A 72,089-nucleotide genomic window follows, 5' to 3' on the forward strand; every position below is an offset into this window, starting at 1 on the left:
CCTGAGTTATGACCTTACCATACCTGGATTGATTTATTACTATACGTGGATTAATTATTATTTATTACTATATGATTTATTACTATACGTGGATAGCCTTACCATACCTGGTGGTAATTTAAATTTATTAACATATTCGATATTTCCCGAGTTATGGCCTTACCATACCTGGATTGATAGCCTTTGGGGTAATTTAAATTTATTACCATATAATTACCATATTCAAAATTTCCTGAGTTATGACCTTACCATACCTGGATTGATTTATTACTATACGTGGATTAATTATGATTTATTACTATATGATTTATTACTATACGTGGATAGCCTTACCATACCTGGTGGTAATTTAAATTTATTAACATATTCGATATTTCCCGAGTTATGGCCTTACCATACCTGGATTGATAGCCTTTGGGGTAATTTAAATTTATTACCATATAATTACCATATTCAAAATTTCCTGAGTTATGACCTTACCATACCTGGATTGATTTATTACTATATGTGGATTAATTATGATTTATTACTATATAATTTATTACTATATGTGGATAGCCTTACCATACCTGGTGGTAATTTAAATTTATTACCATATTTGATATTTCCCGAGTTATGGCCTTACCATACCTGGATTGATAGCCTTTGGGGTAATTTAAATTTATTACCATATAATTACCATATTCAAAATTTCCTGAGTTATGACCTTACCATACCTGGATTGATTTATTACTATACGTGGATTAATTATGATTTATTTCTATATGATTTATTACTATACGTGGATAGCCTTACCATACCTGGTGGTAATTTAAATTTATTACCATATTTGATATTTTCCGAGTTATGGCCTTACCATACCTGGATTGATAGCCTTTGGGGTAATTTAAATTTATTACCATATAATTACCATATTCAAAATTTCCTGAGTTATGACCTTACCATACCTGGATTGATTTATTACTATACGTGGATTAAATATGATTGATTACCATAAATACGTTGGGTATTGCCCGTCAGACGAGAAAAGAGAAAAACCGGTGGGAGGGGCTGGTGGGAGGTGGGACGAAGAAAAACCTGTTGAAAATAAACCGCTTGAAAATAAACCGGTTGAAAGTGGGGGGGACTATTCAACCAATTCGTCCATTAGGAGTAGAGATATAATTATCATATTCAAAATTTCCTGAGTTATGACCTTACCATACCTGGATTGATTTATTACTATACGTGGATTAATTATGATTTATTACTATATGATTTATTACTATACGTGGATAGCCTTACCATACCTGGTGGTAATTTAAATTTATTACCATATTTGATATTTCCCGAGTTATGGCCTTACCATACCTAGACTGATAGCCTTTGGGGTAATTTAAATTTATTACCATATAATTACCATATTCAAAATTTCCTGAGTTATGACCTTACCATACCTGGATTGATTTATTACTATACATGGATTAATTATGATTTATTACTATATGATTTATTACTATACGTGGATAGCCTTACCATACCTGGTGGTAATTTAAATTTATTAACATATTCGATATTTCCCGAGTTATGGCCTTACCATACCTGGATTGATAGCCTTTGGGGTAATTTAAATTTATTACCATATAATTACCATATTCAAAATTTCCTGAGTTATGACCTTACCATACCTGGATTGATTTATTACTATACGTGGATTAATTATGATTTATTACTATATGATTTATTACTATACGTGGATAGCCTTACCATACCTGGTGGTAATTTAAATTTTTTACCATATTTGATATTTCCCGAGTTATGGCCTTACCATACCTGGATTGATAGCCTTTGGGGTAATTTAAATTTATTACCATATAATTACCATATTCAAAATTTTCTGAGTTATGACCTTACCATAGCTGGATTGATTTATTACTATACGTGGATTAATTATGATTGATTACCATAAATACGTTGGGTATTGCCCGTCAGACGAGAAAAGAGAAAAACCGGTGGGAGGGGCTGGTGGGAGGTGGGACGAAGAAAAACCGGTTGAAAATAAACCGGTTGAAAGTGGGGGGGGGGGGACTATTCAACCAATTCGTCCATTAGGAGTAGAGATACACATCAACCGACGCATGGAGAGAAACTAAAATTACCGACTCATCTTGCACAGCCAACACTAGTAATAGTTGATAAACGTACGTTCCTAACGTACCATGGGTTCTGATCGTTCTCCAGGATAGAACCGACTGAAGGTTAGTAAGTCTGCCTCGCGGACCAATTCCTTGAAGGCCGCGTACCGGCGCTCCAGCTCCTGCTCGGTCATGGAGTCGTACGCCCTGCCGTGCTTGGCCATAAACTGGGCGAATATCCGCCTCTTGTCCTCCTCGCTCCTCCGCTGTACGCCGTGTCCACCTCTCTCCTCTTTATGTGCGTCTCCTCCTCTCTCCTCTCTCCCGTGTACGACAGCCAAGCCATAAGCAGCAGCGCTGCCGCGGCAATAAGAGCCGCCCTGTAGCCGGCGGTGTACATCGATCACGACGTCCGTTTGGCTGGCGTGGGAGAGATCTATTTGGGGCGATGATATGTTTGGGGCGTTTCCGAGATCTTCAACCTTCCTTTTTTTCTGGGTTCCTTTTTTGAGTCGAATAGGCCCTCAGCCTTTCCAAGCCTATCGTACCGCCTGCGTCTCTCCTAGCTACTCCAACGTTGGAGGCGGCGGCAGGCGAGGTAGACTGGCGGAAGCTCGCAACATCGACGACCGGCAAGACCGCAGGAGATGGTGCACGGCCGGGTCACCAATCAGGCTACTACTCCCGCTCCCGTTAGCGGTGATCGGGATCAGAGGCGTAACCACGGGAGTCAAAGCGTGCAGCACTGGCGATGGCGAGTGCCCAATCTGTGCAAAGCCACGGTCAGGAGGCAGCAAGTGGAGCAAACTGCCAACAACTAGGGCTACCGGCGGCAAGTGAGACCTAGGTGGGTTATTTATCTATAATATATTAGCAAATTGTGCAATCGATCGATGATTGTGTTGGCTCCATATTTGTTTGTTTAATTCCAGAATTGAGCTGATTTTTTTTTGACACTAGAAGAAATTTAGAAGTGAAAGATGAATAATACATTGTTTAATGACTCAATGATTTGCTACACTCAGTGGAAGGTTTTTCAAAGGACTTGATGATGATGCTACTATTAAACGGTTTTCAAGCCATGAAGTTTTCGGAAAAAGCATTTGCCTAGAGGTTCAATTAGCACATTATTGGTATGATGATTTATTCTCACTAATGTGTTTAATTTCAATGGAAACTATATAATTTGTTAATGTGTTGTATCTTGTAGATTCTCATGCGTGCACAAGGATGAACATCAGAGATTGATTTTTTGTCGTTGAGACGTTGAAAGGTTTGGTTGTGTGGTTATTTTTTAGCAAGTTAATTGGTATTATATCTCATGTTTTTATTTACTTTGATGATCTATGAAACAGTAGTGTATATAGTGCACATGATGTTTATCCAAATATATGATACTTGTGGCGTTTATAAACTAAGCTTAATTTTAGCTTGCAGCGTGCCCAGGCTTTGGCAATTCGCTAGCTCCGTCCCTACTCCGAGGTGCGTATGGGCAGCGATTTGTTGGTTTTTTAGGGTTTCGCCTTAGATTTCTGTTTCGTATGTCACATGGTTGTGGGATCCATTAGAGACACATTGTTTTTTCTAGGGTTTCGCCATAGATTTTTGCTATAGTTCGTATTCATGGCGAGATGATATGGTTTACATCGTTTTACCTAGGGTTTCTAATTCATGGCGCGTTTATATGGTTTTGCATCATTTTAGCTAGGCTTTTGCATCTACGGCTCGTGGATCCATTTGTTTACCATCGTTGTTAGCTAGGGTTTTGTATCCTTGGCCCTTGGTTTAGTTGTGATTAGGACTTTTCATAGTTAGTCCGTGTAGCTTTTTTCTAGGTGTTGTTTCCCCTAAATGAATTTCATGGGATTTTGGCACAGTTCATGGTAGTCTTACATTTTTTTTTCCGTTGATAGAGACATGGAAACGATTTCTTACAGTTTGTGATACCGGGCATCTCACTTTTGTGTGTGTTGCAACTTATTCGTCTTAGTCTTTTTTCCATGAACTCGCGTAGTCCAAGTGTACAATGAAATAGAAAGTTTTGGAAAGAGCTTGGACCAGGCCTCTATTCATGAAAGAGCTTGGGGCATCTGGAAGAAGAGGAACAACAAACATTGCAGAGGTTTCATGCCCACACACGGTGCTTGGCGGGAGAGGTTTAAGAAAGACTTCGAGCTCCTCAAATGTAGAAACAAGGAGAGTCTAGAACACTTCATCACTCAATTTGCAGCATCGGTTTGAGCTCGGTCATTGTGTAGCGGCTATCTCCAACCTCTCTCACTCTTTCCTGTTCTCGCGGAGGTGGCGCCCCCCGCCGGTTGGTGGCCGTCAAACATCGGCATACCCGAGGCGTTGGAGCTGCGGCCGTACACCATCCTCGTGCCGCCCTCCTCGCGTGTGTCGCGTACGTGTCACATCAATGTCGCCGGGTACGCAATACCGGGGCCGAGGTCGTCCATCACCCCGGCGGACGGTCAAACCAGCTTGGTCACTGGCAGTTTTGGAAGGGCTGCTACTGGGACGGCGTCCTCGGTGAATGTCGTGCCGGGCGGCTGGTTCTTCCTCCCCCACCGGCGTTCGGCGCCCCTCCCCCACGTGTCGATACTTTTTCAAATGATTGGATGAACTTTTCTGAAATTTGTTGAAATTTTTATACATTTGTGGAACTATTTTTAAATTGATGAACTTGTTTTCAAAACCCATGATTTTTTTGAGCTCACGTTTTTTTCATTTTTTTAATAATTTGTTTTTGCTAAATTCAATCAAGAGAACTAGAAAAAAATAGCAAAATCTACTTGGGCCGGCCCATCAGCATGGGCGTGTAGGCTCGAGGGTGCTTCCCTAATGCCTGATGGTAGGGACGAAATCACTAATTAAGGAGTACTCGTTGCAAAGAATACTCTACTTTCCCAGCGCGCCACTTGTCGCAACCTGGGAATGTTCCCTTTTTCGTAGATCCGTCTATTCAAAACGTTTTATCTCTTAAACCGTGGGTCCAAATCTCGAACCGTTTTCACCATTGAATTCCTCACATCGAGATCTTCAAAACTAGATCACATGTTGATAGATTTTGACGAACTTTTTTTCACGAAAAAAACGGACGAAAAAAACCAGGCGAAAAAACCGAACCGGGAGCATGGTCTTTTTTCCTTTCCGAAAGAGGCATGCCCGTGCCTCTCGCGAAATCACAACCATGCCTCTCGTGGAAGCAAAATCGTGACTCTCGTGGAAGGAAAAAACAGAAAACGTGTTTTTTTTTCGTTTCCGAGAGGCACGGCCGTGACTCTCGCGAAGGCACAACTGTGCCTGTCGCGGAAGCAAAACCGTGACTCTCGCGAAAGAAAAAAAACAGAAAACACGTATTTTTTCCCTTTCCTAGAGACACGGCCGTGACTTTCGCGAAAGTACAACCGTGCCTCTCGCGGAAGCAAAACCGTGACTCTCACGAAAGAAAAACAGAAAACACGTTTTGTTTTTCCCTTTCCTAGAGGCACGGCCATGACTTTCGCGAAAGCACAACCGTGCCTCTCGCGTAAGCAAAACCATGACTCTCACGAAAGAAAAAAACAGAAAACGCGTTTTGTTTTTTCCTTTTCCGAGAGGCACGGCCGTGACTCTCGCAAAAGCACAACTGTGCCTGTCGCGGAAGCAAAACCGTGACTCTCGTGAAAGAAAAAAAACAGAAAGCATGTTTTTTTTCGTTTCTGAAAGGCACGACCGTGACTCTCGCTAAAGCACAACCGTGCCTCTCGCGGAAGAAAAACCGCGACTTTCGCGACAGGAAAATAAAAGAAAACGCGTTTTTTTCGCCCAAAAAAAATTTCGATTTTTTTTGATCGAAAAGCTAAGAAAGACCGGGGAAAAACCAAAACATCGAAAAAACCCGAAAAAAACCGTTTAAAAAGCTGAAAACGCGTGCGAAAAAATAAGAAAACAAAATCCGAAGGGAGCGTCCAGAGCGCGACACGTGGCGAATGGCTGAGAGCGCGCCAAGTGGCGCTGATCGTTGCGAGGCTCCCGAAGGAGCGCTCGTTAACTAGTTGCTCCCTGGTAGGGCGATAGGTACGCAAATTTACACACACCGATTCAACGAACTCCCTCACAGCCTTATGTTTACTTGGATTTTTTTTTGCGAGCATAACTTCTATCTATTCATCAATTGTCAAGGTAGTACAAAGAACACCAGAAGTAAAAAATATATCTAGGTCCGTAGACCACATAGCGACGACTACTACCACTAGAGTGAGCCGAAGGCACGCTACCATATTGGCCCCTCGCTCATCGGAGTTGGGCAAACCTTGTTGTAGTAGACAATGAGAAAGTCATCATGCTAAGACCCCTATAGGATGAGCGTACCAGAATAGCAACCGCTGCCGATGAAGAGAAGCGTAAATCAGAAGGACCCAACCTATAGACACACGAACACAGACGAAAGAAGACATGATCGAGATCCGCCGAAGTCAAATCTTCACACGCCCTACGACAATGCTAGAAACACCACCGAGACAGGGACTAGATGGGGAGAACCTTATTCCATCGAGAGAGAGACGCCGTCGGCTCGCCTCTCTGAGTAGAGCACAAATCCTAACAAAACTTAAAAGAGCATAAAAATACAGAGGCCTCCCACCAGCAAGGGCCAGGATCCACCGTGCCTCCACGTCCATAAGACCACAGCAGACGAGGTAGACCGGCAGTAACACGGACGGGAGGTAGACCGGCAGCAACACTGACGGGAGGCACGAGAAACCCTAGCCAAAGAGTCCTTAGAGCATCTCCAACCGCGCCCCCAACAGGCCCTCCCCGAGCGATTTTTCCGCGTTGGCGCCCAAAAATCGGCCTAGTCGCGTCCCGAGGAGTTCGTTTTTCGCCGGTTTGGGACGACACTGGCGCCAGCGGACCCAGGCCGAACCCGGCGTGCTGGAGGCGCCCGGGGGCGCCGAGGCGAGCGATTTTGGCGCAAAAGAGCCGCGGGCCCGCTGAGTCAGCGACGCGCGCCTTGTCTTCCCTCAGGACGCCTCGGTTTCCCGCGGGGAATCAATGGCAAGGCTGCCGCCGGTCAGCCTTGCCATTGATTCCTCACGGGCGGCGCTGCGACGCCTTTCCGACCTCCACGAAGACACACGGCGTGAGCTATAAAACCGGCACCTCCCCTCGCCTCTAGCCACACCAGACCGAGCCCAAACCAGCCGCCGAGCTCTGCCTCTCTCCCCGTCCGCCGCCGTTCCTCCCCTTCGCTCTCTCCCCAAGCCCAGAGCGATGGCCGAACGCTTCCCCGGCGACGCGGCAGCGGCCAACGGCTTCGGCCGCCGCTCGCTCTACGAGTAGGAGGCCTACCTCTTCTTCGAGGCCAACATCCCGGCGCCGCCGGACATGCGCACCGAGCCGACGCGGTGGAGGCTCAGCAACGGAGGCGTCCCCATCCCCTCGGTGCCCGACGTCGACGCACGCCCCGCCATCTTCGCCGCCGAGGTCGACCGCGTGCGGGCGTCCCTGACGGAGGAGCAGCGCACCCTCCCCCAGTACGCCGCCGACAACCACACATCGTGGGCGGCGTACTTACAGCGCCAGCAGCTGCAGTGGCTGGCGTCCATCAACGGGACGCCGGTGGTGGGGGGCACGAAGAACAGCGAGGGGCGCCGCCTATGGTTGGCGCCCCCGGCCGCACCCTCCACGAGGTACTCCAATACCTGGAGGACGGCAATGACCCGCCGCTGGCGTACCCTACCGCGGCGGCCGCCCCCCCCCCCCCCCCCCCCGCCGGAGCGCCGGGCAATGGATGCCCAGGAGGTTCGGCTCCTCCTCGTCTTGCTCCTCTCAGTCCTCCTCCATTCCTCCGGCTCGCCGGCGCTGCTCGGCGTCAAGGCCGAGCCCGTAGCGGAGACGCCGCTCAGCCGGCGCACCCGCAGCGCCGGCATCGTCATCAACAAGGGCGGCAGGCGCGCCCCCTCCGCGCTACGTCAAGCCAAAGACGGAGCCGGGCCTCGCCGCCATGAAGACGAAGCCGGGGCTCCCCGTCGTGAAGGTGGAGCCCGGGCTCGCTAGCGGCGTGAAGGAGGAGCTCGACGACGCAGCGGCCCTGAATTGGGCGCGTGAAGACTAGGCACACACGGAGTTGGAACGCCAGCGCCTCGCCTACGAGCGGTTCGAAGCTCGGCGCTGTGGCCGGGACGAGGTAGGCGTCGTCATCCTCGACGACGGCGACGACGATGCGCCGCCGCCACCGGTCTGCCAGGGCGATGCCGGGCAGGGGTCCAACAGGGGCAGCCGCGTCAAGAAGGAGAAGGCCGCCGACGACGTTGGCAACTTCGCCGCGCTCAGCGACTTCTTCGCCCCTTAGTTCGGTTTTTTAAACTTATGTAAACGTCAAACATGTCAAATATATGTCAAGTTTGTCGAACTTTAGCCAAACGTTTTGTCCAATTTGCCAAACTTTGTCCAATTCTTTTTTTAATAAAAAACCACGTCTGGGGGGCGACCCGGCTGGAAACCCACTCACCCCCATGCCAATTTTAGCGCCGGCTCGTCCCTAGGCAGCGATTTTACACGCCCCTGGGGGCCAACGGCTGCTCTTAGGTTTAGCTGGATTATTCAGACCCTGAACATTCCAAAACAGCCCCTCCGGGTTGTGGTTCCATACACACAGGTAGGACACGGACCACCTGACAACAATGGTCTCACCTCATGCTGACCTCCATATTTGTCTCGGCCAACCCTCGCGCGGCCGCAAGGACTTGCCGAGCAACGAGACAAACCTTGACATGTTGCTCCTTCGGCGGCGGCGTGCCAAAAAGTTCCTTGAGCTCAATCACTTTAGGCACATAGCACTTACATTAATTTCTGGTAAAAAAAACAAGGTTTATTTTTCTTTCCCACACCAACCACCCAGCCTCTGCACCTCTGACATTACAATCTTGGGAGTGGGAAACCACAGTAAAATCCAATGAAACCAGGGATGCCATCATCGCCACCCAAACAACACCATCAACATGTAATTTAAGCACCCCCGTGATACGTGTGAAACAAACCCAGTACAGAGGTTTGACTGGAGCTAACTCGTGTAAGAAAGCAAGGCCTGGGAGCAGCCCGGCAGGAGGCGATGCCGCACGCCAGCCAGCGACAGCAGTTCTCGGACAGCCAGCCAGTCCTCAGTCCTCACCCCAGGCATCATCGCGCGCAGCTTGTCGGGCGGTGATCCGGCTCCTCCTCGCCTCCTCCTGCTCCTTCCGCTCACCTGCATCGATGGTCGTGAACTGCTTTAGCCCCATCCCGTGGGCGATCAGCCTCTGCGCCGTTCTCGCGGATGTCTTTGGTCTTGGTGTCGGCGGTTCTAGGTCTGCAGTTCAACATGAAAAGCAACATAAGATGGAAGTAAGGAGCTATGCACTACACACGATCCCTAGGGAGAAGAAGATTAAACTGAAAAGGATTAGCACAAGGAACAAGCTGTTACCTGTACCGTCGATTTTTGCCAAGAGATCGTCATTATCCTTTAGTGACCGTACTTTGTATCTTGGAGGCACGCAAGCTTGTGCCTCCTTAGCTACAGTCGTACATGACAACAGGCCAACATGTCAATAGGCCAGAATAGAATCAATAAAGCCAGAAAACAGAAGTGCAGAGGCCTTGCAAGTTCAAATCATCAGCATGAAGTTCAAGTTTCAGCAGGATGGGAAAAAAGGTTGAACAAGCATGAAAGTATAAGCTTCAACAATGAACCGAGACTAACAGTAAATTATGCATTCTGCTTTCTACTAAATCATGAATTCTGCTCCCTACGAAATTATGCATTCTGCTCTGTAGTTCGGACTTCAGAAATACCATGTTCTGTATGCACACATATCAACATTACACATACATCATGATTTAAATGGTGGAACACAACCTAATTGGGATAAGGGAACTGTGTCAATTTGTACTTTTTCTCTTTAATCATGCTTTGTACATTGTATCTTGGAGGCACAGAAACCTGTGGCTCATTAGCTACAGTGCAATAAGTCAGAATGAAGCAATCAGAATGCATCGATTAAAGCCAGAAAACGTAAGTAATAAAAAGCTTGCAAGTTCATATGATCAGCACAAAAGCTAAGGTTCAAAAGACTGAAGGAACACTGAACCAGCACGACAGTGAATAGCTTGAGCAATAAACCAAAGACTAATAGTCAATTATGCGCTTGCTGTCTAGGTTGGACTTCATAACTGTCATGTTTTGACTGAGCGCACATATCAAAATTACACACATATCATGAAACCAACAAAGTCCCGCACAGCCGAGTTGGAACAAGGGGATTGCAATGGTTTCCTCTAATAATTTAGCCATGGATTTACGGTGAGCTATCATAACAGTTTGGCCAAAAATCTGGAGAACCGCCCTTCTGCAGGAAATAATTGTGAAAATGAAAATAATGCTTGTCCAATGCACCATATTTGACATCAGAGCTTTGCTTCCACAGGTGGAGTCGTGTACTTGTACATTTCGATAATAAAAAAGTCTAGGTTACACAAGAATGTGGCAACAGTTTCTAGATCAAGGTATACGAAGAAAGATACAGAAAGACTACTCCAAGTAAGTGTAACAACCAAATTACCAGATGATGGGGTCCGGAAAACTGCAAGTGCAACAGAATCATTGACCCAGCGGATGGCAACTCCATGGTCTCCAAACTTCTCAAAGATCCTTTCCAAATCTGTTGTGCGTGTGCTAGGTGCGAAGTCATAAAGAACAAGGGCGTGCCTTGTCCCAAATCGTTTTGCAGCTGCAAAACCAAACACAGAGCAAGAGTTTAGTTTACCCACGATGAGCAAGCTAACTAGACAGAGAAGATTAGTCATCCTGAATAAATTACCATCCTTGTTATCCTTCTCATCCGCATGATCCTTTGATCCACCATGAGCTGGATCAGACCCTTTGTCATCCAGATCCCTCTCTGAACCGCACTGGTCGCTGTACAGAACACTCTTATCATAAAGAAAGGAACCCCTTCCCCTCCTCTTGGTCCCTGAAGATGAAGTGCTACTTTTCTCTGAAGAACTACAAGGTGTTGTCACCCTCGCCTCTTGCACGAGGGGGCGCACCGGTGTCTCGTCGCCACGGTCCGCAATAGCCTCCCAATCTGCATATGCGTCAGAGGAAGAATGTTAAAGTCTCAGTTTTTCCGAGCTGTTTCCAGCTTAAGCACAGAGACAGAGGCTACTAGAATAATACCATCATCTTCATCTTCGTCCTTCCCGTCGATGCTAGCTGAAGCTTTCGAGTCCTTAGATCCCGTAGCAGCCTCTGGCGATGCAGAATTCTCCGCCGTCGCATGATCCCTTCAATGTACATTATCAGAAGCAGAGCAGGAGTTAGTCAGGTGGCCCAAGCAGGGAGCAACTGCAGCTGAATTTGTTCAGATCGTGTGCCACATTTGCGTGATTCGTGCTCTGACATCTACGAGATCCTGAGCTAGAAGCTAGAATTTACAGAGAAAACATCACAATTTTTGCAAATTGGCAAGTCCAGGTCGAGCAGGCCAAGATTCGGTTCAGAAGCAAGAACAGAGCTTGGGAGAGGAGGAGGAACAAACCCTAGGGACTGGGGCTGGGGGGCTTCTTTCTCGGCGCGGAGGCGGAGGACGATGGCGCGGGAGCGGATGGCGTCGGCCTGGAGGGTGTTGCCGCGGGAGGCGTGGAGGCCGGCGAGGTCGCCGAGCGCCGTGGCGAGGCGGAGATCGGCGCCCGGCGGAGGCGAGGGGGCGGCGGTGGAGAGGCTGGAGACGACGGACTCGAGGAGGGAGATGGCCCCGTCGACGTCGCCGGCGTCCACCAGGTCGTCCACCTCCTCCGTCCAGCGGTGGCCGCCGGCCGCCGCCGCCGCGTCCATCGGTGGGGTAGGCTGGGCTGGACTCTCGCGTGGACTGTAGACAGGTGGGAGACGCTAGTGGTAGGCAACTCAGGCAGTCGGGGGCCTGAAGTGTGGGCCCCGCACACAGGTGTGTGTGTCTTATGCTACAAAATTCATGTCACAGCTCATTTTGTGCTGCTTATGCTTTGCTTTTGCTTTTGTTTTTGAGGTGTGCCTATGCTTTGCTAAAGTTGCTGAATCAATTTCTCATAATTGGACCATTCTCTACTCTAAAACTTTTTTTTACCGATACCCTTCTCTAAAACTTGTTATTATTCAAACAAACTAAAAGAGTAAATTACACCGGTAGCACTCGACACGTATGTACACTTTCATCCAACGACTGGTTGACAAGGAAAAGATGCACACTTGTCTTGCCCGATCGCTCTGGCCGAAAGCCGGTCTTGCTGGGCTAAAGCTGAAGGAAATATGTCCTAAAGACAATAATAAAGTTGTTATTTATATTTCCTTATATCATTATAAATGTTTATTATTCATACTAGAATTGTATTAACCGGAAACTTAGTACATATGTGAATACATAGACAAAACTGAGTGTCCCTACTATGCCTCTCCTTGACTAGCATGCTAATCAAAGATGGTTAAGTTTCCTAGCCATAGACATGTGTTGTCATTTGATGAACGGGATCACATCATTAGAGAATGATGTGATGGACAAGACCCATCCGTTAGCTTAGCATAATGATCGTTTAGTTTTTTTGCTATTACTTTCTTCATGACTTATACATGTTCCTCAGACTATGAGATTATGCAACTCCCGAATAACAGAGCAACACTTTGTGTGCTATCAAACGTCACAACGTAACTGGGTGATTATAAAGATGCTCTACAGGTGTCTCCGATGGTGTTTGTTGAGTTGGAATAGATCGAGATTACAATTTGTCACTCCGTGTATCGGAGAGGTATCTCCGGGTCCTCTCGGTAATGCACATCACTATGAGCCTTGCAAGCAATGTGTCTAATGAGTTAGCCACGGGATGATGCATTACGGAACGAGTAAAGAGACTTATCGGTGACGAGATTGAACTAGGTATGATGATACCGACGATCGAATCTCGGGCAAGTAACATACCGATGACAACGGGAACAATGTATGTTGTTATGCGGTTTGACCGATAAAGATCTTCGTAGAATATGTAGGAGCCAATATGAGCATCCAGGTTCCGCTATTGGTTATTGACCAGAGATCTGTCTCAATCATGTCTACATAGTTCTTGAACCCGTAGGGTCCGCACGCTTAATGTTCGATGGCGATTTGTATTATGAGTTATGTGATTTGATGACCGAAGTTTGTTCGGAGTCCCGGATGAGATCACGGACATGACGAGGAGTCTCGAAATGGTCGAGACATAAAGATTGGTATATTGGACGATGTTATTCGGACACCGGATGAGTTCCGTGAGGTACCAAATAATTATCAGAGTGCCAGAGGGTTATCGGAACCCCCCGAGGGAACTAATGGACCTCAATGGGCCTTAGTGGGAAGAGAGGGAGGGACAGGAGGGGATGCCCTCCCCCTTGGGTCCGAATTGTACTAGGGGAAGGGGGTGGCGCCCCCTTTCCTTGCCTTCCCCCTCTTCCTTAGGTGGAAACCTACTAGGACTTGGAGTCCTAGTAGGATTCCCCTCTCCTGGCGCGCCCTTGGAGGGCCGGCTGGCCTCTCCTCCCCTCTTTTATATACGGGGGCAGGGGGCACCCTAGAACACATAAGATCAATTATCTTAGGCGTGTGTGGTGCCCCCCTCCACAGTTACACACCTCGGTCATATCATTGTAGTGCTTAGGCGAAGCCCTGCGCCGGTAACTTCATCATCATTGTCGCCACGCCGTCGTGCTGACGGAACTCTCCCTCGGCCTCAGCTGGATCAAGAGTATGAGGGACGTCACCGAGTTGAACGTGTGCTGGTCGCGGAGGTGCCGTACGTTCGGTACTTGGATCGGTTGGATCGCGAAGAAGTTAGACTACATCAACCGCGTTACTAAACGCTTCCGCTTTTCGGTCTACGAGGGTACGTAGACACGCTATCCCCTCTCGTTGCTATGCATCTCCTAGATAGATCTTGCGTGATCGTAGGTAAATTTTTTGATATACTGCGTTCCCTAACAGTGGCATCCGAGCTAGGTCTATGGGTAGATGTTATATGCACGAGTAGAACACAAAGAGTTGTGTGCGATAATAGTCATACTGCTTATCAGCAACGTCTTACTTTGATTCGGCGGTATTGTTGGATGAAGCGGCCCGGACCGACATTACATGACAGCGTTCATGAGACTGGTTCTACCGACGTGCTTTGCACATAGGTGGCTGGCGGGTGTCTGTTTCTTCAACTTTAGTTGAATCGAGTTTGACTACGCCCGATCCTTGTTGAAGGTTAAAACAGCACACTTGACAAAAAAATGTTGTGGTTTTGATGCGTAGGTAAGAACGGTTCTTGCTAGAAGCCCGTAGCAGCCACGTAAAACTTGCAACAACAAAGTAGAGGATGTCTAACTTGTTTTTGCAGGGCATGTTGTGATGTGATATGGTCAAGACATGATGTGATATAATTTGTCGTATGAGATGATCATGTTTTGTTAAAGTTATCGGCAACTGACAGGAGTCTTATGGTTGTCTCTTTATTGCATAAGATGCAAGCGCTATATAATTGCTTTACTTTATCGCTATGTGATAGCAATAGTTGCAAAAGCAATAGTTGGCGAGACGACCATGTGGCGACACGTTTATAGACATCAAGAAGATGGACATCATGGTGTCATGCCAGTGACGATGGAGATCATGACGGTACTTTGGAGATAGAGATCAAAGGCACAAGATGATGATGGCCATATCATGTCACATATTTTGATTGCTTGTAATGTTTATCTTTTATGCACCTTATTTTGCTTTGTACGACGGTAGCATTATAAGATGACCCCTCACTAAATTTCAAGGTATAAGTGTTCTCCCTGAGTATGCACCGTTGTGATAGTTTGTCGTGCCGAGACACCATGTGATGATCGGGTGTGATAAGCTCTACGTTCATATACAACGGGTGCAAGCCAGTTTTGCACACGCGAAATACTCGGGTTAAACTTGACAAGCCTAGCATATGCAGATATGGCCTCGGAACACTAAGACCAAAAGGTCGAACGTGAATCATATAGTAGATATGATCAACATAGTGATGTTCACCATTGAAAACTACTCCATCTCACATGATGATCGGACATGGTTTAGTTGATATGGATCACGTGATCATTTAGATGACTAGAGGGATGTCTATCTAAGTGGGAGTTCTTAAGTAATATGATTAATTAAACTTTAATTTATCATGAACTTAGTCTTGATAGTATTTGCAAATTATGTTGTAGATCAATAGCTCGCGTTATAGCTCCCCGTTTTATTTTTTTGATATGTTCCTAGAGAAAAATAAGTTGAAAGATGATAGTAGCAATGATGCGGACTGGATCCGTGGTCTGAGGATTATCCTCATTGCTGCACAGAAGAATTATGTCCTTGATGCACCGCTAGGTGACGGACCTTTTGCAGGAGCAGATGCAGACGTTATGAATATTTGGCAAGCTCGGTATGATGACTACTTGATAGTTTAATGCACCATGCTTTACGGCTTAGAACTGTGACTTCAAAAATATTTTGAACGACATGGAGCATATGAGATGTTCCAAGAGATGAAATTGGTATTTCGGTCTCATGCCCGTGTTGAGAGGTATGAGACCTATGACAAGTACTTTGCCTACAATATGAAGGAGAATGGCTCAACCAGTGAGCATGTGCTCAAAACGTCTGGGCACTACAATCACTTGAACCAAGTGGGGGTTAATCTTTTGGATAGTGATTTATAGAGTTCTCTAGTCACTATCACCAAGTTACTAGAACTTCATGATGAACTATAATATGCAAGGGATGACGAAAATGATTCCCGAGCTCTTCACGATGCTAAAATCAGCGAAGGTAGAAATCAAGAAAGAGCATAAAGTGTTGATGGCTAACAAGACCACTAGTTTCAAAAAAAGGGCCAATGGAAAAGAAAGGAAACTTTAAGAAAGAATGGCAAGCAAGTTGCCACTCCCGTGAAGAAACTCAAAGCTAGACCTAAGCCTGAAACTGAGTGCTTCTACTGCAAAGGGAATGGTCACTGGAAGTGGAACTACCCCAAATACTTGACGGATAAGAAGGATGACAAAGTGAAATATATATTTGATATACATGTTATTGATGTGTACTTTACTAGTGTTCATAGTAACCCCAGGGTATTTGATACCGGTTCAGTTGCTAAGATTAGTAACTCAAAATAGGAGTTGCAAAATGAACAGAGACTAGTTAAGAGCGAGGTGACAATGTGTGTTGGAAATGATTTCAAGCTTGATAAGATCACCATCACACACTCCTTTTACCTTCGGGATTAGTATTGAACCTAAAATAAATGTTATTTGGTGTTTGGCGTTGAGCATGCATATGATTGGATCATGTTTATTGCAATACGATTATTCATTTAAATCAAAGAATATTTGTTATTCTGTTTACATGAATAAAATCTTCTATGGTCATACACTCAATATAAATGGTTTATTGAATCTCGATTATAGTAATACACATATTCATAATATTGATGCTAAAAGATGCAAAGTTAATAATGATAGTACAACATACTTGTGGCATTGCCGTTTAGGTCATATTGGTGTAAAGCGCATGAAGAAACTCCACGCGGATGGACTTTTGGAATCACTTGATGCTTGCGAACCATGCCTCATGGGCAAGATGACTAAGACCCCGTTCTCCGGAACAATGGAGCGAGCCACTGACTTATTGAAAACAATACATACTGATGTATGTGGTCCAATGAGTGTTGAGACTCGCGGCGGGTATCGTTATTTTCTGACCTTAACAAATGATTTGAGCAGATATGGGTATATCTACTTAATGAAACACAAGTCTGAAACATTTGAAAGTTCAAAGAATTTTCAGAGTGAAGTGGAGAATCATCGTAACACTAGTAGAAAAAGGGCCATTTGTCCCGGTTCTAGAGGGCCTTTAGTCCCGGTTCTGGAACCAGGACTAAAGGGTCGTTACTAAAGCCTCCCCCTTTAGTCCCGGTTCTTACACGAACCGGGACTAAAGGCCGTCCACATGGCCGCTGTCTGGTAACACCAATCGGGACTAAAGGTATTTTTACGAAAAAATTAATCTTTTTTAATTTTCAAATTTCTGAATTATTTTCCAATTTAATCTCTAATCACCCTCATCACTGCTCAATTTAACCTCTAATCTCTAATCACCCCTCATCATTCCAAATCATCTAACTTTCAGGTCGGTCACCCATCCTCTCACTACTCCAGCCTAAGCACACTTAACTTCCGGGTTCTATTCCCCCTCATTTCCAAGTCTGCACTTGTTGTTTTCCTAACAATAGTAAGATGTCAATCCTATTAACCCTCAGGAGTTTAGCTTGAGCATGAAGTCACACGTTTCACTGTTTGAGTTTGAAACTATTATTCTAAAAAACAATAATTATTTAGTAACACTAATATTTCTTAAATAAGTAGTTTGACCATTGTTTGACCACAGTTTGACCAGATTTGACCAAAATTCAAAAAAATGAAATAATTATTTTGTAACACTAATATTTTTGAATAATTATGTAGTAACACTAATATTTCTTGAATAAGTAGTTTGACCATAGTTTGACCACAGTTTGACCAGATTTGACCAAAATTCAAAAAAAACTGTAATAATTATTTAGTAACACTAATATTCTTGAATAATTATTTAGTGACACTAATACTTCTTGAATAAGTAGTTTGACCTGATTTAACCAAAATTAAAAAAACTAAAATTTGAGCATAACTTTTTTTCCTTTTAGAATTTGAGGATTCTAAAAATTTGCAAATAGGCCGTAGGCTATCAAAATTGGATGCGGATTTTCGTGCTGAACATTTTGATATATTATACGTTTTTTCGACATCATATGCAAAAGTTTAGCCGTTTTACTTTTTCATGACACTTTTTTGCAAAGCATGTCCAAATTTAAGTTTTTTAATTTTCCTAACTAGTAGATGTAGTAATATAACTACATCTCGAAGGATTTTATTTTTAAAGTTTTTATCATTTTCTTTTGCTTTTTACAAAACTGAAAAGGCGATCCACGGGGGGGTGGGGGGTAGAGTTTGAAAATGGGACCTTTAGTACCGGTTTGAGACACGAACCGGGACTAAAGGGCATTGCACCTTTTAGTCCCGGTTCGTGTCTCAAACCGGGACTAAAGGTCTAACCTTTAGTCCCGGTTTGAGATACGAACCGGGACTAAAGGGCATCGCACCCTTTAGTCCTGGTTCTGTCTCAAACCGGGACGAAAGGGCTCATTTGAACCGGGATTAATGCCTTTAGCCGCATGAACCGGGACCAATGCTCACATTAGTCCCGGTTCGTGACTGAACCGAGACTAATGGGCTTATCTGGCCCGAACGAAAGCCCTGTTTTCTACTAGTGTAACAAGAAAATAAAGTTTCTACGATCTGATCGTGGAGGCGAATATTTGAGTTACAAGTTTGACCTTCATTTAAAATAAAGTGGAATAGTTTCACAACTCACGCCACCTGGAACACCATAGCGTAATGGTGTGTCCGAACGTCGTAACCGTACTATATTAGATATGGTGCGATCAATGATGTCTCTTACCGATTTACCACTATCGTTTTGGGGTTATGCATCAGAAACAACTGCATTCACGTTAAATAGGGCACCATCTAAATCCGTTGAGATGGCACCAGATGAACTGTGGTTTGGCAAGAAATTTAAGTTGTCGTTTCTTAAAATTTGGGGCCGCGATGCTTATGTGAAATCTATGAAAGCTTTTTCCATGCAATGAGGCAACAATTTTTTGTTGTAATAGGCAACGAGGAAAGCTACAACCAGGAAGACGACAAAGTGTGCCCGACGACGACCGGTTGCGAATTTGTTGCAACCGGCAGTGGAAAGCTACCATTGGCGACCAAATTTGCTGCAACTGGTGTGCGGTGGTCCAGCCGACATGCGGTAGTGTGACGAGCGGAGACATGGATGACCACAGCGACATGGGTTTGCTATAACCGGTGCGCTTTTTTTCTACCACCGCGTTGATCGCGTGCTATGAGTAGTGCGGCGACAAGGAGCTGCTACCTCGACGACCGATATTGGAACCGGCGTGATCCATTGTGCAGGTACTGCACCCATCGGGAAAAAAGCTTCAACCTTGGTGGGAGAAGGCTTGAACCGTCAAGGACATAAGGTCCTTCCAGCGGGAGACAAACGGGGAGCTGCGAATGGGGGTGAGGTATCAAGTGCATGGCGGAGGGTACCATGGTCACAGCCGGAGACGAATTGGTGTGCAGCGGTCCAACCGGCATGCGGTGGTGTGGGTGGGGGCTGGTGCCTGGTGGTGCGGGTTCCCCTGGAGTCCGCGTGGTACGGAAGAAGATGATGGTAAAAGACGATTGGATAAGAGTGCTTCTGTCACCTGTTTTTTTTTTTGAGTGGTGCTCCCGTCACCTAGTACTTGCATGATCCAGTGATCGCAAGGCCCGCATGCATTCGGCGCCCCGGAAGCAAACATTTCACATATCTATATCTATATCTATACTAATATAAAAAGACTCAAAGGGGCAGATCCAATTAATCTCAACCATCAAATCATGTCAATCGAACGACCTAGACTGCTTCAATGTCGAAGACTCAACAAGTTTAGCGTGAAGTTAATTTCATGCCAAATATAATACTAATCACATAATAACACGCAAATAATATCCTACTTAATATCCGCATGCATTTAATATACTTTCAAATTAACGTGCATTGCACATACACATTGATTAGTAGTATTAAGTATCACATGTCCTTACTACAAATATAAAGTGTATTCTACTTTCTACCATATTTCTCCATAGTGTCCAAATAGAAAGTGGTGATTGATTATCTACCTCTGTAGTGGAATTAGAGTTGTTATGATCTTGATTCATAACCAATGTTTCACTGATCTACGTCCTTCATGTTGAAGAGAAACAACTACATTGTTTATCTATAATAACTGTGCATGATTCCCCTGCTTCTTGGGTACAATCAAACTAACTTGGTCTCTCATGACTTCAAATGTGTTTTACTCATTCTTCTCCATTAATTGGGCATGTGGTTCTATCTAAACGTTTCTTGAAAATCCATATGTTCCAGTTTTATTGTCCAATAGTGGCAAGCATTTTCTGAATTCATAATAGTCATATGCACAGTTGCATCCCAAGTTCTCACAGATATCAAACACCTAATATATTAACATCATATTTCTTCTATTCAAAAAAATAACATAAAAATCTCTTCAATGCTTTTCAGCATCCATGTTTTGAAAATCACTAGCCCGTGCGGACAGAGTTGACTAATTTTTTTAGACAAACACATGTTTGACTAGTTTTTTTTTGAGACAAACACAGGGTTGACTAGTATAACAAACTAACTTTTTCATCGCGCAGTGTGGCCCTTGGCCACCCGTTGTGTAGAGCATTTGGTTGTTCGGCGTTGCCCTTTGGTACATCTGGACAATTCATATATTTTCTCTCTTTCTTGTGATTTTTTTCTGAACAATGCACCAATCACCATGCGTGTAAGCAGGAAGGGAATACGTATTCTGAATTTGATATTCTCTACGTGCTCTCGATTTTTTTTGATATTCTCTAAAACAATAAATAAATAAGCTAAGCTGAACGTATAGGAGATTAATATATTCTCACACTTATTTCATTACACAATACGTACATACATAGTAGATCGGATATTGAGTACACATGATCTATAGTATACCCAACTTAGTTAGAGCCGATGGATGTACTTCTTATCTATAGAAGAGTAACCTCACAGAATAATCTATATCGATATCCAGCAAGCATAATCACTAGCTCTGCTTGATGAGTGTACACCCATCAGTTGTTGCTGTTGTTGGTCGACGCGGATACATCGGCCGCTGGCGGGCATGGGCATGGCGGCTTGGGCTTGGGCTTCGGCGGACACGGCTTGGGCTTGGTCTTGGGCTTGGGCTTGGGCGCATGAGGAGGGCACGGCCGCTTCGGCGGGGTTGGCCTCGGCGGCTTGGGCTTCGGTGAACCACCGTGGTTCGGAGGTGTGGGCTTTGGCGGCTTGGGCTTCGGAATTACGTACATGGCGGCAGCTTGACGCAGGTCTCGGAGACGCACATCTGGTAGCATACCGGCGGCAGGGCCTTGTAGCAGTCCACGATGCACGCCTTGTTGCACTTGCAGTAGCTCTCGTACCCGCCGGCGACGTGGACGGCTGCACCACCATCGGTGGGGTGCACGATGGCAGCGGTACCGTCGATGGAGTTGACGGGGACGGAGGCGGCCGCTGCACCGTTGTCGTCCACGGCTTCTGCTGCATGCAGGACGGGGTTGCGGTAGCCGCCGCACTTCTGCTGCATGCAGGAGGAGTAGCACTGCCAGCAGTGGGCTTCCTGGGGACCCGCTGCCCCCGCCACGGCGGAGAGTGCCGCCACGGCCAGGAGGGCGGCGAGCTTGGCCGCCGCCATGGTGACTATGTATGCTTCGCCGGCGAAACGTACGTGTGCGGAGACGGAGATCGATGGAGCGTGGATGGCTCTGCAGAACAAAGGTGGTGTTGTATATATACAGCGCGCGTGTACATCTTCTTCGCGGGTATCATACGTCGTCGTCATGCACGCAGATGGAGTGCACGGGGCAGTACGAACTGAACCAGTTGGCCGGCGCGCGTACGTCCGGCGAATTAAGTGCAGAACGTACGTGCCTCCATGCTTAATTTGCTCTTCACATGCGTCGCGCGTGAATGCATTTGGTTAATTTGTTCGACCGTCTCCTGCGCATCATCGGTCACACGTTTTGCACAGCTCTGCCATCCCTCCCTAAACTGCGGTCTTTTCCTTTCCACCCTTCGAGAGAGACTAGCTGACATGGTTTACCTCCTGTTTGAGATCACAAAGTTGTGACCGTGGGAGGTTAACAAAGTTGGCATTTCTTTTCTAGAAAAGGAGGATTAGAGCATCTACAGCCGGGCCTGGCAAATCCGAGCCCCTATATGTCTGTGGATGCGCCCGGCACGCCCACGGACAGAGTCGGACAACCCCTCATATGTAGGGCCCGGTAGCCACACACGCCTCAAATCCGAAACCTCAAATTCATGCCAATACATGCATGCCCATCATACACGTCAACGTCACACGTAAACAACACATGTTGGTAGCGAAAATACATAGTTTGGACATAAAATTTATGATAAGTATGTTGGGAAACGTTGCAGAAAACAAAAATTTTCCTACGGTTTCACCAAGATCCATCTATGAGTTCATCTAGCAACGAGTGATCGGATTGCATCTACATACCTTTGTAGATCACGCGCGGAAGCGTTCAAAGAACGGGGATGAGGAAGTCGTACTCGACGTGATCCAAATCACCGGAGATCCTAGCACCGAACGGACGGCACCTCCGCGTTCAACACACGTACGGTCAGCGTGACGTCTCCTCCTTCTTGATCCAGCAAGGGGGAAGGAGAGGTTGATGAAGATCCAGCAGCACGACGGCGTGGTGGTGGATGCAGGGGTCACCGCAGCAGGGCTTCGCCGTTCTACTACGAGAGGGAGAGGTGTTGTAGGGGAGAGGGAGGTGCCAAGACTCAAGGGTGCGGCTGCCCCCTCCCTCCCCCCTTTATATAGGCCCCCCTAGGGGGTGCGCCGGCCCTAGGAGATGGGATCTCCAAGGGGGGGGGGCAAGGGGTGGAGTGCCCCCAAAGCCAGGTGGGGCACCCCCCCACCTTAGGATTCCCAACCCTAGGCGCATGGGGTGGGCCAAGGGGGGCGCACCAGCCCACTATGGGCTGGTTCCCCTCCCCACTTTGGCCCATGGGGCCCTCCGGGATGGGTGGCCCCACGCGGTGGACCCCCGGGACCCTTCCGGTGGTCCCGGTACAATATCGGTGACCCCCGAAACTCTCCCGATGGCCGAAACTGCACTTCCTATATATAATTCTTCACCTCCGGACCATTCTGGAACTCCTCGTGACGTCCAGGATCTCATCCGGGACTCCGAACAACTTTCGGATTACTGCATATTCATATCTCTACAACCCTAGCGTCACTGAACCTTAAGTGTGTAGACCATATGGGTTCGGGAGACATGTAGACATGACCGAGATTGCTCACCGGTCAATAACCAACAGCGGTATCTGGATACCCATGTTGGCTCCTACATGCTCAATGATCTCATCGGATGAACCACGATGTCGAGGATTCAAGCAACCCCGTATACAATTCCCTTTGTCAATCGGTACGTTACTTGCCCGAGATTCAATCGTCGGTATCCCAATACCTCGTTCAATCTCGTTACCGGCAAGTCACTTTACTCGTACCGTAATGCATGATCCCGTGACCAGACACTTGGTCACTTTGAGCTCATTGTGATGATGCATTACCGAGTGGGCCCAGAGATACCTCTCCGTCATACGGAGTGACAAATCCCAGTCTTGATCCGTGTCAACCCAACAGACACTTTCGGAGATACCCGTAGTATACCTTTATAGTCACCCAGTTACATTGTGACGTTTGGTACACCCAAAGCACTCCTACGGTATCCGGGAGTTACACGATCTCATGGTCTAAGGAAAAGATACTTGATATTGGAAAAACTCTAGCAAACGAACTATACGATCTTGTGCTATGTTTAGGATTGGGTCTTGTCCATCACATCATTCTCCTAATGATGTGATCCCGTTATCAATGACATCCCCATGTCCATAGCCAGGAAACCATGACTATCTGTTGATCAATGAGCTAGTCAACTAGAGGCTCACTAGGGACACATTGTGGTCTACGTATTCACACATGTATTACAATTTCCGAATAATACAATTAAAGCATGAATAATAGACAATTATCATGAATAAGGAAATATAATAATCATTTTATTATTGCCTCTAGGGCATATTTCCAACAGTCTCCCACTTGCACTAGAGTCAATCATCTAGTTACATTGTGATGAATCGAACACCCATGGAATTCTGGTGTTGATCATGTTTTGCTCTAGGGAGAGGTTTAGTCAACGGATCTGCTACATTCAGGTCCGTATGTACTTTACAAATCTCTGTGTCTCCTTTTTGAACACTTTCACGAATGGAGTTGAAGTGACGCTTGATATGCCTGGTCTTCCTATGAAACCTGGGCTCCTTGGCAAGGGCAATAGCTCCAGTGTTGTCACAGAAGAGAGTCATCGGGCCCGACGCATTGGGTATGACTCCTAGGTCGGTAATGAACTCCTTCACCCAGACTGCTTCGTATGCTGCCTCCGAGGTTGCCATGTACTCCGCTTCACATGTAGATCCCGCCACAACGCTTTGCTTGCAACTGCACCAGCTTACTGCCCCACCATTCAAAATATACACGTATCCGGTTTGTGACTTAGAGCCATCTAGATCTGTGTCGAAGCTAGCGTCGACGTAACCCTTTACGACGAGCTCTTCGTCACCTCCATAAACGAGAAACATTTCCTTAGTCCTTTTCAAGTACTTCAGGATATTCTTGACCGCTATCCAGTGTTCCTTGCCGGGATTACTTTGGTACCTACCTACCAAACTTACGGCAAGGTTTACATCAGGTCTGGTACACAGCATGGCATACATAATAGAACCTATGGCTGAGACATAGGGGATGACACTCATCTCTTCTATATCTTCTGTCATGGTCGGACATTGAGCTGAGCTCAATTTCACACCTTGCAACACAGGCAAGAACCCCTTCTTAGACTGATCCATATTGAACTTCTTCAATATCTTATCAAGGTATGTGCTTTGTGAAAGACCTATGAGGCGTTTTGATCTATCTCTATAGATCTTGATGCCTAATATATAAGCAGCTTCTCCAAGGTCCTTCATTGAAAAACTCTTATTCAAGTAGGCCTTAATATTGTCCAAAAGCTCTATATCATTTCCCATCAAAAGTATGTCATCTACATATAATATGAGAAACGCTACAGAGCTCCCACTTACTTTCTTGTAAACGCAGGCTTCTCCATAAGTCTGCATAAACCCAAACGCTTTGATCATCTCATCAAAGCGAATGTTCCAACTCCGAGATGCTTGCACCAGCCCATAAATCGAGCTTGGAGCTTGCACACCTTGTCAGCATTCTTAGGATCGACAAAACCTTCCGGCTGCATCATATACAGTTCTTCCTTAAGATACCATTAAGGAATGCCGTTTTGACGTCCATTTGCCATATCTCATAATCATAGTATGCGGCAATTGCTAACATGATTCGGACGGACTTCAGCTTTGCTACGGGAGAGAAAGTCTCATCGTAGTCAACCCCTTGAACTTGTCGATAACCCTTAGCGACAAGCCGAGCTTTATAGATGGTCACATTACCATCCGCGTCTGTCTTCTTCTTAAAGATCCATTTATTTTCTATGGCTCGCCGATCATCGGGCAAGTCAGTCAAAGTCCATACTTCGTTTTCATACATGGATCCTATCTCGGATTTCATGGCTTCCAGCCATTTGTCGGAATCCGGGCCCGCCATCGCTTCTTCATAGTTCGAAGGTTCACCGTTGTCTAACAACATGATTTCCAAGATAGGGTTGCCGTACCACTCTGGTGCGGAACGTGTCCTTGTGGACCTTCGAAGTTCAGTAGGAGCTTGATCAGAAGTATCTTGATCATCATCATTAACTTCCTCTCTAATTGGTGCAAGCACCACAGGAACATTTTCCTGAGTTGCGCCACTTTCCGGTTCAAGAGGTAATATTTCATCAAGTTCTACTTTCCTCCCACTTACTTCTTTCAAGAGAAACTCCTTCTCTAGAAAGGATCCATTCTTGGCAACAAAGATCTTGCCTTCGGATCTGAGGTAGAAGGTATACCCAATAGTTTCTTTAGGGTATCCTATGAAGAGCATTTTTCCGACTTGGGTTCGAGCTTTTCAGGTTGAAGTTCTTGACATAAGCATCGCATCCCCAAACTTTTAGAAACGACAGCTTAGGCTTCTTCCCAAACCATAATTCAAACGGTGTCGTCTCAACGGATTTCGACGGAGCCCTATTTAAAGTGAATGCGGCAGTCTCTAAAGCATAGCCCCAAAATGACAGCGGTAAATCGGTAAGAGACATCATAGATCACACCATATCCAATAGAGTGTGATTACGACGTTTGGACACACCATTACGCTGAGGTGTTCCAGGCGGCGTGAGTTGTGAAACTATTCCACATTTTCTTAAGTGTGTACCAAATTCGTGACTCAAGTATTCTCCTCCACAATCTGATCGCAAAAACTTGATTTTTCTGTCACGTTGATTCTCAACCTCACTCTGAAATTCCTTGAACTTATCACAGGTTTCAGACTTGTGTTTCATTAAGTAGATATACCCATATCTACTCAAGTCATCAGTGAGGGTGAGAACATAACGATATCCACCACGAGCCTCAACACTCATTGGACCGCACACATCAGTATGTATGATTTCCAATAGGTTGGTTGCTCGCTCCATTGTTCTTGAGAATGGAGTCTTGGTCATCTTACCCATGAGGCATGGTTCGCACGTGTCAAATGATTCGTAATCAAGAGACTCTAAAAGTCCATCTGCATGGAGCTTCTTCATGCGTTTGACACCTATGTGACCAAGGCGGCAGTGCCACAAATATGTGAGACTATCATTATCAACCTTACATCTTTTGGTATTCACACTATGAATATGTGTAGCATTACACTCGAGATTCATTAAGAATAAACCATTCACCATAGGAGCATGACCATAAAACATATCTCTAATATAAATGGAACAACCATTATTCTCGGATTTAAATGAGTAGCCATCTCGTATTAAACGAGATCCTGATACAATGTTCATGCTCAAACTTGGCACTAAATAACAATTATTGAGGTTCAAAACTAATCCCGTAGGTAAATGTAGAGGTAGCGTGCCGACGGCGATCATATCGACCTTGGAACCATTCCCGACGCGCATCGTCACCTCGTCCTTCGCCAGTCTCCGTTTATTCCGCAGCTCCTGCTTTGAGTTACAAATGTGAGCAACTGCACCGGTATCAAATACCCAGGAGCTACTACGAGTACTGGTAAGGTACACATCAATTACATGTGTATCACATATACCTTTCGTTTTGCCGGCCTTCTTGTCCGCTAAGTATTTGGGGCAGTTCCGCTTCCAGTGACCACTTCCCTTGCAATAAAAACACTCAGTCTCGGGTTTGGGTCCATTCTTTGGCTTCTTCCCGGCAGCTTGCTTACCGGACGCGGCAACTCCCTTGCCGTCCTTTTTGAAGTTCTTCTTACCCTTGCCTTTCTTGAAATTAGTGGTTTTATTCAACATCAACACTTGATGTTCCTTTTTGACTTCTACCTCTGCTAATTTCAGCATTGCAAATACTTCAGGAATGGTCTTTTCCATCCCCTGCATATTGAAGTTCATCACAAAGCTCTTGTAGCTCGGTGGAAGCAACTGAAGGATTCTGTCAATGACCGCGTCATCCGGGAGATTAACTCCCAGCTGAGTTAAGCGGTTATGTAATCCAGACATAGTGAGTATGTGCTCACTGACAGAACTACTTTCCTCCATCTTAAAGCTGAAGAACTTGTCGGAGACTTCATATCTCTTAACCCAGGCATGAGCTTGGAAAACCATTTTCAGCTCTTCGAACATCTCATATACTCCGTGTTGCTCAAAATGCTTTTGGAGCCCCGGTTCTAAGCTGTAAAGCATGCCGCACTAAACGAGGGAGTAATCATCAGCACATGTCTGCCAAGCGTTCATAACGTCTTGGTTCTGTGGGACGGGTGCGTCACCTAGTGGTGCTTGTAGGACATATTCTTTCTTGGCAGCTATGAGGATGATCCTCAGGTTCCGGACTCAGTTCGTATAATTGCTGCCATCGTCTTTCAGCTTGGTTTTCTCTAGGAACGCGTTGAAGTTGAGGACAACGTGGGCCATTTGATCTACAAGACATATTGTAAAGATTTTAGACTAAGTTCATGATAATTAAGTTCATCTAATCAAATTATATAATGAACTCCCACTTAGATAGACATCCCTCCAGTCATCTAAGTATAACATGATCCGAGTTAACTAGGCCGTGTCCGATCATCACGTGAGACGGACTAGTTAACATCGGTGAACATCTTCATGTTGATCGTATCTTCTATATGACTCATGCTCGACCTTTCGGTCTTCTGTGTTCCGAGGCCATGTCTGTACATGCTAGGCTCGTCAAGTCAACCTAAGTGTTTGCATGTGTAAATCTGTCTTACACCCGTTGTATGTGAACGTTGGAATCTATCACACCCGATCATCACCTGGTGCTTCTCAACAACGAACTGTCGCAACGGTGCACAGTTAGGGGGAACACTTTCTTGAAATTATTATGAGGGATCATCTTATTTACTACCGCCGTTCTAAGTACACAAGATGCAAAAACATGATAAACATCACATGCAATCAAATAATAATAGTGACATGATATGGCCAATATCACATAGCTCCATTGATCTCCATCTTGGGGCTCCATGATCATCTTGTCACCGGCATGACACCATGATCTCCATCATCATGATCTCCATCATCGTGTCTCCATGAAGTTGCTCGCCAACTATTACTTCTACTACTATGGCTAACACATTTAGCAATAAAGTAAAGTAATTTACATGGCGTTTCTCAATGACACGCAGGTCATACAAAAATAAAGACAACTCCTATGGCTCCTGCCGGTTGTCATACTCATCGACATGCAAGTCGTGATTCCTATTACAAGAACACGATCTCATACATCACATATATCTCATTCATCATTCATCACAACTTTGGCCATATCACATCACAAAGCACTTGCTGCAAAAACAAGTTAGACGCCCTCTAATTGTTGTTACAAGTTTTACGTGGCTGCAATAGGGTTCTAGCAAGAACGTTTTCTTACCTACGTAATAGCCACAACGTGATTTGTCAAATTCTATTTACCCTTCATAAGGACCCTTTTCATCGAATCCGCTCCAACTAAAGTGGGAGAGACAGACACCCGCTAGCCACCTTATTCAACTAGTGCATGTCAGTCGGTGGAACCAGTCTCACGTAAGCGTACGTGTAAGGTTGGTCTGGGCTGCTTTATCCCACAATACCGCTGAAGCAAAATAAGACTAGTAGCGGCAAGAAAGTTGACAACATCTACGCCCACAACAAATTGTGTTCTACTCGTGCAAAGAGAACTACGCATAGACCTAGCTCATGATGCCACTGTTGGGGAACGTTGCAGAAAACAAAAAATTTCCTACGGTTTCACCAAGATCCATCTATGAGTTCATCTAGCAACGAGTGATCGGATTGCATCTACATACCTTTGTAGATCATGCGCGGAAGCGTTCAAAGAACGGGGATGAGGAAGTCGTACTCGACGTGATCCAAATCACCGGAGATCCTAGCGCCGAACGGACGGCACCTCCGCGTTCAACACACGTATGGTCAGCGTGACGTATCCTCCTTCTTGATCCAGCAAGGGGGAAGGAGAGGTTGATGAAGATCCAGTAGCACGACGGCGTGGTGGTGGATGCAGGGGTCACTGCAGCAGGGCTTCGTCGTTCTACTACGAGAGGGAGAGGTGTTGCAGGGGAGAGGGAGGCACCAAGACTCAAGGGTGCGGCTGCCCCCTCCCTAGCTCCTCCCTTTATATAGGCCCCCCCTAGGGGGTGCGCCGGCCCTAGGAGATGGGATCTCCTAGGGGGGGCGGCCAAGGGGGGAGTGCCCCCCAAGCCAGGTGGGGCGCCCCCCCACCCTAGGGTTCCCAACCCTAGGCGCATGGGGTGGGCCAAGGGGGGCGCACCAGCCCACTATGGGCTGGTTCCGCTCCAAACTTTGGCCCATGGGGCCCTCCGGGATGGGTGGCCCCACCCGGTGGACCCCCGGGACCCTTTCGGTGGTCCCGGTACAATACCGGTGACCCCCGAAACTCTCCTGATGGCCGAAACTGCACTTCCTATATATAATTCTTCACCCCCGGACCATTCCAGAACTCCTCGTGATGTCCAGGATCTCATCCGGGACTCCAAACAACTTTCGGGTTACTGCATACTCATATCTCTACAACCCTAGCGTCACCGAACCTTAAGTGTGTAGACCCTACGGGTTCGGGAGACATGTAGACATGACCGAGATTGCTCACCGGTCAATAACCAACAGCGGGATCTGGATACCCATGTTGGCTTCCACATGCTCCTCGATGATCTCATCGGATGAACCACGATGTCGAGGATTCAAGCAACCCCGTATACAATTCCCTTTGTCAATCGGTACGTTACTTGCCCGAGATTCGATCGTCGGTATCCCAATACCTCATTCAATCTCGTTACCGGCAAGTCACTTTACTCGTACCGTAATGCATGATCCCGTGACCAGACACTTGGTCACTTTGAGCTCATTGTGATGATGCATTACCGAGTGGGCCCAGAGATACCTCTCTGTCATACGGAGTGACAAATCCCAGTCTTGATCCGTGTCAACCCAACAGACACTTTCGGAGGTACCCATAGTATACCTTTATAGTCACCCAGTTATGTTGTGACGTTTGGTTCACCCAAAGCACTCCTACGGTATCCGGGAGTTACACGATCTCATGGTCTAAGGAAAAGATACTTGACATTGGAAAAACTCTAGCAAACGAACTATATGATCTTGTGCTATGTTTAGGATTGGGTCTTGTCCATCACATCATTCTTCTAATGATGTGATCCCGTTATCAATGATATCCCCATGTCCATAGCCAGGAAACCATGACTATCTGTTGATCAACAAGCTATTCAACTAGAGGCTCACTAGGGACACATTGTGGTCTATGTATTCACACATGTATTACAATTTCCAGATAATACAATTAAAGCATGAATAATAGACAATTATCATGAACAAGGAAATATAATAATCATTTTATTATTGCCTCTAGTGTTGGAAATATGCCCTAGAGGCAATAATAAATTGATTATTATTATATTTCCTTGTTCATGATAATCGTTTATTATCCATGCTAGAATTGTATTGATAGGAAACTCAGATACATGTGTGGATACATAGACAACACCATGTCCCTAGTAAGCCTCTAGTTGACTAGCTCGTTAATCAATAGATGGTTACGGTTTCCTGACCATGGACATTGGATGTCGTTGATAACGGGATCACATCATTAGGAGAATGATGTGATGGACAAGACCCAATCCTAAGCCTAGCACAAGATCATGTAGTTCGTATGCTAAAGCTTTTCTAATGTCAAGTATCATTTCCTTAGACCATGAGATTGTGCAACTCCCGGATACCGTAGGAGTGCTTTGGGTGTGCCAAACGTCACAACGTAACTGGGTGGCTATAAAGGTACACTACGGGTATCTCTGAAAGTGTCTGTTGGGTTGGCACGAATCGAGATTGGGATTTTGTCACTCCGTGTAAACGGAGAGGTATCTCTGGGCCCACTCGGTAGGACATCATCATAATGTGCACAATGTGACCAAGGGGTTGATCACGGGATGATGTGTTACGGAACGAGTAAAGAGACTTGCCGGTAACGAGATTGAACAAGGTATCGGTATACCGACGATCGAATCTCGGGCAAGTACCATACCGCTAGACAAAGGGAATTGTATACGGGATCGATTGAGTCCTTGACATCGTGGTTCATCCGATGAGATCATCGTGGAACATGTGGGAGCCAACATGGGTATCCAGATCCCGCTGTTGGTTATTGACCGGAGAACGTCTCGGTCATGTCTACATGTCTCCCGAACCCGTAGGGTCTACACACTTAAGGTTCGATGACGCTAGGGTTATAAAGGAAGCTTGTATGTGGTTACCGAATGTTGTTCGGAGTCCCGGATGAGATCCCGGACGTCACGAGGAGTTCCGGAATGGTCCGGAGGTAAAGATTTATATATAGGAAGTCCTGTTTCGGCCATCGGGACAAGTTTCGGGGTCATCGGTATTGTACCGGGACCACCGGAAGGGTCCCGGGGGCCCACCGGGTGGGGCCACCTGCCCCGGGGGGCCACATGGGCTGTAGGGGGTGCGCCTTGGCCTACATGGGCCAAGGGCACCAGCCCCTAGAGGCCCATGCGCCAAGATAAAGGAAAAAGGGGAGAGTCCTAAAGGGGGAAGGCACCTCCGAGGTGCCTTGGGGAGGATGGACTCCTCCCCCCTCCTTAGCCGCACCCCTTCCTTGGAGGAGGGGGCAAGGCTGCGCCTCCCCCCTCTCCCCTGCCCCTATATATAGTGGAGGGGAGGGAGGGCATCCATACCTGAGCCCTTGGCGCCTCCCTCCCTCCCGTGACACCTCCTCCTCTCCCGTAGGTGCTTGGCGAAGCCCTGCAGGATTGCCACGCTCCTCCATCACCACCACGCCGTTGTGCTGCTGCTGGATGGAGTCTTCCTCAACCTCTCCCTCTCTCCTTGCTGGATCAAGGCGTGGGAGACATCGTCGAGCTGTACGTGTGTTGAACGCGGAGGTGCCGTCCGTTCGGCACTAGGATCATCGGTGATCTGAATCACGACGAGTACGACTCCATCAACCCCGTTCACTTGAACGCTTCCGCTTAGCGATCTACAAGGGTATGTAGATGCACTCTCCTTTCTACTCGTTGCTGGTCTCTCCATAGATAGATCTTGGTGTTACGTAGGAAATTTTTTGAATTTCTGCTACGTTCCCCAACAGTGGCATCATGAGCTAGGTCTATTGCGTAGATTCTTTGCACGAGTAGAACACAAAGTAGTTGTGGGCGTCGATATTGTTCAATATGCTTGCCGTTACTAGTCTTATCTTGATTCGGCGGCATCGTGGGATGAAGCGGCCCGGACCAACCTTACACGTACGCTTACGTGAGACCGGTTCCACCGACAAACATGCACTAGTTGCATAAGGTGGCTGGCGGGTGTCTGTCTCTCCCACTTTAGTCGGATCGGATTCGATGAAAAGGGTCCTTATGAAGGGTAAATAGCAATTGGCATATCACGTTGTGGTTCATGCGTAGGTAAGAAACGTTCTTGCTAGAAACCCATAGCAGCCACGTAAAACATGCAAACAACAATTAGAGGACGTCTAACTTGTTTTTGCAGGGTATGCTATGTGATGTGATATGGCCAAAAGGATGTGATGAATGATATGTGATGTATGAGATTGATCATGTTCTTGTAATAGGAATCACGACTTGCATGTCGATGAGTATGACAACCGGCAGGAGCCATAGGAGTTGTCTTTATTTATTTGTGACCTGCGTGTCAACTTAAACGTCATGTAATTACTTTACTTTATTGCTAACCGTTAGCCATAGTAGTAGAAGTAATAGTTGGCGAGGCAACTTCATGAAGACACGATGATGGAGATCATGATGATGGAGATCATGGTGTCATGCCGGTGACGATGATGATCATGGAGCCCCGAAGATGGAGATCAAAAGGAGCAAAGTGATGATGGCCATATCATGTCACTATTTGATTGCATGTGATGTTTATCATGTTTATACATCTTATTTGCTTAGAACGACGGTAGTAAATAAGATGATCCCTTACAACAATTTCAAGAAGTGTTCTCCCCTAACTGTGCACCGTTGCGACAGTTCGCTGTTTCAAAACATCACGTGATGATCGGGTGTTTTATTCAGACGTTCAAATACAACGGGTGTTGACGAGCCTAGCATGTACAGACATGGCCTCGGAACACACGCGAAACACTTAGGGTTAACTTGACGAGCCTAGCATGTACAGACATGGCCTCGGAACACGGAGACCGAAAGGTCGAGCATGAGTCGTATAGAAGATACGATCAACATGAAGATGTTCACCGATGATGACTAGTCCGTCTCACGTGATGATCGGACACGGCCTAGTTTGACTCGGATCATGTAATCACTTAGATGACTAGAGGGATGTCTATCTGAGTGGGAGTTCATAAGATGAACTTAATTATCCTGAACATAGTCAAAAGGATTTTGCAAATTATGTCGTAGCTCACGCTATAGTTCTACTGTTTAGATATGTTCCTAGAGAAAAATTAGTTGAAAGTTGATAGTAGCAATTATGCGGACTAGGTCCGTAAACTGAGGATTGTCCTCATTGCTTCATAGAAGGCTTATGTCCTTAATGCACCGCTCAGTGTGCTGAACCTCGAACGTTGTCTGTGGTTGTTGCGAACATCTGACATACACGTTTTGATAACTACGTGATAGTTCAGTTAAACGGTTTAGAGTTGAGGCACCAAAGACGTTTTTGAAACATCGCGAAACATATGAGATGTTTTGAGGGCTGAAATTGGGATTTCAGGCTCGTGCCCATGTCAAGAGGTATAAGACCTCCGATGACTTTCTTAACCTGCAAACTAAGGAGAAAAGCTCAATTGTTGAGCTTGTGCTCAGATTGTCTGAGTACAACAATCATTTGAATCGAGTGGGAGTTGATCTTCCAGATAAGACAGTGATGGTTCTCCAAAGTCATTGCCACCAAGCTGTTAGAGCTTCGTGATGAACTATAACATATCAGGGATAGATATGATGATCCTTGAGGTATTCGCGATGTTTGACACCGCGAAAGTAGAAATCAAGAAGGAGCATCAATTGTTGATGGTTGGTGAAACCACTAGTTTCAAGAAGGGCAAGGGCAAGAAGGGATACTTCATGAAACGGCAAATCAGCTGCTGCTCTAGTGAAGAAACCCAAGGTAAAACCCAAACCCGAGACTAAGTGCTTCTGTAATAAGGGGAACAACCACTAGAGCAGAATTACCCTAGATACTTGGTAGATAAGAAGGCTGGCAAGGTCGATAGAAGTATATTGGATATACATTGTGTTAATGTGTACTTTGCTAGTACTCCTAGTAGCACCAGGGTATTAGATACCGGTTCGGTTGCTAAGTGTTAGTAACTCGAAACAAAAGGCTACGGAATAAACGGAGACTAGCTAAAGGTGAGCTGACGATATGTGTTGGAAGTTTTTCCAAGCTTGATATGATCAAGCATCGCACGCTCCCTCTACCAAAGAGATTGGTGTTAAACCTAAATAATTGTTATTTGGTGTTTGCGTTGAGCATAGACATGATTGGATTATGTCTATCGCAATACGGTTATTCATTTAAGGAGAATAATGGTTACTCTGTTTATTTGAATAATACCTTCAATGGTCTTACACCTAAAATGAATGGTTTATTAAATCTCGATCGTAGTGATACACATGTTCATGCCAAAAGATAGTAATGATAGTACCACCTACTTGTGGCACTGCCACGTAAGTCATATGGTATAAAACGCATGAAGAAGCTCCATATTGATGGATCTTTGGGCTCACTCGTTTTTGAAAAGTTTGAGACATGCGAACCATGTCTATTGGTGTATATGCATGAAGAAACTCCATGCAAATGGACCGTTTTGACTCACTTGATTTTGAATCACTTGGGACATGCAAATCATACCACATGGGCAAGATGACTGAAAAGCCTCGTTTTCAGTAAGATGGAACAAGATAGCAACTTGTTGGAAGTAACACATTTTGATGTGTGCAGTCCAATGAGTGCTGAGGCATGCAGTGAATATCGTTATGTTCTTACTTCACAGATGATTCGAGTAGATGTTGAGTATATTTACTTGATGAATCACGAGTCTGAATTATTGAAAGGTTCAAGTAATTTCAGTGTGAAGTTGAAAGATCGTCGTGACAAGAGGATAAAAGATCTATGATATGATCATAGAGATGAATATCTGAATCACGAGTTTGGCACAGAATTAAGACATTGTGGAAATTGTTTCACAACTGATACAGCCTGGAACACCATAGTGTGGTGGTGTGTCCGAACATCATAACTGCACCCTATTGGATATGATGCATACCATGATGTCTCTTATCGAACTGCCACGATAGTTTGTGGGTTAGGCATTAAAGACAACCACATTCACTTTAAATAGGGCACCACGTAATTCCGATGAGATGACACCGTATGAATTATGGTTTAGAGAAACCTAAGTTGTCGTTTCTTAAAGGTTTGGGGCTGCGACGCTTATGTGAAAAAGTTTCAGGATTAAGCTCGAACCCAAAGCGGATAAATGCATCTTCATAGGACACCCAAAACAGTTGGGTATACCTCCTGTCTCAGATTCGAAAGCAATAAGGGATTGTTTCTAGAATCGGGTCCTTTCTCGAGGAAAAGTTTCTCTCGAAAGAATTGAGTGGGAGGATGGTGGAGACTTGATGAGGTTATTGAACCGTCACTTCAACAAGTGTGTAGCAGGGCACAGGAAGTTGTTCCTGTGGCACCTACACCAATTGAAGTGGAAGCTTATGATAGTGATCATGAAGTTTCGGATCAAGTCACTACCAAACCTCGTGGGATGACAAGGATGTGTACTACTTCAGAGTGGTACGTAATCCTGTCTTGGAAGTCATGTTGCTGGACAACAATGAACCTACGAGCTATGGAGAAGCGATGGTGGGCCCGGATTCCGATAAATGGCTCAAGGCCATAAAACCCGAGAGAGGATCCATGTATGAAAACAAAGTGTAGACTTTGGAAGAACTACTTGATGGTCGTAAGGCTGTTAGGTACATATGGATTTTGAAAGGAAGACAGACAATGATGGTAAGTGTCACCATTGAGAAAGCTCGACTTGTCGTTGAGATGTTTTTCGACAAGTTCAAGGAGTTGACTACGATGAGACTTTCTCACTCATAGCGATGCTAAGAGTCTGTTGGAATTATATTAGCAATTACTGCATTATTTATGAAATCTTGCAGATAGGATGTCAAAACATTGTTTCCTCGACGATTTTTGAGGAAAGGTTGTATGTGATACAACCGGAAGGTTTTGTCTATCCTGAAATATGCTAATAAGTATGCAAAGCTCCAGCAATCCTTCTGAGGACTGGAGTGAGCATCTCGGAGTTGGAATGTATGCTTTGATGATGATCAAAGATTTTGGGTGTATACAAAGTTTATGAGAAACTTGCATTTCCAAAGAAGTGAGTGGGAGCACTATAGAATTTCTGATGAATACATGTTGATCAGAAATGATGTAGAATTTCTGGAAAGCATATAGGGTTATTTGGAAAGTGTTTTCAATGGAAAACCTGGATTAAGCTACTTGAACATTGAGCATCAAGATCTATAAGGATAGATCAAAACGCTTAATAGTACTTTCAAATGAGCACATGCCTTGACGTGATCTTGAAGGTGTTCAAGATGGATCAGTCAAAGGAGTTCTTGCCTGAGTTGTAAGGTATGAAGTTAAGACTTAAAGCTCAACCATGGCAGAATAGAGAGAAAGGAACGAAGGTCGTCCCCTATGCTTAAGACATAGGCTCTACAGTATGCTGTGCTGTGTACCGCACCTGAAGTATGCTTTACCATGAGTCAATCAAGGGGTACAAGAGTGATCCAAGAATGGATCACAGGTCAGCGGTCAAAGTTTTCCTTAGTAACTAGTGGACTAAGGAATTTTCTCAATTATGGAGGTGGTAAAAGAGTTCGTCGTAAAGGGTTACGTCGATGCAAGCTTAACACCTATCCGGATAGCTCTGAGTAGAAATACCGGATACGTATAATGGAGCAACAATTTAGAATAGCTCCAAGTAGAACAGTTATTTGGAATAGCTCCAAATAGAACGTGGTAGCTGCATCTAGGAGATGACATAGAGATTTGTAAAGCACACACGGATCTGAAAGCTTCAGACCCGTTGACTATAACCTCTCTCACAAGCATAACATGATCAAACCCAGAACTCATCGAGTATTAATCACATGGTAAATGTGAACTAGATTATTGACTCTAGTAAACTCTTTGGGTGTTAGTCACATGGGGATGTGACCTTGAGTGTTAATCACATATCGATGTGAACTAGATTATTGACTCTAGTGCAAGTGGGAGACTGTTGGAAATATGCCCTAGAGGCAATAATAAATTGATTATTATTATATTTCCTTGTTCATGATAATCGTTTATTATCCATGCTAGAATTGTATTGATAGGAAACTCAGATACATGTGTGGATACATAGACAACACCATGTCCCTAGTAAGCCTCTAGTTGACTAGCTCGTTAATCAATAGATGGTTACGGTTTCCTGACCATGGACATTGGATGTCGTTGATAACGGGATCACATCATTAGGAGAATGATGTGATGGACAAGACCCAATCCTAAGCCTAGCACAAGATCATGTAGTTCGTATGCTAAAGCTTTTCTAATGTCAAGTATCATTTCCTTAGACCATGAGATTGTGCAACTCCCGGATACCGTAGGAGTGCTTTGGGTGTGCCAAACGTCACAACGTAACTGGGTGGCTATAAAGGTACACTACGGGTATCTCTGAAAGTGTCTGTTGGGTTGGCACGAATCGAGATTGGGATTTTGTCACTCCGTGTAAACGGAGAGGTATCTCTGGGCCCACTCGGTAGGACATCATCATAATGTGCACAATGTGACCAAGGGGTTGATCACGGGATGATGTGTTACGGAACGAGTAAAGAGACTTGCCGGTAACGAGATTGAACAAGGTATCGGTATACCGACGATCGAATCTCGGGCAAGTACCATGCCGCTAGACAAAAGGAATTGTATACGGGATCGATTGAGTCCTTGACATCGTGGTTCATCCGATGAGATCATCGTGGAACATGTGGGAGCCAACATGGGTATCCAGATCCCGCTGTTGGTTATTGACCGGAGAACGTCTCGGTCATGTCTACATGTCTCCCGAACCCGTAGGGTCTACACACTTAAGGATCGATGACGCTAGGGTTATAAAGGAAGCTTGTATGTGGTTACCGAATGTTGTTCGGAGTCCTGGATGAGATCCCGGACGTCACGAGGAGTTCCGGAATGGTCCGGAGGTAAAGATTTATATATAGGAAGTCCTGTTTCGGCCATCGGGACAAGTTTCGGGGTCATCGGTATTGTACCGGGACCACCGGAAGGGTCCCGGGGGCCCACCGGGTGGGGCCACCTGCCCCGGGGGGCCACATGGGCTGTAGGGGGTGCGCCTTGGCCTACATGGGCCAAGGGCACCAGCCCCTAGAGGCCCATGCGCCAAGATAAAGGAAAAAGGGGAGAGTCCTAAAGGGGGAAGGCACCTCCGAGGTGCCTTGGGGAGGATGGACTCCTCCCCCCTCCTTAGCCGCACCCCTTCCTTGGAGGAGGGGGCAAGGCTGCGCCTCCCCCCTCTCCCCTGCCCCTATATATAGTGGAGGGGAGGGAGGGCATCCATACCTGAGCCCTTGGCGCCTCCCTCCCTCCCGTGACACCTCCTCCTCTCCCGTAGGTGCTTGGCGAAGCCCTGCAGGATTACCACGCTCCTCCATCACCACCACGCCGTTGTGCTGCTGCTGGATGGAGTCTTCCTCAACCTCTCCCTCTCTCCTTGCTGGATCAAGGCGTGGGAGACATTGTCGAGCTGTAAGTGTGTTGAACGCGGAGGTGCCGTCCGTTCGGCACTAGGATCATCGGTGATCTGAATCACGACGAGTACGACTCCATCAACCCCGTTCACTTGAACGCTTCCGCTTAGCGATCTACAAGGGTATGTAGATGCACTCTCCTTTCTACTCGTTGCTGGTCTCTCCATAGATAGATCTTGGTGTTACGTAGGAATTTTTTTTTTGAATTTCTGCTACGTTCCCCAACATCTAGGGCATATTTCCAACAAAGTAGACAACTCAAACATTACCTTTTTGGTTTTCATTATGAGTCCACATATACTCCATAAGATCACTGAGCAGCTACGCGTGCACCTGATGATCTTCAAGTTTCTGATGCATCTGCAGAAAGTTCATGAGCTGATTTGTATCTTTATCGTATGTAGACTTGTTCTCCAATCGCTTCAAAATCATTCGTTTGGGCAACCCTAGCACCCTCGTCATCAACAATCATATTGTGCAAAATGCCGCAACATGTCATCAGCTGCCACAAAGTTTTCGATTTTTCACATCATTGCAGCCCACAAACATTTTCCCAACGGTGCTTCCTGCATTGTTGCAAAGTGGCTTTATTTGTTGCCTTGGCGTTCGGATATGGTCTTCATAAACATCGCCCGCTACAGATAGATATCACAGTACCCCATGTTATAGTCATGGCCGTTGAAAGTGTAGTTGCACCGCTGCGATTCCCTATTATAAAGTCTCCTGAACGCGAGAGATCATTGAAGCACATTAATGTCCTTGTCAGACATTCCAAAGAAAGCATGCTAAATTCATAGGTCATGTGATGCTACTACTTCGAGTATGATGGTGGCCTCTTTGGTGTGACCTTGTTACATTCCGTGCAAAACCTTGGGGCAGTTCATCCATTGCCAATGCATGCGATCAAAATGAACCAAGCATACCTAGAAAACCTCCTGTGTCATCAACAACCAACAACTTTTGTGTGTGTAGTATAGTTGGTTCTCTCAGATACTATGCTCCAAATACCTGCACTATGATGCGAGCAAACCTCACGGTGGCCTTGAGGCACTGTCCGCCATCCAAACCATCTCACCAACGGTATCGACGACAGTACCAAGTGAAAGCATCCTCAGAGTAGCCGTCCATTTCTGCTTAGCAGAGAATGAAAGTTGGGCGCAACAACCCCTAGTGAGCTTGAAGGTGTTATCGTGTTCCTCCATTCCCTACACAACATGCAAAAACAATGTTTGTGCATACGGAAACGGTGACAAAACCATGGATCATCGTGGAAAGTTGGGTCCGAAGCAAAGTGGTCCTTGTACAACTGTCATGCTCCTGAGACCCTATCCTGGTTAATAACTCTTCTCCCTTTGATCGAGCCCTTGAAGTTGAGAATATGCTCCACATCCCAGTCCATTTCCAGTTGTATGCTCATGAGCATGATCATTCCGACTTCTTCATCTAAATCTGATGGATTGAAGAACTCATTTTGAATCATTTTAGCAAGCTTCATGGGTCCATACTCCTTGTTCGATGAACCATCAGAATCCATTGTTTTGCCTTAGAAAAAATCACGAAAAACCTAGTCTGGCAATGTGTCAAACACATAGAGGGCAAGGTGCAGTCTGAGAGTTGTTGGACGTACCGCAGTGGTATCCGGGCCGGCAATGATGTCCGCGGTGGCGAACACGGATGGGAGGAGTGTTGTGCCGGTGCTGGTGGCGCCGAGGTTCAAATTGGCAGTGGACCGCAAGGGTGGCGGTGGAGCTAGGAGACTGCTGATGCGGAGGAGGGAGAAGAGAGGAGAGCAACAACTATAATCGTGTGGATCGGGGCATGGGGATTTGGTGCACTTTGTGGTGCAGTTGCGTTGTCAGGTTGGACGTGGCGGACGCGCCCGATCGCGCCCGGGATTCCCCATATCCGCCCAAGGTTTGGGCTGGATATGACGGCTGATGGTCAGCCCGGGCGTTTGAGGCCGGTTTGAGGCGCCCGTCTGAATAGTTTTTTTACTGGTCAGTGACTAGGCCAACCGCCTGGTCATTTCAGAGGTGTTTGAGGCGCCCAGGTGTAGATGCTCTTAGCCCTGGCCTCTAGATAGCACACAACCATTTATTAAATATGGTTCAAGTATCAAGCTTTAGTACGTAAATATCAAACAAAAAAAAGTAAAAACAACAACTAAGCCTCTATAAGTGTTTGAATATGCCCCCTATCATAAGCTGCTTAGAATGCATGATTAACAATAGTAATAAAAACACATGTTGGCATAACCTTTCACACAGTTGTACAAGCAAATCCGTAACCCTAGAGGAAATAATTGCAGGTGTGTTTTTCGGCTCACGAGACGAAGGATTTACTCCAAGTTCAAGCCCTTGAGGCGAGGTAATTTGCATGTCTGATCTGTTTTGATGGTGGTTGTCTCATATGAGAGAGGCGCATGTTAGCTATCGACTCGAGAACTTATATAGGTGTACGCCTAGGTCTAACCTAAGTTGGTTATACCTGGCAATGATGATGGTTTTATGTCATTACCTTGTTGAAGGCATTGCTCGTATATTCTTGGGCTGGTTCTTTAGGATGAAAAATCTAGATTTTGGCCCGGATGGTTGGATCCGGCGACGGCGGTGCTTAAGCGTCACTCCCTTCGTGGATGTGTTGCTGTTGAAGGATCTCGTCGTCCGTGTGGTGTCATGAGATAATTGATGCGAACATGGTCATTGTTGTAGTTTGTTGCTTCGCTGATTTGATCGCTTTTTTCCTCGCATGGGTATAGCTTTGGTCTTGTATGGGGCCCCTCCCAATGCTCCACCTTGTACAGGTGCTAAGCCTTCCACATATGCAAAAAATCTGATGTGGTAAGTTATTTAAGAAGAGAGAGATGAGTGTAGTGACCCCAGGAAAAAACAATGCTAAGCGCGTGAACATAGGCAAAACATTTAAATGAAAGAAACCCACCAATACATGAAGAGCTTTAGTTGCTAAATCATTAAATGAAGCAAGCTTAGCTACCATAAGCTAAGTACCTATGCATTGGGGAGTATAGTTGCTAAGCTATTTAATGTGCTTAGCACGTCATCTAAATACCGATGCATTGGCAGCAACCTGACTTTGCTATTTATTGGCATGTTTTTGGTGTCTGTGTTGGTGTTGGATGTGTGCATCCTAATTATGCAGAAGCCGGGTGTGTACTCATCGTGTTTATGTAAAAAAATTGCTTACGGTAACAAGCCGAAGGGCCCGTTATCAAATAAAACAAGTAGAAGTACTTGATACATAAACAAATCATCAAACACACAGCTGTTCTGAATTAAAAATGTGAAACATATAGCACAACTTTATATGGAACACAGATTTAAGTTATATGGTGGCATCCAACCATCAACGGAGTGCATGGTCGATGCTCCACTCACAGGTGGTGAATAGCTAGCAAACTGCAGCTCATAGTTTTTACACATCGAGACATGGATAATATTGTCACATGCCCACACAATATTTTGCTGACGATGACCATACAACACAAAGCAACAAAAGAACAGCCATGTGTTCCACAATATACTATATCTCCGAAAGAAGAGTAATCATAGATTGACGGGGTTTATAGAAGGCCTCCAAGGGCACTGCCCTCGGAGCAGTTAGGCCAAAGCCGTCTGTCATGTCCACAAGCTCCTCCCCCACTCTTTCCCATTCAAAACATTGGATCATAGTTCCCAGAGCAAGGCCTACCATCTGCATACCCAAATTCTCTGCTGGGCATCGTCGCCTGCCCATACCAAATGGCATAGCCATATTACCTTCACACTTTTCACCCTCAAACCTATGAAAATAATGTACAAATCAGTAAGGTCTATGCTACTCAGATAAGCATTTCCAGGCAACCAAATAAACAGTGAATGCATGGTTTCATACTCAGTACCTTTATGGAATAAAGTTTGTTGGTTTATCCCATATCTTGGGATCCCTGTGTATTGCAGATGTGTTGACAAGAAGCATTGTCCCCTTGGGAATATAAAATCCACCGACGATGCAGTCAATAGAAGATTCATGAGGAACAAGAAGTGGTGTTGGTGGATGCAGACGAAGCGTCTGCATGATTATGCAACGAAGGTATTGTAACTTTAGGAGATCGGCTGCCTCGATTAGGCGTATTGGTTTCCCTATGTAGGAATCAATCTCATCACGAACTTTGACCATCACCTTAGGGTTATTCAGCATGAGGGACATTGCCCACTCAACTGTATCTGCAGAAGTAGATGATCCAGCTTCGAGGGCGCTCTTCAATGACAAAAGAATGACATGGCATAGGTAAAATATTATACAAACTCGAGAAAAAAAAGTACTATTCCAATGATGAAATTTTTTATAAACATAATTTTTATAGAGGTTCAATGACAAGCACAAAATCTAGTAAAATAAACATGGCTACGCCATACATTGGATTAACTAGGGAGAAAGGAAATCCACCATAAGGTTTGCTATTTCTGTTGAGAGAACATGAATGTGACTAATAAATTCGGGTTGCGATATTTATATACAAAACCCATGCCACAAGTCCATTGTTTGCTATGAAGATAATTGTTTCTGATACTGATAAGGCTGTGACCAATGTCCCCTTGATAATTAAGCTTCATTGCTTGATCGAAGGTACCCAACCCTCCGCTATATGGTTTAGAGCACCAGCCACATGAAAACCATGCCCCAGATGCGCGCATTGTAACAGGGGAAAACAACTATTGGAATGTGACTTACAATGAGATGTGTGGATCCACAAGATAGGCAACGAGCTAGGAAAAGAACAACAACATATAGAAAAGGGGAGTGGGAGTAAGAAGATGCAAATGGAAAGTGAGCCCCACATGCATTGGTATAGCATATGTAGATCCAACAACAAAACATACCTTCATCATTGGAAATGTTTTTATGCGGCACAGTATCTAGAAAAAAATCTAAGATTTTAGATCATCTTTTAGCAAAAAGTGGCTCTCTGGATTTTACTATTTATGCACACAAGCAAAATATGCCTAGTTTTTGATACTGGAGCCGGCTACCAAATTGTGAGGTTATTACACCACTCCAATCAGTGGCAGGAATATTCCAAACAAGTTGGTGTCAATTATGTACGTTTCTAGGTTTACAGGGATTCTGCAAGAAACACCTCGTTTTGTGGGTAAACTGGTGGTCGAATACCTTTTTACTGGTTTCAATTTAGATAGCGGTTTGTAATAAAACCTGCCTATGCTTAGACTTTCTTCCATATAATATGACTGTAACTTCTACTTGAACCCGTGAGGTTTTGTGCACTATCACCTACGGGGAATTTTACAGTTACACATGGAACATGTACTAATAACAATTGAAACTAAGTTCTGATCTCACATAACGGGCATTGTAATTGCATCCTTCACTGTTAAATACCTACTACTTGCCATGTCTAGTACTAGACACCTAAGGGGGACTTGATCCAGACCTTAAGGCCATAATTAAATTATATGGATCCCTTTGCAGTACCCTCGTCCAAATATGCCACTGAAATATTTCTCAAATTATAAGTGAATACTCACGATGCACAAAGCTCGGATAAGCTGGTCTGGGCAATCCTCTGGGTCCTTGTGTTGTAGGGCCAACAGTGCCCCAATCATCGTCCTCCCTGTTGTCGTGCCCTCCTCCATCTTATTTCTCTCATCCTGGATAAGTCCCTGCACGAACTTTGTTCTACTCTCTCGTAGCCGCCACAACCGTCTCCCGAACCCGCCGATGTCCAGCCATCGCACCAGTGTTAGTATGTAGTCCCACACCGTCGATGCACCAATTAGTGTCATCGTCTCCTCCATCATCGTCCGAAACCACTGGACCTCTTCTGTCACCTCCAATATCTCCTCGCCATCGCTACACAAAACTCCATTCAGTTACAAAATCAAGTCGCTTTATATAAAATTACTGTAACCAAATGTAGTGTGTAGTTACTGTCCATAATTTTTAAGTATTTTGATAGTAAACATGAAAACAACATGGGCACATTTACCTAAATACTTTATTACTGTCTAGACAACAACATGAACATAACAGGAGTGGTGATTCAAAATCATCTTATTTGGAGCTAAATTTGTACCATGCTGAATTGTTTTTGTGTTCCTACTGCAAATGGTTTGATTAATTAGTCTAGTTTCTAAGGCAAAAAGAACCATAGTGTTTGGACCCTCGATGGTGAAGTTACGAACATTAGTATATAGACTCCTTAATGTTATTCGTCACCCAGGGTGCAGAATAGAACCCAACATAAATTTTTGTCACTGAGATCCTGTGCTCTGGAACTCGGCGTCGAATAAAGCACTCGGTATCGACACTTTTTCAGTAGCGATCTATCTTTTTTTAAATAAAAGTGATCTATCTTTTTTCTTAGTGCATCTCACCAGGATCAACGTGAGGACTACAAAACTAGATTTCGTTTAGTAAATATAAGATGGTACACTAGAAAAGATTGTATAACCGTTTTTACGAACAATTTCTGTTGAGATTTTATAGTAGTGAGCAGTGCATCACATTATTTTGTATGCTATGCATGGTTCGGAGATAGTGGAGTATATGCATCCATGACGGTGTGCGGACGGCCTTTCTATGCCTACGGTTGCCATCGGCATATATGATGGTGTGCCGACGGCTTTTCTTTGCCGATGGTTTTTCTAGGCCGTCGGCATATATCCATCTATGCCAACGGCCCTGATAAAAATCTGTCGACATAAAATTATCCGCCGGCATAGCCAGTTATTCTGGTAGTGATGTAAATTGAGTGATCTTACGTACGTCCCATAGGATGTCCTCGCGCAAATCATGCTCGTCATTACGTTCATGAGCATCTCGAAGAGCCGTGACTTGAGCTCAACCCGCGCGCGACCACCGGCAGCCGAGCGGTAGAGGCGCCGCGCCATGGACCGCGCCATCCGTGTGTGGACGTCGGCGTACTGCTGCACCCGGTGCGCCGATAGGAGCTCAGTGGCGCCGATGCGGCGGATGTGGCGCCAGTAGTCCCCGTAGCTGGCGGTGCCCATGGTGCTCCAGTCGTAGGAGAGGATCTTGCCCGTCGGCAGCTGCGGCCGGTTGGCAAACACGATGTCGTGCACGCCGAGACACTCCTCGGCGGCTTGGGCGGAGGACACGACGACGACGTTCTTGGTGCCGAACCGCAGGCGGAAGACGGCGCCATAGCGGGTGGCGAGGCGTGTGAGGCGGCGATGGAGGGGGCCCTTGAAGAGGTAGAGGTGGCCGATGATGGGGAGAGCGGGAGGCCCTGGCGGCTGCGGCTGGCTTTGGTTAGTCCTGCGCCTTAGGGCTTGTACTACCAGTGTGAATAGGAGGAGCAGGAGAGTGATGACGAAAACGAAGAAGGTGTTCATTGTGTCACTGATGCACTTAGACAACCCAGGGAAGTTTAAGTGCCACTGATCTTCCACATATAGTGTCTAATTTGTGTGCATCGGCAGGTAGGATGCGGCCTGGCATTTATACCCAGAAATCACAGATAATTTAATCGGGAAACAAAGATGGTCGGCTGTAGTGTAGCGCTAGCTAATAGTGTCGCAGATAATTTAATCACTCATATTTCGGGACTCCAGGCAATCATCAAGCTACGAGACAAATCAACATCAATAATTCAACCAACGGATAGTCCCTCCGACCCATATTAATTTGACGTCGCTTTAGTATGGAGGGAGTATAATTTTTTAAACATTTAGATAGCAAACCTGAAAACAACACATTTGCCTCAGAACATTTTCGTGTTTATACTGCGAATGGGTTTTTTTTTTGCGGGAATACTGCAAATGGTTTGAATAGGTAGAGAACCGGTTATTAAAAAACAAATGCAAGTTTTTTTAACACAGTACAGAAAAAAACGCTCATATATACGCGCATACACTCATCCTTATGAATGCACAGATAGCCTACCCCTATGAGCACCTCAGAAAGACTGAGCCGGCATATCATCTTGAAATTTACGAAGTCACGTAGGCACCTCGTCGTCGCGGGAACGTCCCCTCCCACTGAATGCGCATCGCCGAAAATCCTGAAATAAATCAAGAAATAAATGTGAGCACCAGGATTTGAACCATGGTGGGCTTGAGATACCACAGTCTCTCTAACCATCCAACCACATGTGTGTGTGCGCGCGCGCAGGGCAGGTAGGATGTGGCGTGCTATATTATACCAACAAATCACATCTTGATCCATGACGAGTGTAGACGTTTTTTAGGAAAACTTTCGATTTATTCATAAACTGTCAAGGTAGTACAAAAAACACCAGAAGTAAAAAAATACATCCAGACTCATAGACCACCTAGAGACGACTACATGCACTGAAGCGGGCCAAAGGCGCGCCGCCGTCATTGCCCCTACCTCATCGGAGACGGGCAAACCATGTTGTAGTAGACAATCAGAAAATCGTCGTGCTAAGACACCATACGACTAGCGTACCAGAACAACAATTGCCGCCAATGAAGAGAAATGTAGATCAAAAGGATCCGACATGTAGACACACGAAGGAAGACCGGATTCATGTGGATCCACCGAAGACAAGCACCGACCGAATCCTATGAGATCCCCCGGAGACAAACCTCCACGCGCCCTCGGACGATGTTAGCAACACCACCGGAATGGGGGCTAGGCGGGGAGGACCTTATTCCATCTACAGAGAGCCGCCTCCACCTCACATCTCTAAATGGGACACAAACTCTAATAAAACTAAAAATACATCAGAAACGGAGTCTCCCGACGGCAAGGGCTGAGATGCACCGCGCCTCCTGACGTGGGTTCGACTGTTCAACTGTCATATGATCCAATCTGACAACTGTAGAAGCTGAGTGCTCCAGAAAAATCAACATTATTGATGATAATTTATCCATAGGATAATGTACTGAATTAAAATACACCTTGATCCATGACGACCCTAGAAGCTGAGGGCTCCATGCATCTTGCTCAGGATAAATGCAAATTAAGCAGTACATGTCAATAAATAAATAAATACAAGCAACCTGCCCTTTTGTTTTTCCTGTTTCTTAGGGGAGAACCTGCCCTTCCGTTAATGGGAGGGACACGTCGCCCCTCTATGGCAAACGTTGCACCGTGGGACATCACAATCTAAAAACAAAACCTAGAAACTGCTATCACGCTGGTGTAAAAATAACTTTCTTTGTCAGGACCCTCCTAAATTGCAGTTGTCTTGATTTGTCTTTTTTTTTTGTGAGGGATCTTGATTTGTCTTGATTAAACAACCGGCTTTCCTCTGATGCCTTGAAAATACGGCATCATTTTATTGCATATTCTCAATGACAAATGCCCTCATATGCCCCTCCACAGGCTTGGATTCCATTGTAAATATTAGATAACACACTTAAATCATGTTTAGCACTTAAGAACTGTAAATTCTTCCACTATATCATATTTCTGTCAGTTTTTGTTAATTTTCATGCCAAAGTCAGATGGTTAGGTTCGTTCAGTGGATGAGCCATTTCCATCAATTACGAGATGTCTATGGTGACTTCACAATCTCAAGATGTGATGCCGGCTCAGTATTTCGGAGGTACTCATGCAGGTAAGGCATGCGTGCTTGCATTCATAGGGGCGAGTATTTGTGCATGTATGTGGCATATGCGATTTTAGCATGTTCAAAAAAGAAGAAGTTGAAAGCAAATCGGAGTCCATCCAGAGGAGTTTTGGATCCCACAAATGACGCTTGAAGCTTTTTTCAAAGATTTGGCGATCTTAATTGCTTCAAGTTTTTTTTGCGAGGGTAAAGGGAGTTTTATTGCAAAGTCATAGAGTTATTGTCGAGAGGCCACAAGTCCTCGATACAAGGTGGCACAGAACGAAGCCAGACACCGGTGGCTCACTCCGTTCGGCTGTAGTTAGCCAAACGATCGACAACTCTATTCTGAGAACGACTAAGTTTCTGAGGAACAAACTCCCTAATACCAGCTAAATGTTTAATCTCCAAGACTAACTGACCATAAGCTGACCGCCGCAGGGCATCCGTTGACAGGCAAGATAATGCTTCCGAGGAATCCGATTGCAACATCACCGGGGAGTCTGAGTGTTAGATGGCCAGGGCCATACCTTGCATCATCGCGTGTAGTTCTGCCTCAAGTGGCTCATTGCAATGGAAAATATATCTATATGCCGCAAATAAGATCACACCCTCACTATTCCTTAGAACCATCCCGGCCGCCGCGGAGTCATCCTCTGGGTGGAACGAACCATCAACGGACAGGGCCACCGTACCCTGCGCCGGTGCCGGCCAGGGCAACAGGGGCACAACAGCCTTTTGGCGCAACGCCACATGGGGCACTGAAGGCATTTTCCCTTTGATAATATCCTTCGTTGGAAACTTGCCCGCTAGGTTAATAGATTTATAGTAACTATCCAAAAACTCAACCAATGCAGGCACGTGTGGAACTTCCTTGCCATGATAGAGGACATTACATATCTGCCAAATACGCCAAATGAGCATAATAACCATATCTCCAACCATCTCTGAATAGGAGTTAAAGAATGAGCATTAGCCATTCCTTCCCATTACCAATGAAAATTGCAAAAGAACAAAGAAAACCAGTAAAAAGCGGAAAAATGAAAAATAAAGAAAACCAATGCAAATGAAAGGAAACAGTGAAACCCGAGAAAGAAACAAAGAGAAACGAGAAAGTAACGAAGAAGTAAAGCAAAAAACAAGTAAAACTGAGAAAGAAAGAAAGAAGTAAAAAACCGTGGAAAACGGAGAAAAAATAGAAAAAAATAATGGAAAACAAAGAAAACTGAGAGAGAAAATAATAGAAAAAAACTGGTCTAAACCAGTACGTCGACCGAGCGGCCTCAGTCAAGACGAATAATATAGTCACTGTAAGCGAGATATAGCATTCACATATATAGCTTGGCCAATCTCATATTTGGTGTTTCACGCGCACAACACAGTTTCGTTCGATAGATCACAAATGAGCCGACACATTTATGGTGCTTAGCCAGGGCCGGCCGGGGGGGGGGGGGGGGGGGGGGCAAAATTTAGGGCCCCCCTATGGCCCATGCTGCAGACGCGCGCAGGGAGCAGTAGGCCGATCGATCGATTTGTTTCCTCGGAAAAGCTAGCGAGCGAGGCAGCCAGCGGTTCGTTCAAATAAAAAAAGAGAGTTCCCTAAAAAAATAAAAAAAGGAGAGGGATCGCGTGAGAAAAGGAAGAAAAAGAGCCATCAGCGATCGATCCGATTCTGATGGTTCCATCACGCAGACGCAGCCCTAGGCCGCCGACGCTCGATGCCGTACATGTATTCCCGCCTCTCAGTCGTCCCCTGGTAATTTCCTTACTATAATCCGGTTATGTACGCGGCAGATTTCAATTCTGGGGCCCCATCATCACGCCCCTTTGGCCTTTGCTCAGTTGATCTTCTCTCAATCCTCTGCAGACTCTAAGCGCTACGCTGCTGCCGTGCTTCATAGGCAGACGCACTCAAGTTCGATAGTCAGGATTCAGGAACTGAGGTATATATTCATATAATGTTGATACAATAAATTCCGTGGTTGCATAGCCGGCACCGTTCAATGATTGATCATTGATGCAGCAAACTGTTTTGTTTTCAGCATTGTGTGTGTTAATCATGTCGTCTAGCAACTGGACAAATTCATCTGGTAGCCATAAAAGAAAAAGGAAGAAGGAAGTAGATAAATTGATAAAATCACAGCGCACACATATTCACAATTTTTTCAAGAAGAGTGATATTGGTGCTTCCACTGCTTTGATAAACTCAGATGACTAATAGGTGATCGTTGCCATAGGGGACAGACTATTGGGAATTCGGAACAAGAAAATGTCGACACCAACACCAGCGAGAACAAAGTAAGTGCCTCGGTAATTCATCAGATGCATAGGCACAATTTGCTACTGTTGATGAATTTTTTGGGCATGTGAGAGAAGTAGATTGATATACCAATATATCTGCGTATTGCATCTTATTTACTGTCCCCGTGACGGCCACATCGGCCGAAAGAAGCTTTTTGAAGTTGAAATTATTGAAAAATTATTTAAGATCAACAATAACTCAAGAGAGATTAAATGGTTTGGCTACATTATGCATCGAGAAGAAATTATTGGATGAGATTGACATCAACCCCATCATAAGTGACTTTGCATCAAGGAGTGTTAGAAGAAAATTTTAAGGTAATTTCAGAGTATAAATTACTTGATAATCATACTGATTTTGGATGCATTTAAATGTTAAATGTTATTTGTAACCCTATATATATATGTATATTCATTGATGTTACTATGATGTGTATACTAAGGGCCCCGAGTTTTAGGTTCGCCCCGGGCCCCAAAAAACTCAGGACCGGGCCCTGTGCTTAGCTGAGCGGGATCTCTCTTCGGGTTTAGCGAAGCTTCCCAAAGCTTACTATCCGATTTCAGGAAGCTTCCAGCCTGGTTTTTCCTTTTATATTGTCTGTTGCGTTAGTCCCTTTTTGTTCGTTCTTTAGTTTCTTTTTTTCCATTTTACCGTTCTTTTATAATTATTGTTAATTTGTCACATTTTCTCTAATTTTGTTTTGACTTTTTTAGTTTTCACTCTTATTTTTTTCTTAATAATTGAACATTTTTTATAAATATTTCAATCAAGAACTTTTTCTTCAAATTGTAGCACTTTTCCAATTTTTGAGTTCATGAACTTAAAAATACATGAAATATTTTTGAATTCCCGGGCATTTTCAAATTCCCATGCTTGTTCCTATTTTGTGCTGTTTTAAAATTTGCAAGATTTTTTTAAGTCCCTGAACTTTTTTTTCCCAAATTTGTGAATTTTTCTGGTGTTCATGAAGTTTTTCCGAATCTTGATTTATTTATTAAAATTCGTATTTTTTCAAATTCACAAACTTTTCTTAAATTCACAAACTGTTTCTATGTTTGTGAACTTTTTCACAAACTCATGAACTTTTTTCATATACCCTTTTTTTGCATGAAACAAGGTGTTTGTCCGTGACTTTGTTTCAAAAAAAATCAAAAAATAGGTGTCTTTTTAGCAGCAACTTTTATTTACAGCGGTTAGCCAATGAGCATATGGGAAAAAGCGAGCAAGCAGGCTTCCGGGCGAAGCCACCAAGCTGTTCGCTCGCGATTGGGCATGTTAGAGAGCAAGGCCTTACATCATTTCTAGACCAAAACAGGACAGAAAAAGCTCAAGACATTCTATTTCTTGCACTTTTATTCACGAACATAGACATTTAATTTTGAAGGTCGTAATGTAGCTAAATACTCTTGTGGAGCAGGCCGTCATTTTTCGCTGTGTATTCCCCACGACCAAAATCTTGTACCCAGGAGCATCTCTAAATCTTAATAAAGTCGGACGAGATTTCTCTCTAAAAAAAGGACAGAAAATACAACAGAAAAGAAAAGCACAAGTTTTGAAGCAGCAATCAACGGTTATAAAAATCGACTGACCCAAAATCAATTTTTTGGTAACTTTCATATAAGTATACATGTATAGCTTTCAATTCTTTCTATTTGCAAGAAAAAACTTTTAATTCTTGCTTTAATTGCTCCCTTCACTCAACTCCATCCACAGACACAGACGACCAAGGTTTGGCAACCAGAAGCAGAGGCGCCTTGAGACGCACGGAGAGGCCGTGCAGCTCGCTCATGTCCACCGGCGGCATCCTCCCGCCGGGCAGCTCCCAGTCGAAGCTACACACGAGGCTCGCCAGCGCCAGCTCGTTGGACAGCATAGCGAACCCGACGCCGGGGCAGCCCCTCCAGCCGGCGCCGAAGGGCAGGAACGCGAAGTCCTGCCCCATCTTGAGGCCGTCGTACCCGAGGAACCTCTCCGGCGCGAACTCCTCGGCGCGGCTCCCCCACGTCGCCGGGTCGCGGCCGATGGCCCAGGCGTGGATCAGGACCCGGGTGCCCGCCGGCACGTCGTACCCCAGCAGCCGCGTGTCCTCCACCGTCTCCTGCGGCAGGAGCAGCGGCGTCGGCGGGTGGAGCCCAGGGCCTCCTTCACCACCGCCTTCAGGTAGGTGGCGCCCGGGCCGACCGCCGCGCGGACCTCGTCCTGTAGCTTGCGCATCTCGTGTGGGTGGTTGACGAGCTCCGCCATGGCCCATTCCAGCAGCGTGAAGGTGGAGCCCGTGGCGGCGGCCAGCATGTCCACGATGATGCCCTTGATGCTGCCCGTGTCCAGCTCTTCTGTAGAGTCCAGCATCACGTCCACGAAGTCTCCCTCCTCCCCGGTGGCCGCAGCCGCGCGGCGGCGCTGGCGGTGGTCGGCGATGACCCGCTCCAGCAATCCGTCCATGTCCTCGAAGACCCGCCTCGTCTTCTTCTCCAGCCCCGTGACGACGTCCACCCAACGCAGCCACGGCACCGTCTCTCCCATGGGCACCGTGCCCAGCAGCTCCTCGATCTCGGCGAACACCTTCCTCAGCCTCGCGCCGCCGCGGCCGCCTCCTTCGACCCCGTAATCCGTGTCGCCGAACGTGCAGCGGGAGATGACCGTGTTAGAGTACACAATGAGGTTGTCGCCGAGGTTCACGACGGCTCCGGCGTGTCGGCGATCCGTGTCGCCGAACGTGCAGCGGGAGATGACCGTGTTAGAGTACACAATGAGGTTGTCGCTGAGGTTCACGACGGCGCCGGCGTGTTGGCGGACCCGGTCGACGAGCGCGGACGCGGCCCAGGGACGCGACGCGGCGCGCGTTGAGCATGTGGGTGACGCAGACGCGGCGCGCCTGGCGCCAGTGCTCGCCGTAGGGCGCGAAGCCGATGCCGCCGGTGCCGTAGTAGAAGCGGTCGACCATGAGGAGCCTGGGGCGGCTGGCGAAGTCGAGGTCGCGGGTCCTCATGGCCTCCTCCGCCGCGGCCGCGGAGCCAGCCACCACGGTGGGCACGCGCCCGAGCCGCAGGTGCATGACCGGGCCGTAGGAGGCGGCCAGCGCCCGGAGGCTCCGGTGCGGCAGCCTCCGGAGTAGGTGGAGGTGGCCGATGACCGGCAGGCCCGTCGGCGATGGAGGCAGCCGCAGCTCGCCCTGCCTGGCCCTGGCGGCATTACGGCTGCGCTTCGAGGAGACGAAGGCGGTGACGGCGAGGAGAAAGGCGAGGGTGGCCCGAGAAGGAGGAGGTCCTTCTTAATCACCGGATATACGGCGGTTGATAAGATGCCACACGCCCCGCCTCCCGTCTCGTTCATGCTTCTCCCCATGCCTCACCCCAAGAATTTTTTAGCTTCCAGTATTTTTGACCGGAGCGGGTGGTGCCGTACCCAACGAGTAGCATCGCATGGTCAAGATCCTGGCTGCATGTACCTTGATACTGGGCGAATTCCGCTACATTAACCGCCAATGCGACGGCGACGGGCTGGGCCGCCACCGCGCGCATCAAAGCTTCCTCGTCGTTTGGCGGGACAGTGGCCACCTCACCTCATCTATGGTGACAAATGGGTTCCTGTTTCAAACCCCAAATACGGGTGGTGAGCCTCTAAATCGAGACCTCCGCTATCAATGACGTAATGGAGGGCATGTTCTGCCCAGCCACCACGGCAACCATGGCATGCATAGCTCGGCCCGGCACAGTCCAGGAGCTGCTGCGGAGACAAGGACATTAGTCTATGCATCCTAATGCCGTGGAGACCTTCGACGGCCCCTGCCGCCGCAAACGCCCAGCAACTACCACACTTAAGAGCCATCATGCATTTTTTAATCAATCATACACGGATCCTTATGAAAAGTGTTCAGAGATTAATGATGTCGAGTGTAGGTTCGGCTGAACCATGGTTCGATATAACATTTTCGCACACTTAATGCTCATGGGGTCTTGATGCTTCACGGGGGTGACCGCGCTCGCATGTAGATGTAGGCACCAATCTACATATGGTGGGAGGTCCATGAACTCACGATGACCGTGAGCCCAATCACCGGCCGGCATGGCGCCACAGGCAAACGGTTTGGTCGTCGGAACCGACCATGCGGCCGCAATAATGCCAGACTTAAGGCCGGCTGCTTACCAAATCCTCTACGCACGGAGGTGGAATGAGCTGATTGGTGCTCGTTTTGCTTGCTTTGCATGAATTGTGGCACCAATTGTTCTACGCTTTTGCTAATTACCAGTCACTTGAAATTTACTGATCGCTCTCGATTCCATTTGTCTTGGACTCTTGGCTTTAAATACCTTGATCTCTTTAGAGTCGCTCCATTCCCATGACGTCCTCCACCGTATTATGCGTGCCTTTTAAGATTAACATCTTTACATTGCATCAGCCCCAAACCTTCCTCTTTTCGACTTTCTTTGGATTTTTCAATTTGTATCTTCGATCCGGAGAGACTAACAGCAGCGCTAGAAGACGATTATGAACCCTGCGACAGTTTTTTTAGAAAAGGAGGATGACCCCGGCCTCTGCATCTGAGAGATGCATACGGCCATTTTATTGATTATTCTCGAGGACCTTACAAAGTAGTACAACAATATGCCTGAATCCGCCATCTTGGCAACATCTGCCACTACTCCTATCCATATGACGAAGGGGGTGCAAGCTGGGCCAAATACCCAGACCTCTCACCTAAGCCTAACATCTAAAGCCGGAGGCCCCGACCGAGCCACATACCGGGTCCGGGGCACAATCCGGTCTGACGTACTCACATGTGTCGTCGCCGCCATCTTCCACTAGTCCATCTTCAGAGCAGATTGAGGTGCCAACCTTGGCAGGATCTTCCGCCATCGACGCCATCAAGAACACTGCGACAGTGAACTTCTGATTTCTTATGTTTCTGAATATTGTTTCTTTGGGATGTGTCGTTCGTCAGATAAATCAGGGGCATGGCAGCCATTTGGTCCTTTACTCCTTCAATTGGAATTTTTATACAAGCATCCAGCAAGATTTGGTACGTACCCTAACCATCTTTAACCAATTCTGGATTTTACTTACCCTGTAATTCCCTCATTCACAGCCTGCTCTCGGGCAATGATAAAAGTGAACAGGGATGGTAAGAAAAATATGTCAGTTCATATTGTCATCCTGACATCTTTGGCACTTAAGTGATCGATCATCCACGTCATTTTCCATGCAACTGATTATAGGAGGCATCCTCTACATCATCTTTAGAAATGATAATTATGGCCTTCTTCCATATCTGTTATCTACCATTACATTTTAACTCATTAGTGCCTTGCAATTGCAAGCTTAAATATCCTTTCATTAAAGAAAAAGAAGCACCCATTACATGGACACCGGTGCTTTGTTTTTGTACGAGAACGTGTTTGCAAAGAGAGCAATGCTTTTGATTAAGCATATATTAATGGATCGGACGATCTATGTGTAAGTCCTTTGTATATTCTATTGACTTCAAATTTGTAATCGAGATGGATGTATGATGAAAGAAAATTGTACCAGCACACAAATTTTACCTCACCTTGCATTGGAGCACATCTTTGTAGTCCAGGCTTAATATTTGTGCGCATTGTGGCATTGGAATGAAAATATTTTGTCTTCCTATTAAACATGACTTTACACATCATCATGCGTCATGATTATATTTTACTGTTGAGTTATCTTCCTTGCTAACAAATACTCCAGCAGCAACGCACGGGGCATCTTCTAGTATACCTAAGAAATTCATCCCCACTACTCTATTTATCTTGACATGCAACATATCCACATCATCAAGTAGGTCCCACATGTAAATACACTTCCACACTAACTCTTAGTGCATGCAGCCTGCCACCTCATTGTTTTTATTTTCATTTTTAACCACCACATCACCCCTTTTCTTCGGCACTCACGTTCACTACAGGCGTTGCTGCCTTTTTGTTGTTTGCGCTGGGCAGGTAACATCCCCTTTGCTCTCGTGGGCTCCAAGCAAGCTTAGACAGTCTTAAACATAGATTGTGTCGCTTGCTCTCAGCACAACCACGATTAATTTTTTCATACTATTCATCTCCCCAAAACTAATTAATGTTGAAACTGATGTAGGTACTCGAACAGACAAGCATTGATTTTGGCCTATAAAGTGTGTGCTCCAGTATGAAATGCTCCATTCCCATCGTTCTACTCCAGTATGAGACCCTCCATTCCCCATTGTTATCGGCAATAGTTGGGCGCATGTACTGCTGGCTAATGCCACCAACGCCTATGTTGATTGCCTCAAGCTACACCGTGCAAGCTCATTCATCTACGGCTCTGTCCCCGCTAGCAAGTGCAATGTTCCTATGCTTCTTTGCTACCCCCTCTGAATTTTTGTTTCTGTCTTTCTATATTTGCATTTCAGATTGGAAAATTGTCTCCCTATAGGCCTTCTTTATTGTATTTGCTATGCATTGTAACATGCTATAATCTACACAAATTTCCAATCTAACTTATTTTCAACACGTCTCCTGTTTGTAGGTTTCTCATCCTTTACCATTATCACCATTTCAACAAAAGCGATTACAAGAGCAATACCACGTGATATAATGGATGGTATCGAAATTTTCTTGGAATTGTACACTTTATTCTTTTTATAGAGAAGTTCATTGCTTGAGTAATCCAAACACAAAGTTGTTATATACTGATTGTTCTTGGGTTACATACTTACATATCATGTCTTATTCATTTAATATGACAGCAACAATTGTTCTATTAGCCTATTATAGTAGTCTTAGTGCATGTTCATTTGGATAAGGGAAAAAATAGAAAACCTCTTTATCAAATGAAATGATTAAGCATTAGACTTTCTACACTACATAATCAAATATTCATATTTCAACTTCATCTAAATATATAGCAACCAATTCCCGCAACAAAGTGCGGTGTGTCATCTAGTTCTATCAACGCATGTACACAATTTCTTTTCATTTTTCTCATTGGTGGATGCATACTTTCTGCATGATCTGATGATGCTGAAATTTAAAGAAATAATTAGTAGTTGAAACTAGCACAAAACTAACAAAATCATTTACTCGTGACGAAAAAACTATTGATTCGACAAGATTAAAGAGCATAGGATATTATTCCGAGGAAAAAACGCATTGGGCATAAGCGACACGTACCTTCTATCAATTCTCTCATGTGGAGTTTGGCGGAATAAAAATGGCATAGCGCATAAGGGAGAACCTTGAGTCCAGATTCCCCCTGTTGTACTTGTTCTTTGAATTGCCGCGAAGAAATTGACGGAAAAAAAGAGACAAGGCCATGGAGGCGGCGGCGCACAGAAAGGGCTAGGGAGATAAAGCGTCAACCGCGGCGTATTAGCAATCCCATTGGTGATCTATAAGGTATTATTACCGATCCCTGGCTAGGCGTCAACTGGGCATCATGCATGCAAGGCCCAGGCCTGCTCTCGGCTCCAGTCCAGGCAAGTGCGCTACTACCGGGGGCCCTGGAGTTGGGGGCCTGGTGCGGCCACCCCTGTTGTACTTGTTCTTTGAACTAGATGATGCCTCATGCGTTGCTATGGGAATTTGTAGCACCGCATAGAAGAAAGATTTACAGTGGTAAAATAGTGTAACCACCAAAGAAATATGAAAATATATGTTTACTTGAATCTTTATATATTATAAAGGCAACTCCGTAGAACTTTGGACAGTCTGGGTTAACAAATAAGGACCATGTGCCAAGGTAGAACATGCATGTGTGCTTAGGTATGACATTTATTTAGAGAAGTGTACCAATGATAAATGAATACTAAATCAACAAAACGCTAATTATCTAGAACGTTTAATTACTATGATTTTCTTCGTATCTAATCAAATAATTTTACATATAATATGTGAACTGAAGTTATTTAAATAAATCTTAACAAAAAGAAGAATATGCTTGGAAAAGCAAGCCTTTGAATAGTTCCAGACATCCAAATGTCATCTTGAGTGGTAAGACAAAGACGTATTTAGTAACTACAAACTGAACTAACCTGCATATTTATAATATGCGTTGTTTCAGAGGATTTACCTTTTGGCAACTTAGTCATGTGCAAACTCCATGGTAAAAAAAGAAGAAGATAGCAGTAGGACTACAAAAATAGAGAAAGAATACATAATACTTCTAGCTCTAAGAATATATTACACAGTTGCACACATAGTAGAATAAATCAAGCTCATGTTTACAACATATCATTCTTCTAAACCACAGCATCTATCCCTATCTCTGTCATATACTTGAATTTTAACATATTGGTGGCCTAACTAAAATTGCAAACATAGGACAAACAGGATCCTAGAAATAAAATGAACATAGACCCTCTCTAAGACGATTATTGGAAGGGGATAGCTGTGAAATATAAAAGCTCCTGCAATAACAAAGAAGAATTGGATAGTCACCAAGCATGAGGGCAGCAAGGTCGATCGGCCATGTTAATTGCTATGAATCTGATAACACTTCACTTACTCTGAAGACATCAAGAGACAGTCCGATCAGACTGAAATGTGAACAACAAAAGGAATTCCATGTGTTGCCCCAGAATTAGCACTTTCTTTTAAGAGGTATGCAAGCATGCATGTGAAATTGAAAACATGCAATTTGGATAACTATTTCTAGGCAATAACTCGAAGATGGCTAAAGCTGAAATGAAGACCTCAAACTCCACTTTAAAGATGCATATTCATACTGTATATAGGTTTTGATAATTTACCTTTCGCATATTTAGTCATGAGCGAAATTCCCCGGTGAAGAAGAAATCTGGGAGCAAGCCTACAAAAATAGACAAATAAATAAGATTTCGGAGAACATCTTGTTATCTTACACAGTTAAACAATTGAATTAGTATAAATCGTGCTTTTGTTAATGATACTGGATAGCTTAATTACATTTCTAATCGCCCATAGGGGCCTACCTAAATAGAGAACACATCAATAATTCCTTTAATAATATCATACAGAGTTAAACACTTTTAGTAGTATAAATCGTGCTTTTGTTAATGATACTGGATAGCTTAATTACATTTCTAATCGCCCATAGGGGCCTACCTAAATAGAGAACACATCAATAATTCCTTTAATAATATCATACAGAGTTAAACACTTTTAGTAGTATAAATCACAGTCTCGTAGATGAGCTCAGAAATATTACCATGTCCTCACCCACATCATGTACCATCTGTGCCGAATACTCCTCATCTGGAAAACAGTTATTTGGAGCTCGAAACTTCAGAAACTTTAAGTCTTCGTGAAATAAAAAATTAAAAAGAATTAGTAGATAGAGCACGTGGTTATAACCATAGAGATTACAGGACTAACTTTTAGGATGACAATAGGACGTGGAGTCCAATTGAAAATATGAATGTAAGAAGACAACCCCCTGCGTTTGCTTCAAGAAGGAGCACCTAGTTTTACATGGTATGTAAGCCCGCATGTAAACTCACTCTTGTCAATGACCCTAGATAGCTTACCGTTCTAATAACCCAAAGAAGCCTACAGAAATAGATCATACACGCACAGTTAACACAAATATAATACCTTTAACAATATCTTACATGCACAGTTAAGCACTTGTAGCGGTATAAATAAAACTCTTGTTGACCACCTCGGAAATCTTAAGAATACTCTCCTTCTAGTGCACATAATTTACTGCTATCTTTGAAGAATACTTCCTTCTGTAAACGATTATTTTGGGCGCATAAACAGTTCTACACATCTGTCAGCCCACATGTAAACTCCAAAACATGAAATTTTGATTTAGTAATCATGACCGTGGTAGCACCTTATATAGTGGAAAAATAAGTATAAATAGTTAATTACTTTCAATGGTACTTAAGCTAATTATGGTACGCATGCAGCTCCAGGAACACATCTTCGCCTAATTCTGACTACCATCTTTGGCCCTGAAACACACGATCACAACTCACCATTCCAACACAGCATTAGCTCACTCGGTGCGCCATGAGAAAGAAGAGTAAAAGCACACCTCGAGCAATATTCATATCACTGAAACATACTAGTGGTTTGGGCGCCACCATGTGGTGCCCCTTAAGAGAAAGTTGTGCGCACATTTTCATTTGCAAAAAATACATAGAGTCCTTGTCTCGGTCTAAAGAACATCTCAGAAAAAAAAATCTCACCTTCACCTAAAAAAAGAAGTAAAAAAAAGAAAATTACCACAGCAGTCTACAAGCGAGTGCCACTTTGCATAACCTTCATTTAAAAAATATCAGAGGTCCTCACCGCCATCAAAAAAGAAAAAGTGCATTTTAAAAATAATCCACACCTTCATCTAAATTTTTTTTGAAAAGAATTCTCACCATGGCCAAACCAGCTTGCGCCACGTGGCATAACTGGTTGGCCGCTCTTCACGCGTAGCTTAATAGGTTTAATAAGTTATACACAGAGACATCCAAGCACCTGCGGATTAATCAACAAAGATTTTGAAGTCAAGGTTAGTGTGTATTGAATGCCCATAGTAGCAACAAAGTTGAGAGAGATAATCATAAATCACTGTTGCATTGATCAACAAAGACCTTGAAGTCAATTTTGGTGATTGCCGAGCAGCAAGCCAGCAACAGAGTTGGTAGAACTAATTTCAAGTGCACTGCCATCAACACATAAAAAATCCATAGACAACACTCGGGATCAATAGACTGCAGCCAACATTCGTTAGTTAATATTTAATAAAATATAACTGTACTATAAGAAGAAGATCATTATCCTATTTAGACACAAAACAATTGTAATCAAATACTTAGGTTTGAAACAAAAGCTACCTGGGAGCTGAGCCATTGCTGAGATTGGAGTCTCACATGCAAAGGAGATACATACAGAAGAACAGACAATGGTGAGACCTGCCATGAGAGAAAGCCATTGGCAAGGTGATCAGACCTAGAGTAGTGTACTGGAAGATCCTGCATAGACCAATCAGCTAGGTGTGCTATGGTGGTAGATGGAGGGGCTAGGGGTCAGCACCTTGATCAGGAGCATTGCCAACGCTTTGTATGAGAACCTAGCCATCGTGGTAAAACCTTCTCCCAGAGGAGATGCAGCGGAGCAGCACAAAACAGGATAGAGGAAGGAGGTGGCCTCCTGAGGAGTTGCGGCGAAGCAGCAGAAAACATGATAGAGGAAGGAGGTGACGTTTCCTGGAAGGAAACGGGAGAGCAGGGGCAACGTGGAGTGCTAGAGGATTTATGTACGATTAGATTGAAAAGATCTAAAAAAAGATTGGATCTGTAGCTGCCGTATGATTTTAACTTTTGGGGATTAAACGTGGAGGCTAATGTGGACTCACCAAATCAGGCTTCTATTTTTGCATCTTCTAACCGTGAAAGGTATATGGGCCTACTTTTTTAGCCGAATTGAGCAAATATTCATTCAGCGGAGCATTCTAAGGGTTAATCTAAACAATAATAATTCGGCCCCACATAGATGAACGGTTATTAATTTCTAATTAATGTGGTAATTTCTGAGGAGTCTGTAATTAGTATAGGTATAAATAGATAGATAGATAGATAGATAGATAGATAGATGTCAGGCGACTGAATTTTTCATTTTCGGCCAGTCAAATTTGTTGCAGTTGATTCAGCGTGCTTTATGATACACGTGTAAGACGTCCTCATAAATTTGACTTACGCTGTTATTTATCCAGTTGATTTTCTGTCTTTGTGCATGCTGCAGCCCCATACATGTGTTGGGAATCGTAGCATGGAAAACAAAAACAAAATCTACGCACACGCAATAATCTATTCATGGAGATGCATAGCAACAAGGGGGAGAGTGTGTCTACGTACCCTCGTAGACCGTAAGCGGAAGCATTTCACAATGCGGTTGATGTAGTCGAACTTCTTCGCGCTTCAACCGATCAAGTACCGAACGCACGACACCTCCGCGTTCCGCACACGTTCAGCTCGGTGACGTCCCTCGCCTTCTTGATCCAGCATGATGTCAAGGTAATAAATGAGTTCCGTCAGCACGACGGCGTGGTGACGGTGATGGTGAAGTGATCTCCGCAGGGCTTCGCCTAAGCACTACGAAAATATGACGGGGTGTGTAAACGGTGAAGGGGGTGCCGCACGTGACTAAGCAATTGTCTGTTGTGTGCTAGGCGCCCCCTCCTCATATATATAGGTGGGAGGGAGAGGGGAGAGGCCAAGGGGCGCCCCAAGTAGGTCCGAATCCTACTTGGGCTCCTGCCCTTGGCCGTGTCCCCCTCCCATGTTTGTCAGAGGGGGAAGGAAAGAGTGTGTGTGTGGGGGGTGTGGGGGGGAAGGAAGTGGGAATCATAATCCACACTTACCTTTCCCTTCTCCCATTTCCTTCTCAACCTTAGGCCGGCCCATATGAGGGCGCATCAGCCCCTTGTGGCTTGTGCATTTCCCCTCTTGTCCCATAAGGCCCATATCTTTTGCCGGGGGTGTCCGGAACCCCTTCCGGTGACCCAATAAGTACCCGGTACCCCCCGAAACACTTTCGGTGTCTGAATATCATCGTCCTATATATTTATCTTCACCTCTCGATCATTTGGAGACTCCTCGTCATGTCCGTGATCTCATATGGTACTCCGGACAACATTCGGTTACCAAATCACATAACTCATATAATATTATATCGTCATCGAACGTTAAGCGTGCGGACCCTACGGGATCGAGAACTATGTAGACATGACCTAGACACCTTTCCGATAAATAACCAATAGCGGAACCTGGATGCCCATATTGGCTCCTACATACTCTACGAAGATCTTTATCGGTCGAACCGTTATGACAACATACATAATTCCCTTTGTCCATCGGTATGTTAGTTGCCCGAGATTCGACCGTCGGTATCTTCATACCTAGTTCAATCTCGTTACCGGCAAGTCTCTTTACTCGTTCCATAATACATCTTCCTGTAACTAACTCATTAGTCACTTTGCTTGCAAGGCTTCTTATGATATGTATTACCAAGAGGGCCCAGAGATATCTCTCCGATACTCGGAGTGACAAATCCTAATCTCGATCTATGCCAACTCAATGAACACTGTCGGAGATACCTATAGAGCATCTTTATGATCACTCAATTACGTTGTGACGTTTGATAGCACACAAGATATTCCTCGGCTGTCTGGAAGTTGCATACTCATAGTCGAAGGAATATGTATTTTACATGAAGAAAGCAATAGCAATAAACTGAACGATCATTATACTAAGCTAACAGATGAGTCTTGTCCATTACATCATTCTCCTAATGATGTGATCTCGTTATCAAATGAAAACACATGTACCTTAACCATCTTTGATCAACGAGCTAGTCTAGTAGAGGCTTACCAGGGACACGGTATTTGTTTATGTATTCACACATGTATTTAAGTTTTTGATCAACACAATTCTAGCATGAATGATAAAACTTTATCATTAATAAGGAAATATAAAATAAGAACTTTATTATTGTCTCTAGGGCATATTTCCTTCAGCATGCATGTCCCCACTTCATGACTGTTCCACCCACATGGATCAATGAAATGCATGCGAATTTTAGTGTGCGTGCATGCCTTTTTTGCTTGTGCTTGCTTCTGTCTCTTTGCACGCGTTTGCTTTTGTTTTTTGTTGAATTTTTTTATTTATGTGTACTTTTTAATGTTGAGTGTGTCTAAATTGCAAACAAGTACTACACGTATACATTATATTAGACTATGGAAATTTCATTACTATATGTTTCTTTTTATACATATTATAGAAGTGCAATTTTTGAACTAGTTGGAAGAAAATTTTATGCTTTAAGTTTTATTTCACTTTCTTTCTTATTTAAGGGTAATACCAATGACACTAATTTATTTTTCTGTGAGGTGCTACATGAGCTGTTATTCTCGACCAAGATTACTCCCATTAAACAAATAACGGGTGACTCATGGGGCGTGAAAAATAATCACACTACCTGATGGGTACAATAATGTATGTGATGACACTGAATAGAACCGCCATTGTTCCACATCTTTGCTGGTAATTACGCCTACGTGAGCATTTTATTTTATTTAGGTAATTTATTAGGTAAGCAGTTACGTAGCTTCACGAGCAAGCATTTTCATGATTCAACAGACACAGATGACCTAGGTTTGGCAACACGGAGAGGCCGTATAGCTCGCTCATGTCCGCCGGAGAGGCCGTGCAGCTCGCTCATGTCCGCCAGCTCGGATCAGGACCCGGGTGCCCGCCGGCAAGTCGTAGCCCAGCAACCGCGTGTCCTCCACCGTCTCCCGCGGCAGGAGCAGCGGCATCGGCGGGTGGAGGCGCAGGGCCTCCTTCACCACCGCCTTCAGGTAGGGCAGGCGGGGGAGATGCTACTCCGTCACGGCGGCGCCGGCGCCCTGGCCGACTGCCGCGCGGACCTCGTCCTGTAGCTTGCGCATCTCGTGCGGGTGGTTGATGAGCTCAGCCATGGCCCATTCCAGCAGCGTGAAGGTGGAGCCCGTGGCGGCGGCCAGCATGTCCAGGATGATGCCCTTGATGCTGCCCGTGTCCAGCTCTTCTGTAGAGTCCAGCATCACGTCCACGAAGTCTCCCTCCTCCCCGGTGGCCGCAGCCGCGCGGCGGCGCTGGCGGTGGTCGGTGATGACCCGCTCCAGCAATCCGTCCATGTCCTCAAAGACCCGCCTCGTCTTCTTCTCCAGCCCCGTGACGACGTCCACCCAACGCAGCCACGGCACCGTCTCTCCCATGGGCACCGTGCCCAGCAGCTCCTCAATCTCGGCGAACACCTTCCTCAGCCTCGCGCCGCCGCCTTCGACCACGTAGTCCGTGTCGCCAAACGTGCATCGCGAGATAACCGTGTTAGAGTAAACGATGAGGTTGTCACTGAGGTTCACGACGTCGCCGGCGTGTCGGCGGACCCGGTCCACGAGCGCGGCGGCCTCCTGCGCGCGGACGTGCCCCAGGGACGCGACGCGGCGCGCCTGGCGCCAGTGCTCGCCGTAGGGCGTGAAGCCGATGCCGTAGTAGAAGCGGTCGACCATGAGGAGCCTGGGGCGGCTGGCGAAGTCGAGGTCGCGGGTCCTCATGGCCTCCTCCGCCGCGGCCGCGGAGCACGCCACCACGGTGGGCACGCGCCCGAGCCGCAGGTGCATGACCGGGCCGTAGGACGCGGCCAGCGCACGCAGGCTCCGGTGCGGCAGGCTCCCGAGCAGGTGGAGGTGGCCGACGACCGGCAAGCCGGGCGGCGACGGAGGCAGCCGTAGCTCGCCATGCCTGGCGGCATTGCGGCCGCGCTTCGAGGAGGAGACGAGGACGGCGACGGCGAGGAGGAAGGCGAGGACGGTGAGGGCATAGGGGGAGTTGAACATAGCGGCAACCATGTCTGCAGCCATTCTCGACGGCCGCCGGCAAACTCGACGGTGGGGAGATTGATGGATTTGACTTGAACCATGGCGGCAGCGAGATTGCATATATAGAAGATGGAGAATGGAGAAGTACGTAGCCCCCAAGTCTCTGTTGCAAGCTTAGAGCATCTCCAACAGCCACGCAACGCGCCGCGTGCTAAAAACTCATTTGCCGCACGCCCTTCGTCTGGTTTGACGCGGCCGACAATGCTAGCTCCAGCAGGCGCGCTAAAATTGAGCGCGTGCACGTTGCTCCAGCGGCCACACTAAAATGCAGCGCGCGCTAAACATTGTGTACATTTTTTTAATATAGATAATATAAAATTCATAGAATACATAGATATTTTACATAGTTCCATAGCATAGATAAATAAAAAACTACGGTGCAACGACATAAAAAAACTACTAGATAGTGCAACTACACCCTACTCCTAGTCATCATCTGTTAGAATATATAGAGTTGTAATCTCAACCTCCTTCCTTCTCTTGTATTCTACCCAAACTCTTTCTGTCATAACCTTGTACGTCAAGCCAGGCTTCGGCCACGCATCAATATAAACTACCACGCGGCTCCCTCGATGGAGTAGGAACGCTTCATATCTTTCATGGTAATCAGAGCCACCTCTTCTCATACATCTAGCCACAATCCAAAACCCTAGAAACCACACATCATCGTCTCCATGGCTTCCTCCGCCGGCGTCTCCCTCAACCTTGGATCGCCGCCGTCTGAGAAGCTCGCAAGAGGTAATTTCATCCTCTGGAAGACGCAGGTCCTCCCAGCCCTGCGAGGCGCACAGGTGACGGGGCTCCTGGACAACACCGATGCCGCTCCACCCAAGATGGTGGAGATCACGAAGGCAGACAAGACCACGGCCCTAGAGCCGAATCCCCTATACGGACCCTGGATCGCCAAAGATCAGCAGGTTCTATCATACCTTCTCAATTCCATGTCTCCAGAAATTCTTGCACAAGTTGTTGGGAAAGATTCCACCTTTGAGCTTTGGACGACGGTGACAAATCTCTTCGCCTCACAATCTCAGTCTCGGATTACTAATCTGAGAATCGCCATCACCAATACCAAGAAGGGCTCGATGTCAAGCTCGGCGTATATGGCGAAGATGAAAAGTCTTGGGGATGAACTAGCTGCTGCAGGTCGTCCCATATCTGATCCGGAGATGGTGGACTATATTCTGGCCGGACTGGACCGCAACTACGACCCCGTGGTGGCGGCGATCGGCGCTGTCAAAAACATCATCACAGCCGACGATCTTTTTGCCCAGATTGTTGCCTTTGATCAAAGGATGGAGATGCTAGGCGACTCATCTTCAGGCGGGTTCTATTCATCCGCTAATGCGGTCTACAGAGGCCGTGGCCAGTCCCGTGGCAGATCTCGCGGGCGTGGAGGAAGAGGCCGTGGCCGTGGTGATCGTGGTGACCGCGGTGACCGACAGTCGTCTTCCTCCAATGGAGGTGGCGAATTCAGAGGCCGTCCTCGACAGCAACAGCAACAACAGGCTCGTGAGCAACAGCATGACTATTCAGAATGTCAGATATGCTACAGACACCATCCAGGAGGTGCACGAGTTTGCTGGTGGCGTTATGAAGAAAACGACCAGGAAGAAAAGCAGGTGCATGCAGTCTCCTATGGCGTGGACACCAACTGGTACGCCGACAGTGCAGCAACAAACCACATCACAGGTGAACTTGACAAGTTGACGATGCGGGAGAAGTACAATGGAGGCGACCAAATTCGCACGGCAAGCGGTTCTGGTATGGATATCACACACATTGGTAGTTCAATTGTTAAAACCCCCGTGAAAAATTTACACTTGACCAATGTCTTGCATGTTCCTCAAACCTCTAAAAATCTTGTTTCCGTTCATCGATTCACTCTTGATAACAATGTTCTTATTGAATTCTATCCTTATTTTTTCTTGGTTAAGGACTTGAAAACAAGGAGAGTCATTCTTAGAGGACGGTGCGTGGGAGGACTCTACCCACTCATATCATTATCATCATCATCATCTTCATGGTCCAATAAACAAGCAAATATTGTCACCAAGCTATCTACATCAAGGTGGCATAGTCGTTTAGGTCATCCATCTTCAGTCATAGTTAGATATGTTCTTAGCAAAAATAAACTCTCTTATGAGCCTAGTAGTGAGTCAGTTTGTGATCCGTGTCAACAAGCAAAAAGTCATCAATTACCTTACCCAATTTCTACTAGTGTGTCTACTGCCCCTTTACAACTTATCTTTTCAGATGTATGGGGGCCAGCTCCTATTTCAGTTGGTAGATTTTCCTATTATGTAAGTTTTATTGATGACTATAGTAAATTTACTTGGATTTATCTGTTGAAAAAACGATCTGATGTATTCCAAGTTTTCCTCAATTTCCAAAATCTTGTTGAACGCAAACTGAACTCTAAAATCATTGCTATGCAAAGTGACTGGGGTGGTGAGTATGAAAACTAAATTCTTTCTTTCAAAAGCTTGGCATATCACACCATGTATCTTGTCCTCATGCTCACCAACAAAATGGATCCGCTGAAAGAAAGCACCGTCACATAGTTGATATGGGGCTTGCCTTGTTAGCAAATGTTTCCATGCCGCTTAAATTTTGGGATGAAGCATTCTTAACTGCTACATATCTCATCAACTTGCTTCCAAGTAAAGTTATCAAATTTGAAACACCCATTACACGACTTCTTGGTGTCACACCCAACTATACATCTCTTCGTATTTTTTGTTGTGCCTGTTGGCCCAATCTTAGGCCTTACAACACACGCAAACTCGCTTTCCGCTCAAAACGGTGTGTCTTTTTAGGCTATAGCCCCATGCATAAAGGGGTCAAGTGCCTTGATGTTCCTACTGGTCGGGTGTATATATCCAGAGATGTTGTATTTGATGAGTCCGTGTTTCCCTTTGCATCCCTTCATCCTAATGCTGGTGCACTTCTCCGCAAAGAAATTCTTCTTCTTCCTTCACATCTTCGGTCTTTTGATCATGGGGACAACAACAATTGTACTAACCAATGTGATGATATTCTTGCTGGTACTGGTCTTTCTCTTATGCCTGTGCAGGTCCCTGGAGAAAACGGTGCTCAAAATGACCAAGATCTCGAAAATATGGCTGGTTTTGATCCTATATTTCATGCTGAGGAAGGAGACGAAGCTGGCACAGATGACGAAGAAGATCTGGCGGCGCCTTCCACCCCTGCACGCGCGCAGATCTCGGATCACGCGACCACATCCGCCTCGGATCAAGCCCCTGATGGCTCCAATCCTGGATCCAGGGCGGGCCACTCCCGTGTTGCCGCGTCAACTTCAGGCGGGACCAGCAGCGGGGCCGAATCCCCCTCGCCCCGCGCGCCAGCGTCAGGCGGGACCAGCGGCGGGACCAGATCCTCCCCGCACCACGCGCGCCTCCAGTCGCGGTCGGGTGGCGGATCCTCTGCGCCAGTGCCTGCAGAAGGGGCAGCCACACCAGAAGCCACAGGATCCCCTGCGCATATGACGACAAATCAGTCCACTGCATCAGCAGATTCTCCTGGATCTTCTGTGGCAAGTATACCAGCGGTGCAGCGAGAGGTTTCTTCACGTGTTATGACCCGGCTACAGAAAGGTATACGGAATCCTAAAATTAGGAAAGATGGAACTATACCATATGGAATGTTGTGTATTTCAGGAGAACCAACATCGTTGAAGAATGCACTTGATGATCCTAAATGGAAAAAGGCAATGGATGAGGAGTATTCTGCGCTCATGAGGAATAAGACTTGGCATCTTGTACCAAATCAGAGAGGTAAAAATATTATTGATTGCAAATGGATGTATAGAATTAAGAAGAAGGCAGATGGCTCCATTGACAGATATAAGGCACGTCTAGTTGCAAAGGGCTTTAAGCAACGTTATGGCATTGACTATGAGGACACCTTTAGTCCCGTTGTGAAAGCTGCAACTATCACACTTGTGTTAGCCATTGCTGTATCCAGAGGATGGAGTTTAAGGCAGCTAGATGTACAGAATGCGTTTCTGCACGGTGTTCTGGAAGAGGAAGTGTTTATGAGACACCACCTGGGTATGAGAGTAAGAAATTGCCACAGTATGTCTGCAAGCTTGATAAAGCACTCTATGGTCTAAAGCAAGCACCCAGAGCATGGTATTCCAGATTGAGCTCACAGTTAAAATATCTTGGCTTTGTTGCTTCCAAGGCTGACACATCCTTGTTTATTTATAACAAGGCAGGAGTAGTCATTTTTGTGCTTATATATGTTGATGATATCATAGTTGCAAGTTCTTCACAAAATGCTACTAATGCTCTTTTGCATGATTTGAGCTCAGAGTTTGCCTTGAAGGACCTAGGTGATTTGCATTTCTTCTTGGGTATTGAAGTCAAGAAAACTCAAGATGGTATTGTGTTAAATCAGGAAAAATATATTCTTGAGCTTCTGTCTCGCATGGGGATGAAAAATTGCAAGCCAATGCCTACACCTTTATCCTCCTCAGAAAGTCTCTCAGCATATGAGGGTGAGCCACTTCAAGAGGAGGAGAGTACAAGGTATAGGAGTACTGTGGGAGCACTACAATATTTAACTCTCACACGTCCAGATATCTCATTTGCTGTCAACAAGGTTTGTCAATATCTTCATGCACCTACTTCTGCACATTGGTCAGCTGTCAAGAGGATTGTGAGATATGTGAAACATACTATGGGAATAGGACTTCATTTCAAACGGTCTAATTCTTCTCTTGTGAGTGCATTCTCTGATGCTGACTGGGCAGGATGTAGTGATGACAGAAGATCAACTGGAGGTTTTGCAGTGTTCTTTGGATCTAATCTTATCTCCTGGAGTGCTAGAAAGCAAGCTACTGTGTCACGCTCAAGTACAGAAGCTGAATACAAGTCTTTGGCTAATGCAACTGCTGAGATCATTTGGGTTGAATCACTTCTTGAGGAATTGGGAATCAAGAAGAATCGTATCTCATGTTTATGGTGTGATAATTTGGGAGCAACATATCTGTCTGCAAATCCAGTGTTCCATGCCAGGACAAAGCACATAGAAATTGATTTTCACTTTGTACGAGAAAGGGTTGCGGCAAGGAAACTTGAGATTCGATTTATTCCTTCTAAGGATCAAGTGGCTGACGGTTTTACAAAAGCACTACCAGCAAGACCATTTGAAGAATTCAAGAGTAATCTTAACTTAGGTTAGTTGAGATTAAGGGAGGGTGTTAGAATATAGAGTTGTAATCTCAACCTCCTTCCTTCTTTTGTATTCTACCCAAACTCTTTCTGTCATAACCTTGTACGTCAAGCCAGGCTTCGGCCACGCATCAATATAAACTACCACGCGGCTCCCTCGATGGAGTAGG

The 72,089-nt window shown here is 45.5% G+C and overlaps 2 protein-coding genes and 3 pseudogenes across 3 annotated transcripts; all 5 read right to left on the reverse strand.

Moving 5' to 3' along the window:
• Nucleotides 1–8,923: 8,923 nt before the first annotated feature.
• On the reverse strand, nucleotides 8,924–12,072 carry LOC123063595 (uncharacterized). The gene is made up of 6 exons (XM_044487440.1): nucleotides 11,678–12,072; nucleotides 11,317–11,423; nucleotides 10,958–11,224; nucleotides 10,700–10,867; nucleotides 9,565–9,654; nucleotides 8,924–9,447 (listed from the first exon to the last, which is right to left on the reverse strand). The coding sequence occupies exons 1-6, from the start codon at nucleotides 11,971–11,973 to the stop codon at nucleotides 9,260–9,262; spliced, it is 1,116 nt and encodes a 371-aa protein (XP_044343375.1). The 5' UTR covers nucleotides 11,974–12,072; the 3' UTR covers nucleotides 8,924–9,259.
• Nucleotides 12,073–20,742: 8,670 nt separating this feature from the next.
• Nucleotides 20,743–21,753, reverse strand: LOC123063596 (formin-like protein 10; annotated as a pseudogene).
• A 21,012-nt stretch (nucleotides 21,754–42,765) lies between these two features.
• On the reverse strand, nucleotides 42,766–46,903 carry LOC123063594 (isoflavone 3'-hydroxylase). Of its 2 annotated transcripts, XM_044487439.1 has the most exons (5): nucleotides 46,257–46,903; nucleotides 45,017–45,341; nucleotides 43,653–43,730; nucleotides 43,372–43,541; nucleotides 42,766–43,272 (listed from the first exon to the last, which is right to left on the reverse strand). In XM_044487439.1, the coding sequence occupies exons 1-4, from the start codon at nucleotides 46,844–46,846 to the stop codon at nucleotides 43,374–43,376; spliced, it is 1,161 nt and encodes a 386-aa protein (XP_044343374.1). In that variant the 5' UTR covers nucleotides 46,847–46,903; the 3' UTR covers nucleotides 42,766–43,272; nucleotides 43,372–43,373. The 2 variants fall into 2 exon arrangements, with proteins under 2 accessions (XP_044343374.1, XP_044343372.1); XM_044487437.1 differs by having other exon boundaries at nucleotides 43,372–43,730.
• Nucleotides 46,904–53,024: 6,121 nt separating this feature from the next.
• LOC123057323 (cytochrome P450 71A1-like) lies at nucleotides 53,025–54,852 on the reverse strand (annotated as a pseudogene).
• Nucleotides 54,853–65,485: 10,633 nt separating this feature from the next.
• On the reverse strand, nucleotides 65,486–66,679 carry LOC123057324 ((+)-menthofuran synthase-like; annotated as a pseudogene).
• Between the last annotated feature and the right edge of the window lie 5,410 nt (nucleotides 66,680–72,089).

Source organism: Triticum aestivum, chromosome 3A (assembly GCF_018294505.1).
Source record: "Triticum aestivum cultivar Chinese Spring chromosome 3A, IWGSC CS RefSeq v2.1, whole genome shotgun sequence".
NCBI classification, from domain to species: Eukaryota; Viridiplantae; Streptophyta; class Magnoliopsida; order Poales; family Poaceae; genus Triticum; species Triticum aestivum.

Coding starts and splice junctions, on each gene's coding strand:
- LOC123063595 (XM_044487440.1), bottom strand. CDS start 11,973: ATGGACGCGGCGGCGGCGGCCGGCGGCCACCGCTGGACGGAGGAGGTG. Junction 11,424..11,677: donor CCCCAGCCCCAGTCCCTAGG/GTTTGTTCCTCC, acceptor TGTACATTGAAG/GGATCATGCGACGGCGGAGA. Junction 9,448..9,564: donor GGCAAAAATCGACGGTACAG/GTAACAGCTTGT, acceptor GTTGAACTGCAG/ACCTAGAACCGCCGACACCA.
- LOC123063594 (XM_044487437.1), bottom strand. CDS start 46,846: ATGAACACCTTCTTCGTTTTCGTCATCACTCTCCTGCTCCTCCTATTC. Junction 45,342..46,256: donor GCGAGGACATCCTATGGGAC/GTACGTAAGATC, acceptor AGTTTTGTGTAG/CGATGGCGAGGAGATATTGG. Junction 43,731..45,016: donor TTATCCGAGCTTTGTGCATC/GTGAGTATTCAC, acceptor TTGTCATTGAAG/AGCGCCCTCGAAGCTGGATC.